Below are 72,089 nucleotides of genomic sequence, written 5' to 3' on the forward strand. Positions count from 1 at the left end.
GGTGGGATGAGGTGGAAGGTAGGGTAGTCACTACTCTGATTCTAGCTTTGTGTATACAGTTTGATTTCTTGAATTATGTTAATGTTTGGCATGTTAGATAAAATAGAATGGGAAAAATTCTTAAAATAATACAAAATTTTTAAATAATGTATTTCAAATTAATAACCTAACTACACTGAAGGAAAAACAGTAATTACCTGAGCAACTGTTGTATAGAGTATTTTGACTATATAACATCAACCTAAATAAAAAACAAAATTATAAACAGATTTTTAAGTCTAGTTTGTTACGTTAGTCTTTTGCAGTAGTATGGTTTAGCAACTCTGAAGTTACTTTCTGAGTATTGTAGAATTAAGCATATAAATAAATATACTAAGGATAATAGGAGCTAGGTTTTGTATTGTTGAGGAAAGAAGTTCCAAATATGGAAAAGGAGAAGATTTGAATTAACACTGTGGTATTGGTGTTGACTTGGAATAGAGATGTCTATTAAATGTTTTTGCTATTTAGTCATGGACAGATAGATAAATATAAACATAGACAATACAGGGGTAGACAGAGGCACGACTCATGCATGCACTCATGCACATGCAGGCACGTAGGTTCCTGACCTCTCTATGTTGACAGAGAGTAGAAGAAATTATATTCCAGTAACAATGACTACACCTAATATCCTGATCTTCATTTCTAAATACTATTCTTAATTAAAAGATAGCAGGGCCTGTTGAAGAAATGGCTGATTCTTGGTGTGGAACAAGGACAGTATAAAATGGCCCTGGAGCATTTTAGTGTACCAGACAAAAGAAAATTCTCTAGGAATCATGAGGAATGTCTACAGGACACAAACACAAGTCAGTTTGAAGGAGCTCCCTATGGCAAAATCGGGAAATTTGAGCATCAAATAGATAATGATAGTAATAGATGATAACCCATTGAGTAAAATAAGAATCCATATTTATACAAATGAAATAAGAAGGAAAAAATCCTCTTCCTTACAGTTAAATACAAACGTATACATGTTGAAGGAATGATTGGGTTAGAACATGCCTTTGGCAATTCTCATTAATAATCAATTCAAGCAAGAGTTATCAATGTCTGCTCAAAACAATGGGTAAATATTTAGTTCAGGATAGAATATGACTCACTCTCAAAGTGTCTTTCAACAAATTACGTATTAATTACCACACACAAAAAAGATATTTCCGTGGAGAAATCTGGAAGACAACATGTTAATCAAGCGATCAAAATTAACATCACTAATAATAACACAAAGTAACAATATTATGCACTAAGAAAGACACAACATATAAGGTACTTAAAATCCTTGTGTCTCTGAAAATGCCACATTAGGGAACTACATTTCTAATAACCTACCACTGGAATGGTAATTATTGCACAAAAGATTAAGTTAGTCATTAATTGGGGTCACAAGAAAAGTATTAACACCATATCAAATTTGGTTAATAATTTCCATTCAAATCCCACAGTGACTTGACATAAAATTAAAAAATGAAAGTAGTATTCTCCATCTATTAGTTGCAGAAGCTGGTATTACAGGAAGCAAACAAGCTCAGTTTAATTACTCCTTTCCTCAACCAAAATTTTTCTACGTGTTTAGCAGTGGGCTAATGACAAAGCCTTTAATTTCCACCTCTGAGGAGTACTCAATATTGGATATCAACTTTAAAATAAATATATTATAAGCTATTTTATTATCTCTCTTAAATAAAAATCTTGGTGGTTCCAATACAGGGTGAAATGAAGAGTTCTGGGCTCACTTTATTTAAATTAAGGAAATATGCTTAAACCATTTAAGAAGAGAAAGTTAATATTTTTGACAAACATTTGGTCTCTGTGCTCCACTTTAAGGTACTACAGCCCTGTTTGGTATATACTTTTATTGGTTTGATAAAAGTGGGTGAATCACTTTTAAAATTCTGAATTAGCTTTACACACTCTGTGGTTTGTCTATAAAAGGATATTGATCAGAAATGATTCATTCCCCTTGCAGTGAGGTTCTGGTCAGCTTGTTTGGAACAGTGAGGTATAATTTAGGTTTTCTTCATATTCCAGTTTAAAAAAAACTCCTGAGATTTTTGCTATCTTTGGGAACTTCATTATATATATCACAGATAATGAACGCATTTACAAACTTATGATGACATGTTTTCTAAATATTTATTTGTAAATCTGTAACTGTAACATGTGTTCCCATAGAAACATGTTTGATAAAAAATAAATTTGCAAGCCTAGTCTGAAAATTAATTATTTAATTTACAGTATATTACTACAGTAAAAACTAACCATCCTATGCAATACATATTCCTTTAGGAAGCTTTACCAAAAGGAATGATTTGGTAAAATCACTGAAGAAATGTGTTGCAGTTTTCAATTGTGCACTTTGTATCAGCCACACATAAAGTAGAGTCTCAGCCACATACACTAGAGTACTCTGAATAGTCTCATCACTTCTCTTTAGCAGCAGCATCATGGGCACTCAGTCAGATGGAGGCAGATTAGCATACTCTCTGAGAAGACGCACTTCGTAGTCTGAGACATCTCAGTTTTATCCTCACTTCTCCACTGGCTGATTATGTTACTTTGACCATATTTCTTTTTCTCTGAATCTTGCTCTCTTAGTTTGTGAAGTGGCAATAATAATATCTAATTAACAGCATTGTTGGAAGGATTAAATGAGATAGATGTTTAAAGCAGGAAACAACTGCTCATTATGTAATAGCGTTTACAATTATTATACATGGATGGGGAGATGGTAAGGGAGAATGTTTTCCAACAGGGTAGGTACTCATATAATTTGTTGTCAAATCTGTGCCACTTTTGGCTATACACAGTAGTGTTATTAAAAATTATAATGTAACATGAGCATAAATGGGGACTGCCCTAAGTACCTGAAAACATATGTTTACCCTACTTACTAATGACTCCCTGTTCAAGAAGAGGCGATTGCAGTGGTATGGAAGAGTAGCTTAAATCCCACCAGAATCAAGGCATACAGAAGAAATAGGAAGAGCACAAGTTCAAAGACATGAACTGCCACAAGGAATCAACTATTTAAATAGCAGAGTATAAGGATGTGCTCTATGTATGCAAAAGACTGTTAATGAGTATAGTATATACTGTCCTACCAAAATTCAGATTTTCTATAGATGAGCATTTCATATATGAAGATCAAAAATGCTCCAAAAAAGTTCCAAGTACAAATATATAATTTAATTCCATTGTAGACTTAATAACTTTGCTTACCAATATTTCCAACTAAATGCTTATAGAATAAAGCCATTTCAAGAAAACTTATTTTTATTTGGAAATTTCTTCTTCCCCTTTCCTCTTCCTTGTTCACCTCCACTCCTGTTCCTTTTCTCTCTCTTCTTTCTTATGTAACTCTGTGTGTGTGTATATTAGTGTGTATGCGTGTTATGGCAAAATTTGTATCTACTCTTTTTCCAGAAGTACATTATAACCACGCAGTGTGTGTACTGAAGCTTCTGGGGGAAAAAAGAAGGTCTACACTATTAAAGTCAAAGGAGATGAACTTTGCCTTGAGTTTTGTTTCTGAGCAACCCATCCTAAGGCAGTAATTGAATGAACATCCTAAATACTAAGACTATCCCACTTGATATGAATATATTTTTCCAAATAGAAATTTTTACATTTTTGGATTTAAATTGTTGTTTTTTCAAACTGTGAATCATGACCCATTAGTGAGTCACAAAATGAAGCTGGGGGCTGCCACCATTTTTAAAAATGAAATAGAGACTAGAATAGAATTAAAAAATATCATAATGTATCACAAAGAATAAGGATATGTGAAAGTTTTGTTTTAATTACATGCATAAGAAATATATCTATACATGTGCTAAATATCAATGTAAAATACAGTTCTTCTTGTGGGTAACAGTTGAAAAAAAAAACCTTATAATGTTCTTGAGATGACTGATTGGATTTCTCACTTTTTTTTCCAGATGCCTTTTTTATTAAACAGACTTGACAATGTGCATGAGAAAACTTTTTAATACTCTGAATAAATAGTAATAAGTGGATTCAAGGTCTTGCTAGTTGTTTGCTTAATTAACGCACAGTGTTGTTATGCCGTCTGAAATATACAGGTGATGTCTACTATTCAGTTAAATTAAATGGAAATTATTTTAAAAAATATTTGGCACTCTGAATTATCCATATTAAGAATCTTCTTGAAGAAATCCACTGGATAATTATTCAGCGAGTGGGGAAGATTGGAATGCATTGAGATACCTGTGAGATGTTTGTGAAGGTAATGAATCTTAATAGAGTTTTTGAGATCTCTGTTTATCCTTGATTCTCCTTAGAGACAAGAATGTATCATGTGAGTACACATTCATTTATTCACGTATTCATTCAACAAATATTCATTTAGTTCTTACCATGTGTCAGTACCATCTTTGATTCAGGATATGAAGACAAAAGAAGTTCTGACCCTTATTTAACATATTTTCGCTATGGGCAAAGACAGATGATAGACATTTCAACAAATATTTAAATATACTTAAATAGACACATTCTAGGAAAACTTTAAAGAAGATTGCTATAGGTAGTATATGCAGAGTGGGGTGGGAACTTTTTAGATAGTTCTGTCAGAGTGGAATCGTTGTGGGAGCAACATTGACTTGAGCTCTAAGAGGAGAGTGATAAAAGATGAGAGTGAAAAAGAAGTCAGGTTCAGACCAGTCAGTCAGGGTGTTGTGGGCCAATGTAATGAGTTTGGATTTTATTTTATATATTACTAAGCTATCGAAGCATTACAACAAGGGAAATAATATGAGCACTTTTCCATTTTGGAAAGACTACTACTGTGTCTGCTATGTGGAAATTGGACTGTAGAGAAATAAAGGTGGGATCCAGAGGAACATTTAGATGGTGTGACAATATTTTTTGTTATGGTGGTGGATGGATTGTGGCATTGCTAGATAAATGGGAGATAACATTAATAATCATTAGCATAAAAAATTTATGGAACACTTATTCTATGCCTGATAATACACTAAGTACATTATATTCACGATCTTAATCAAACCTTAGAACAATTCTGTGAGCAAAATACTAAAAAAAAATTTTAATTATTTATTTAGTTATTTTTGGTTGCATTGGGTTTTGTTGCTGCATGCGGGCTTTCTCTAGTTGCAGTGAATGAGGGCTACCCTTTATTGTGGTGCATAGGCTTCTCGTTGCAGTGACTTCTTTTGTTGCAGAGCACGGGCTGTAGGTGTGCAGGCTTCAGTAGTTGCTGCACATGGGCTCAGTAGTTGTGGCACGCAGGCTCTAGAGTGCAGGCTCGGTAGTTATGGCTCACAGGCTTTGTTGCTTCTCAGCATGTGGGATCTTCCCGGACCAGGGATCGAACCCGTGTCCCCCGCATTGGCAGGCGGATTCTTAACCACTGCGCCACCAGGGAAGTCCTGAAACACTAATATTAATTCCAACTTACAAGTAAGCAAACTAGTCTAAAAGAATTTAAGTATAATAACTGTCCAAGGTCCTTATAGTTATACACGGTAGAACAGTTGACAGCAGGTCATCTTTATGTTTTCTCCTCAACAAGATACTAGCAAAGAGAATTTGACAGCACATTATAAGAATCATACACCATAATCAGGTTAGATTTAGCCCTGGGATGCAAAGGATGGTTCAACATATGCAAATTAATAAATGTGATACACAACATTAACAGAATGAAAGATAAAAATCATGTGATCATCTCAATAGATGCAGAAAAAGCATTTGATAAAATTCAACATACTTTCATAATAAACACTCAACAAACTGGGTATAGAAGGAATGTACTATAACACAATAAAGACAATATATGATAAGCTAACATTATACTCAGTAGCGAAAAGCAGAAAGCTTTTCCTCTGAGATCAGGAACAAGATAATGTTGCCCACTCTCTTCACTTCTATTCAACATAATACTGGAAGTCCTAGCCAGAGCAATTAGGCAAGAATAAAAATAAAAGGTATCCAAATTGGAAAAGAAGTAAAATTGTCTGTTTGCTGATGCCATGATCTTATGTATAGAAAATCCTAAAGACTCCACTGAAAACTTTTAGAACTAATAAATGAATGCACTAACATTTCAGGATACAAAATCAATATACAAAAATCAGTTGTGTTTCTGTATACTAACATCTGTGCACTGAAAACTATAAGACACTGATGAAAGAAATTGAGGAAGACACAAATTAATGAAAAGATAATCTATTTTTATGGATTGGAAGAATTAACATTGTTAAAATGTCCATAATTAACAAAAATATCTTTAATTAACACATGATCTCATGCTGTTGACATCATATTACATGCCTTTTGTCCTTCCCTCCAGCTATATAATCCTCACCTATTTATTCAAGCCTCATATGTACCACAGGGTTCACTATAACCCATCCAACTATGTTAGTCCCATCCCAGTAGTTATGGCTTTATGGGCTCCATTTACACTCAGAACTCTTCTGTTTCTTTGTTGGCTACCCACAAGGTAATGTTTTTTGCTCATTTATTTATCAGAATTAGTACAAGCAAACTTTTGAGAGATAGAGAAAGTAAATCAAATATTGTGACAGGTTTAAAGATGGAGTAGTTTATTAAAGATGGCTGAGTTGAGAAAATTTTCACTTTTGAGCTTGGATCCTTTTAATGTTTCCACTGTTCACCAGCTGCCAAACTTAAAGCAGAGAAAGAAAGCATCTTTCAAAAAATTCACCTCAAAAAGTCTTAATTCTTGAATCCTTTAAGCATAGTCTTAGATCTTAAAGCTTTGACAACACAGTATTGAGCACAGGTGTTCATGCTTCCTTATAATTATTTTAAAGTTTCTGTGGAAGAGCATCTGGTTTGCTTGATAGGCATTTATACACATACATTTGTTAGATGAGAGAATGAGACAGGTGTGGGCTTGAAGGTCTGAGTCCATTTATATTTGATGGGCTTAATTTCCCATTATCAGTAATACCACTCCTTTATGAAAAATGGTGATGTAAAGAACACAGTCCCTTAGAGGATCTAGTTTGAAGGGGAAAATGATGTTTGTCCCTAGGATGAATTCATCGAGCTACTAAAATGCTGCAAACTTTATGGAAAATGCTAACCCTGCTTTAGCACGCAAGTTGCTTTCCTATTTTGATGAATAATGCAGTTTCCATCTAGTCAGTGCTTCTCAAACTTTTGTGCACATCAGAATCTTATTTAAAATGTCAGGGATAGGGTTTTATGTTCAGAGATTCTGATTCAGAATCTAGGAGGAAAAGAGGAGTCAAATTTTAACCAGCCCCAAAAGTGATTCTGATAAAGGTCATCTTAGGACAACAATCTGAGAAACATAGTTTGCTATTAACTGGTTGTTTGACCAAAATGATAAATATAGGAAATGAAAAGCAAAACGATGGAGAACAAAGACGAAGCTTTAAACTGGCACTTCATGCAAATGAAATAGCAGAAAAAGAATTGAAGGAATTTTATTTATAGGAAAATAGGGACTACAGACGAGTTCAGATTTTACCTCTTTTATATAACTTAATACACACGACTTTCATTTTGTAAGTGCTCTGGACTGGATTGTGTCCCCGCTGTATTCATAAATTGAAGGCCTAACCCCCAATGTGACTATATATGGAGATAGAGCCTTAAGGAGGTAATTTAAGGTTGAAATGATGTCATAAGTGTAGGGCCCTGGTAAGAGGTTTAGTGTCCTTATAAGAAAAGACACCAGAGATCTCACTTGTTTACTTTGTACACTCACAAATGAGAGCTCATGTGAGTACGCAGTAAGATAGTGGGCACCTACAAGCCCAGAAGAGAGGCCTCAACAGAAACAGACCATGCTGGCATCATGATCACAGCTTTTCAGCCTCCAGAGCTGTGAGAAAATAAATGTTGTTCAAACCACCCAGTCTATAGTATTTTGTTAGTGCAGTCCCAGCAGACTAAGATAGTGAGCAAAATAACTTTGTATTATCATTGTATCTTAAGAAAATGCAATGGAATGTCATAGGTCAATAAAAATGATATAAATTCTTAGCCACTAGATATTTGTTGAATAAGTGAAAAATATGAGTGAAGCCATCTCCTGAGTAAGGTCTAAAACATTCAATATTACTGCACATTTAATTTCTGTAGTATATCATTACTTATAAGTCATTCAGCTTAAAAAATTCACTGTACATAGACCTCTAGCAATAGCTGAGAGCTTTTGAAATAATTCTGTGGGCTTCACCTAGAAGTATAGAAGAAAAGTCTTTTTTATATATTATTTTGTTTTAAAATCTTATTTGAAGACAATAAACCTAAATACTCTGAAACCGTTTTCTACCTAGAGTCTTCTCTCCCTAGAGCAGGGGTTCTAACCTTCTCTTTCCCTACCTGCCTTCAAGTGGTTTGTTTTGGTATTTGCTTTTTCCCTTCTTTTGATGACCAAAATAAATACAGGTTATCAGCTTTAACTTCTATGTAGAATTACAATATATTTTAGTTTAATGTAATGTGTCATTCTGATAGTGGTAGAGTATTGGCTTCAGAAGAGTTTCTTTTGGGGCATATGGGGAAAAACTAAGGATAGATTTAAAGGCTCAATTATTAAGTTTACCTGGAGTAATAAAAACCTCATACAACAGCTGACTGCCTTTAACATGCAATCATTTCAGAGGTAAACAATTGACAGAGATTGAAAAATAAGTAAATCTGCCTAATTTGTATCACAGAAGAAGAAAAAGGAAAATAGGGGTGGCAAGATCCATGGTGAGGAACTAAGACCAAAATCTGGAGAATGGGGTAGGGCTCTCCAGTAGAGTCCAGCCAATGGAGGAGACAGAGTAGAATGTACTAGAAAACTTCACAATTAGATTGCTTTCCCACCTCACCAGGGGGTCAACCTGGGAAGTCACTGTCTGGTAATCTCCCTGTGTCAGAAGGATTGGTTACCCATCAGTGATTTATTTTGTAGCATCTATTTGTTCATTTATTGGTTCATTTATTCATCTATTCAAAGTTGTTTAAGTGTCTACTATGTGCCTAAAACTGTCCTAGGCAATGGAATATAACAATGACAAAAACAGAAGGTCTCTGTTTTCATCATGCTTACATTCTAGTGGTGATCTATGGGTGATACAGGCCATAAGCATTTACTTAAATGTACATATATTGATGAAGGAAAATAAAGTAGGGTAAGTGGATAGAGAGAGATGAAAAGAGGGAACTCTTTAAGCTGGTTGAGGGGAGGTGTCAGGGATGGCCTTTCTGAGTATAGATCAGAATAAAATGAGGGATCAAATAGTTGTTGAGGGGAAGAGATTTGCCCTGAGACAGGTGTCCAAATATGAGTCATTCAGCTACAGCCTCAAGCATAGTGTTAGATAGTTTAGACATAGTTGCTGGTAGTCAACTCCTATTGGGGGAACTATTTCTAGAAGATTGATGGAGGGGAAATCATTACTTGATGGACTTTGATTATAAGGAGTATCTATTTCAGAAACCTTTGGAGTACAAAATGACTAAGCATGCTTCCTTGGGAAGAGATGAAATTTGCTTATAAATTAAAAGTTTGAATGGGGAGGTGGCTGGGAGAGCAATAGATTGCACAGTTAGAATGATACTGTAGGACTTCACAAGTTACTTGTGGAGTTTTGATGAGGAGTTTATACTCCTTACAAGGAATATTCAACTTCAAGGTGGAAGTATCAGAAATGCATCACCTGTTTTCTGAAAAAAAAAAAAAAAATTTAATGTAATTTTAACCATTGATGTGATTTAAATCATTTTATTTATTTATTTTGAAATAAAAACATTAAAATATAAGGTGAAGTGTTGTGTAACAAAAGAACACTGGACTAAAAACAAAGAGTTGGGGGCTTCCCTGGTGGCACAGTGGTTGAGAGTCCACCTGCCGATGCAGGGGACACGGGTTCGTTCCCCGGTCCAGGAAGATCCCACATGCCGCAGAGTGGCTGGGCCCGTGAGCCATGGCCGCTGAGCCTGTGCGTCCGGAGCCTGTGCTCCAAAACGGGAGAGGCCACAACAGTGAGAGGCCTGTGTACCGCAAAAAAAAAAAAAAATTGGGAAGCCCTGACCTGGTCAGTTTTTTTAAAAAGAAAAAGCAGAATATTTAGAAGATGACGGAAAAATGCAAGTATGACAGCATAATCATGTTTGATTTAAGTAAGAACTCTATCTCTCAGTCATAGGGTCTTCAACCAGGGTTAGAAGACTCCACTTGGATTAGTGGGATATGATGTTTTCACATAAACTATGTTTCATGAAGAAGTTTTAGGAAACAAAATAAAAAGATAGCAAGAGGTAAAGCTTAAGGAAAAAAGAAGGGAAAGGAAGGGAAGAGAAGAGAAGGGATAGAAGGAACTGAGGCTCAATCATCCCTCTGATATTAAAAGCCAAGGGGGCTAGGCACCACTCCAATTGGTAAAGTCAGGAAAATATGATTCATGAGAACTAAAGGCAGTTTCCAGTCCTTTCTTTCTATCTATCTATCTACTTATCCATCTATCCATCCATTTCTTTACTTTTGTTAATAGAATGTCTTCTTTTAATTGAAGCATAGTTGATGTACAATATTATATATATTATATGTTACAGGTGTGTAATACAGTGATTCACAGTTTTTTAAAGTTATACTCCATTTATAGTTATTATAAAATATTGGCTATATTCCCTGTGTTGTACAGCATATCCTTGTAGCTTATTTATTTTATACACAGTAGTTTGTACCGCTTAATCCCTTACCTCTATTGCCCCTCCCCCCTTCCCTCTCCCCACTGGTAACCACTAGTTTGTTCTCTATATCTGAGTCTATTTCTTTTTTGTTGTATTCACTAGTTTGTTGTATTTCTTAGATTCCTCATATAAGTGATGTCATAATAGCATTTGTCTTTCTCTGTCTGACTTATTTCGCTTAGCATAATATTCTCCAAGTCCATCTACATTGGTGCAAAGACAAAATTGGATTCTTTTTATAGTTTTCTCTGGATATATGCCCAAGAGTGGGATTGTTGGATCACATGGTAGCTATATTTTTAGTTTTTTAAGGAACCTCTATACTCTTCTCCATAGTGGCTGTACCAATTTACATTCCCACCAAAAGTATAGGATTCCTTTTTCTCCACACCATCTCCATCATTTATTATTTGTAGACTTTTTGGTGATGGCCATTCTGACCAGAGTGAGGTGAAACCTCATTGTAGTTTTGATTTGCATTTCTCTAATAATTAGAGATGCTGAGTTATTTTCATGTGCCTGTTGGCCATCTGTATATCTTCTTTGGAGAAATGTCTATTTAGGTCTTCTGCCTATTTTTTGATTGGTTGTTTTATTGATACTGAGCTATGTGAGCTGCTTATATATTTTGGAAATCAATACCTTGTCGGTTGCATCATCTGCCAATATTTGCTCCCATTTTGTATGTTCCCTTTTCATTTTGTTTATGGTTTCCTTTGCTTTGCAAAAGCTTTCAAGTTTTATTGGGTCCTATTTGTTTATTTTTGTTTTTATTTCCATTACTCTAGGGGACAGATCCAAAAATATATTACTGTGATTTATGTCAAAGAGTAATCTGCCTATGTTTTCCTCTAGAAGCTTTATAGTATCTGGTCTTAAATACATTTAGGTCTTTAATCCTTTTTGAGTTTATTTTTGAATATGGTGTTAGAGAATGTTCTAATTTCATTCTTTTACATGTAGCTGTCCAGATTTCCCAGCACCACTTATTTAAGAGACTGTATTTTCTCCATTGTATATTCTTGCCTCATTTGTCATAGATTAATTGACCATCAGTGTATGGGTTTATTTCTGGGCTTTCTATCCTGTTCCATTGATCTATATTTCTGTTTTGTGCAAGTATCATACTGTTTTGATTACTGTAGCTTTGTAGTATAGTCTGAAGTTAGGAAACCTGATTCTTCCAGCTCCATTTTTCTTTCTCAAGATTGCTTTGGCTATTTGGGGTCTACTAGATCTTATCAATGAATTTGATAAAGTTGAGGGATACAAAATTAATACACAGAAATCTGTTGCATTTCTATACACTAATGATGAAAGATCAAAAAGAGAAATTAAGGAAACTATCCCATTCACCATCACATCAAAAAGAATAAAATATCTAAGAATAAACTTACCTAAGGAGGCAGAAGACCTGTACTCCAAAAACTATAAGACACAGATGAAAGAAATCAAAGATGACACAAACAGATGGAAAGATATACCATGTTCTTGGATTGGAAGAATCAATACTGTTAAAATGATTATACTACCTAAGGCAATCTACAGATTCAGTGCAATCCCTATCAAATTACCAATGTTTTTTTTCACAGAACTAGAACAAATATTTTTAATTTGTGTGGTAGTCATTTAATAGATGGAAAAATTATTGTACTTTTGAAGCAGACTTAACATTATGTGACAGCTTAATATTTTATCTTTTTGCTTTATTTGCATCCACAGACAGAAGATAAGGTAGTTACTGGTAGAATTTTAAAAATTTAGTAATTAGGAAGCACAAATATTTTATGCCATGATCTTATTAAAATTATAGAGAAAAAAACCCACTTATACCCATTTATTTTAAAGTTTAACTCTTATATTTTATGACACTCTCATTAACAATATGTCATCAAATTATAATAACTAAATTGGACTGCATATCACACCAGAAGTTGGATTTCAAAAAATAATATTTTCTAATGAAAACAGCTTCCACAAGATCTTAATAATTCCTTTATATTAGACTTTCTACCGTGATTTAAATGGAACCTTGGGGGATTAAAATAGTTGCAGGCTTTCCCACACACTAAATTAATCCAGGTCCCTCAGAACATTGTCAAGTGGTAATACTAATGTTGAGGTGAATGAAAAAGGCCTTGACTTTTCATGTAAAAATATTTCAGTGTAATTAATATTAATGGCATATTTTCCTCACTATAATATCAATTATTACTGCTGATAGCTGGGTTAAGAAAAAATGATTGATTTAATTTTTAAGGGTTCAAGACTAGGTCATGCTCTCAGAGTTTGTGGTGGGCTTACTTGTACATCTTTACTAAGAATATAGCATTAAATATTTGCTAGGTATCTAAGAAAACTTTGCTAAGTCCAGTTGCTACAGGAACCTAAGCTGGACATTTGAATAACTGAATTAATTTACTGCAATTTTGGTTAGAGACTTTGAGCTATAAGGTGTAGACAGCCTGGTTCTGTATTTTTATTTTGTGGATGAGGAACTTTTTCCTGGCAAAACTAAGCAACTTACTGAAACCACAGCCAGTTAATGATAAATGGATTTCCCCAAAGTATCACTGAATTTGAAGACTGATAGTTTAACACAGAACAAAACAAAATAAAAACTAATAATGATAGACATATTACATGTATTATCTTAAATTCTTACCACAATTCTAAAAAATATAATATTACTTCCATATAATAGATTAAATAAAAATTGTTTTGACGTAAGAAAACACAGGTAGTAAGTGGTCCAGTGGGGTTTTAGCCCAAATATGCCTGTCTCCAGGATCTGTGTTCTTTCTACATGTTATAATCTTATTTAAGTGGAAGCCTAAACAAATCTGAAGAGATTTTAAACTATTATAGATTGGATATGTTTGCCATTTTCCTTCAGCTATATATTTTATTTCTATAGGAAACAGAGTAATAACACAGGGTAGTAGTTATTTAATCTGTTCATTAGTCCTGGAAAGATCTTCAAATTATGATTCAACTTTTCATTTGTCTGATGAGAAAATTGAGGTAGGTTGTAGAAATTAATTGAAATTTCCCCCAATCCTACACTTAATAAATGACAGAGCTAATACTGTAATTCAGTCTTATGGCTCTAAGTTCAATATTTTTCCTAGCTACTACATGATTTGAAAATAAAATATTCAAAAATCCTCCTTATTTGAATAAAATTCATTTCACCTCTTTGGTTCTTCATATTGAAGCACCATTATTTGCATGTTCAATAAGTTGTTATTATACATAAATTAGTTTCCTGATAATTTAAAGGATTTATCTTATCATGTCTGCCTTTTGTTTGAAATTGTGATTTCATATTTAATTATGAAATACATCAAACAAACAGAAATATGATCTGATCATTTATTTTAAACTTGAAGTGAATTTAAACTTCATAAGAGTTGTTTTCAGGTATCCACTCTAATTATGGGACAGTATACTTAAGAAATTTTAAAAATATCTAATATGTCCTAAATATCACCTTTCTACACATGATAGCCAAACCATCAGTTGTCTATATTGTCTGATAATAAATGATTTGTGACTAGGTTAGGATTTTTTCATTAATCACATAGAACCAGGCCTACTTTTGAATACCCCTTTCTTATTTTAGCCCTATGCTAACATTAGCATTGACTTTAAAAAAATTGGTCATATAATGGAAAAACTATCTCCTTTCAAACAAATATTTACTGGGCACTTCCTATGCTGGAAGAGAGATCTAAGTGGACCAAACTCACCTGCTATAAATATTGTGTATTTTCAGAATTTTAGGAAGTGCTGTGACATAATTCCCTACATTGACCTTCAGAATCAATAAATCTCAAGCTCCAACTAAAATTGGTATTGACTAATTATAAAATATGTGAAATGAATTTATATTGAATACTTAGTCTTTATGTTTTGCTCACCAGGAATGAAACTGTTAAAAACTGCTTAACCAGGGCTTCCCTGGTGGTGCAGTGGTTGGGAATCTGCCTGCCGATGCAGGGGACGCGGGTTCGTGCCCTGGTCTGGGAGGATCCCACATGCCACGGAGTGGCTGGGCCCGTGAGCCTTGGCCGCTGAGGCTGCGCGTCCGGAGCCTGTGCTCCGCAACGGGAGAGGCCGCAGCAGTGAGGGGCCCGCGTACCGCAAAAAACCCCAAAAAACCCTGCTTAACCAAAACCAGAATTCTTTCTCTATCCATTGATCCACACATAACCCATTAAGAAAAAATACTGTCTTCTTTTAGAACATAGGAAGACATAAAGATCAGAGACACCTTGTGAAATAGGACATTTTTTAAAATAACATGCATTGATTTTATCTTGCCCTACAACTGTTTAGATAATATGAAAACCCAATAAGTGATTTATTCAGGCTGAAATTAATTATGTATGATGATGTCATACCACAAGATTGCACCAAGACCCTGATAAATGCAAATGTAGTAAACATTAAATAGTAACTTAGTAGTAATTTAAATAGTAATGTAATAGTAATGTTCTTCCCTTAGAAATTCTGATTTTGATCTACAAATATCTTTTGTGTGGTAGTTTTCAAAAAGGGTGATGTGCTCATTGACAGTTTTAAAGTGGCATTGCAGTTATTAGTTGTTCCATTTTTATAGATAATAATAATGAAATGTAAATATTTCTGGCACCTCTATTTTCTGGGTTCCAACTGCAGTGAGGGAAGGAACTGTAAACTGAAGTTTAATCAAATGATGACCCATAGGAATTTATATGTCAATCAATAGTTATTGTGATGATTAAATATTGAAGTCTTTAATGTTTCATGGCATGAATCCTGATTATGTTATTCTAATTTAGTATTTTATCTAATATATAGTCAAAATATTATTTTCTTCCCTATTAAGAATATACTCTAACACTTGGGGTCTAAACAAGATTTTGAATTTTTTAAATTTAATAGCACACCAAACAGAACTTCTTTTTCCTAGCATGACTTGATAGAAAATCTTACAGTAGGCAACTCCTCTTCTGCCTAGTGTCCAGTTTGCCTCTACTGAAAAGGACATGAGGATGCTAGCTAGACACATTCACTCACTTCATAGCTCTGCTCTGAATTCAAAGCATGAGTTGGAGAGCAACAGCAGAGGATGGCAACTAGACCGCCGTACTTAATATGAGACACCATTGCATATAGAAGTGAAAAATGTGAAGTTCATTAAGAGCAGGATATTTGGACTATCAGTATTTAGTTTAGGTGTCAAAGCAGAATGGTATTGCAAATTCACCAGCAGAAGGGTGAAGGAAAGTTACAGACCTGGGAGCGTTGGCATAAATCAATGGGAAAAGAAACTGTATCAAACATAGAAATGCCAACATTTTTCATCAAATTAGATTTGCAGATTCACTGCCTGATTAGCAGAAAAAAATACACCAGTTATTTCTAAGGATAATATTTACATTTTAGAAATTAGAATGTGAATTAAAATAACTTGAACTCTTTACGATTTAAAGAAAGTTTTCATATCTTACATAGAGTGTCTTGGATTACTAATCAGACATAGGAGGAAGTAATTGGTTTCTTTGTTAAAATTATAGTAAAAACTGGATTATGAAAAATAAAAGAAGAAAAGTATTTTATAGTTAACTATATTTTCTCCTAAAATGTGTTTTAATGATTGGAAAAACAGTAGAAATATGAACATATAAGTAGAATTTTTCAGAGAATCTCATCACCAGATTCACATGGATTCATACAATCAGAAAAAGTCAGTAGGCTTTTCACCAGCAGGCTATGTTTCAAGGATTAGCTGTGTAGGTCATCATCTGCTCTGCATAGTGCCAAGGTGAAACACATCATTTCCCATTGCTTTTGTGCAGTATCAAAAGGAACTGAGTAGAAAATTAATTTAGCCTTTTTGTGTCTAATTGATTTTCTTTCATGAGATCTCTGGTTTCTTCATGTCAGAGTTGTATAATACTGAAAATTTTCATTTTGGAAAAAAAACTTAAAAACACATACAAATAATTCTCATTTTGGATGAGGGTTTTGGAGTAACTAAATTCACTGTAAAATACCTTTTGCTATATAGACTTTTATCTGACCAGTAGCTATATGCTTTCCAGTAAGAAGCAATATTTTAAGTTTTATTCTTAGCTTTTTGTACTTTAAAAACATGCAGGCCATGAGGTTAGCCTTCCACTGCTTCTCCCTTGGTAACTATGTTCTTCTTTCTACTAAGAACAACTGTTAGGTGGCCTTGATCGACAGCTTGAGACATGGCACTTTGTTCTAGAATAGGAGTTATTCAGCACCTTCACTGCCCCAAGAAAATTTTTATTATATAAATAAAAATAAGTAAGGAGAAATTTTGATGGTTATTTTAAGGATAAAATAACAGTGGTTATGTGTTTACGTCTCTTGGCCAGAGACCCTGCAAAATAGTTATAATTAGATAAACAATTATTGTATAAAAAAAAGGATGAGGAGGTAAATAAAAATGTGTGTGCATGTGTGTCATGTGTACACACAAATTTTAATACCTGGTACTGACTTTCCTTTAGGGATGGCTCTTTGCTTCGTGAAAGACCTAATAATCTACTTGTGACTAGAACGTTTAGCTCTGAGAGATAGAATATTCAGAGACAAGAAACGAAAGAGACAACCAAACTCTTCTTTAGTTGAAATTTTAAACATTTTGGACATAGAGAAAGAATAGAAAAGACTGAACAGAACTGGTAGGAAGTAAGAACCTAGCAATATGGTATAGACTTTGAACCTATGAAAAATCCACAACAAAATTTGGCCAAAGAAAACATTTTAGGGACTGGATGGTCAAAGTAGTTGAACATTACAGATTTTAGTCTTTAAATAAATTATTAGTGTGCTTATGATGCAGCCACCTTTCATCTCCCCAAAATTTAAGCAAAGGGTGGTATGTTATTAATAATAAGTACTTTTATTGAGCATATACTATAAACTAGGTACTGTAGTAGGCACTTTAAATTATTGTTTAATTAATACAAAGCTTTATTAGTAACGATTTTTGTTATCACTATTTTAGACAGAGATAAGGCTTAGTGGTGATACAGCAGAGAACAAAGGAACAGGAAATAAAGCCCAGAGTGGATTGCCCCAAAGTCACCTCTCTCTAGCATCTGTGCAAAGGAGTCAGAACAGTGGGTGGCAGGCAATGATCAGGAACCCCAGAGGGCTACCAACAGAGAATGAAAAGGTAACAGAATCATAGATGAAGTGTGGAACTGACTCAAGAATAATCACAAAATATTCCTTTTTTCCCTCCAAAAAACTAGGAGGTGACCTTAAGGTGAAGGTAGAAATGCATAACATCTGAATTAAGAATATAAAATTGTTCTAACTGTAATATAGTAAAATCTAACTAACTAGAAATCAAAACGCATTAAATTCTTCATTCTTTTCAAAATATATCACGTTTCCCCCGACTTCTAAAGCAGTCATTTAGACAGTGCATTAACAATTACCCACACTGTGGGAAACACCCTTGACTTTTCTATTTATTAATAACCATATAACCTTGGGGAAAGTAGTTACCTCCCTCAACCTTATATTCCGCTTCCACAAATTAAATGTAAAAAAGGCTACTTCTTTAGTTTGTTATGCGCTTTCCATGGAGATAGATCTATATCTATCTATCTATATATCTATATCCATAATCTATACCTATAGATATATAATCTCTCACCATGCCTGCTACTAAGGAGGAGCTACAGGGAAAAAAATATTCTCTTTGTGGAACATAAGTTAATATTTCCAGGATGACCCAGGGTGATTATTATAAAAAACATATGGCTTAATGAAGTATGAGTCCTGTTTATCCTTTCACTAAATGACCCCAGACTGTAGTCTGCTTTTCTCTTTACTCTTGGTTTTGTAGATAGTTTACAATTTACCCTCAAGCTATCATCTGACCCTTCTTACTGCTGCAAGTGCATTGAAGGAGAAGTTGGAAAGAGAAGAAAACACCTGTCTGTGGAAATTAGTTTATAAAACCCGAGCCTAGAATAATGAATCCTCTGGGTATACATATAGCTTCACAAAACAGATTCCCATACAAACATCAAAAAAGGAAGTTAATACTGATGCATTGCTATCATCGGATCCCCAGACCCCATTTAGTTTCTCCCATTGTCCTAAAAATGATTCTAAACAGCTTTATTTAGGTCCAATTCACATGTAATAAACTGTATATAAAGTGTACAATATATGTTTTAACATATATACATATTAATAAAACCATCATTACAATCAAAATAATAAATATTTATATCACCCCCCAAAATTTCCTCATGCTCCTTTGTAATCTAACTCCCTTTCACCTCTCCCATTTGTAACCTCCTAAACCATTCCCAGGCAACTACTGATCTGCTTAAGTCATTAAAGATTGGTTTGCAATTTCCAGAATTTTATATAAATGGAATTATACATTTAGACTTTTTGTCTTCTTTCACTTAGAAAAATTATTTTGAGATACAGCCATATTGTACCATGTCCATTTACCTGTTGATGACTATTACATTCATTTCCATCTTTTGGCTATTAGAAATAAAGCTGTTATGAACACACATGAATATCTCTATGGGCATATGCTTTTGTTCCTCTAAGAGTGAAATGACTGAATTAGAAGATAGATACATTAAAAAAAAGTTTTTAATGCCCAACTGTTTTCAAACTGGTTGTACTATTTTACATTTCCACTAGCAGTCGTTTCCTCCAAATCCTAACACTTGATATAGTAAGTCTTTTCAATTAGATCCACTCAAAAAGATGTGTAGTTGTATCTCATTGTGGTTTAACTTGCTTTTTCCAAGGGACTAATGTTACTGAGCATGTATTATTGTGTTTATAAATCACTGCTTTGTCTTCTTTGGTGAAGCTTCTGTTCAAATCATTTGCTCATTTTTAATTGGATTTTTTATGATCTTATTATTGAGAGTTCTTTATATATTCTGAATCCAAGTCTTTTATTAGACATACGATTTGCAAATATTTTCTCCCAGTGTGTATCTTCTTTTTATTCTCTCAGCACTGTATTTTGAAGAGCATAAGCTTAATTTTGATGGATTCCAATTTATCTATTTGTTCTTTTATGGATTATGCTTTTAGTGATTTATATAAGAAAGCATTGCCTAACTCAAAGCCTCAATTTTATCTCCCATGTTCCCATGTTTTATTCTAGAATATTTATAGTTTTAAGTTTTAAATTTGGATCTATGATCTATTTTGAGCTAATGTTTGTGTACAGTGTGAGATAGGAATCAAAGATTTTTTGAAACTGTGAATATATCCAATTTTAAATTTCCATGTTTGTTGAAAAGATTATCCTTTCTCCATTGAAGTACCTTTCTGATTTTGTAAACCAATTGTCCACCCCATTTCTTAGCTCTCTGTTAAGTTCCTCGGTCTATTATTTTTATCTCAACACTAATACCACACTGTAGCTTTACAATAGGTCTTGAAATCAGGAAATATTAATACTCTAACTTTGTCCTTCCTCAAAGTTTTATTGGCTATTCTAGGTCTTTTGACCTAGAATTTTAAAAAATATTTTTGTTATTTCTAAAAAAAAAGTCAAATGGAGCTTGTATTGAATCTATTTATCATATGGATGAGAATTGGCATCTTAATATCGATTCTTTCAACTTATGACCACTGTATCACTCTCATTTTTAGGCTTTTAAAGTTTCTCTCAGCAATACTTTATGGTTTTACATATTTGTCAGATTTATTCCTAAGTATTTTATATTATTTGGTGTGATAGTAAATGGTATTTTTATATCAATTTATGTTATTTGTTGCTAGTATATAGAAATGCAATTGACTTTTTACATGATCTTGAAGATCACTTATTCCAATAGTTTTTTAATTTTTTAATCAGATTTTCTACACAGATAATTATGTCATCTATGAATAAAGATAGTTTTAGTTTTGCTACTTTTACAAAATGGGTTCCTATTAATTCTTCTTCTTGCCTTATTGCACGAGCTAGATCTTTCAGTACAATAATGCTGGATAGAACTTTTGAGAATAAATAACCTTGACTTGTTCTCAATCTTAGAGAAAAAGCATCCATTTTTACCATTAATTTTGGTGTTAACTGTGGGCTTTTTGTAGATGCCCTTTTTCAGGTTGAGGAAGTTCCCTTCTATGGCTAGTTTGCTGAGAATTTTTATCAGGAATAACTGTTAAATTGCATCAGATGCTTTTTTTCCCTACATATATTGAGGTAATATATGGGTTTTCTTTTTTAATTTGCTAATGTAGTGAATTACAATGAATAATGTTCAAATATTAAATTAACTTTGCATTCCTGGGATAAACCTTTGATGTGTTATTTTATATATATATAGTTGAATCCCATTTTCTAAAACTTTAGTTAGAAACTTTGTTTCTATATTCATGAGAAATTGTTGTGAAGCTTTTCTTATAATGTTTAGTTTGAATATTAGCACGAGACTGGCCTCCTAGAATGTCTTCAGAAATTTCATTCTTTTCTAATTTTCTGAAAGAGTTTGTGTAGAATTGCTATTTTTTTCTTAAATGATTAGTAAGATTTACCAGTGAATCTACCTGGACCTGTAATTTTCTTTCTGGGAAAGTTTTTACCCATAAGATCAGTTTCTTTACTGTATGTAGGGCTATTCATTTTAACTATTGCTTCTTGAATGAAATTTATAAGTTTGTATCTTTCAAGAAATTTATTTCATCTAAGATAAATTTCTTGTCATAAATTTGTTTATAGCATTTCATTATTCTTTTAATCTCTGTATAGTCTATAGTATGTCACAGCTCTAATTCCTAATACTGGTGATTTACGTCTTCTTCTTTCTGATCATTCTGGCTCAAAATTTATCAATTTTTGATCCTCCCAAAAAAATCACTGTATTGATTGTTCCTTAAGGATTTTTCTGGTTTCTGTTTTATTTCCTACCTGACCATTGTCATTCCTTTCATCTACTTATTTCATATTAAATTTTTTTTTAGTTTCTTAAGATGTAATCTGAAGTTATTGATTTGAGACCTTTTTAAAATTGTCTAATATGGGCACTTAGTGCTATAAATTCCACCACAAACCCTAAGGACTGCTTTAGTGGCATCCCATAGTTTTTGACATGTATTCTGTCTGTTTTTCAGTTCAAAAACTTTCTTATTTTTCTCTTGGTTTCTTCTTTGACCCACTAATTATTTGGTTATGCACTATTCTATTTTCAGATATTAGATTTTTCAGGGATCCTTTTTTTCAGTTGTTTTCTAATTTAATTATATTGTAATCAAATAACATACTTTTTATGACTCAAATAATTTTAAATTTGTTGAGATTTTTTACATCCAGGATATGCTCCATCTTGGTAAATATTCTGGGTACATTTGAAAAGGTGTGCATTCTGCTGATCTTGGTGGATTGTTCTATAGATGTCAACTAGGGAAAGCTGGTTAATCGTGTCTTTCAAATCTTCTATATCCTTTATAATTTTCTGAGCACTTATATCAATTATTGAGAGATTAGTATCAAAATTGCTGATGATAATTTTTTGTCTTTTTCATCAATTTTTGCTTTGTGTATTTCAAAACTTTGTCATTAGGTACATGAACATTTATTATTGTTATGTCTGTTTAATAAATTGGCACTTTTATTATTAAATGACCCTCTTTATCCCTGCTGTGCATTAGCACACCGTTTAGATGCTCACTGCAAGTGCATGAGATCTGATATCACGTATCAGGGCACCCTAATGAATGGATGTCCTTCTCACCCACCTTGGTACCTGACATTTCATGCCAGGCCAGTCACCCACCTCAACACTACCCCAACATGGTCTTTCTTTTAACCTTTGGTAGGGCTTCAACATTCCATTCTGGTTGCCTCCTATGCACAAACTCTTTTCATCTCACTTTGTCTTTGACATCCCCTGCTGGGCAGCCCACTTTCATAAATATTTTCCTTATCCCGATCAGCCCACCATGGGCCGCTTTTTTATGCAGACACCTACCCTACCGCATCTGGGCTCCGATTTCGCCCACACTAGGCTGCCCCTCCTGAAAGACATTCTCCTTCCTGTACTCAGGCTCCCACACTATATACCAGATTCCCACTAACCCACAACAGACACCCTCTTCAACCTTATTACTCTTTTTTTTTGTTCCTAGACTGTTGTAGCTCACCCATCCCCAAACCAGCCTGATGCTTACCTTGCTGAGTCTTAATTATTGGATTTTGGGCAAAGTCATTCAGGAAGAAAAGAGAAAAATAAAAGGAAAATCTAGCTTTTTTTTTTTTTTTTTTTTTTTTTGCGGTATGAGGGCCTCTCACTGCTGTGGCCTCTCCCGTTGCAGAGCACAGGCTCCGGACGCGCAGGCCCAGTGGCCATGGCTCCCGAGCCCAGCCGCTCCATAGCATGTGGGATCTTCCTGGACCAGGGCACGAACCCGTGTCCCCTGCATCGGCAGGCGGACTCTCAACCACTGCACCACCAGGGAAGCCCCTAGCATGTGTTTTTGTGCTTGAAAATTTTCCTTCCTAAACTGTGTTCTAGACAAGAGATAATAGGTTTTGAAGGTCTTTGTGTCAAGGCATGCTCTATGTATGAGTCTAAATGCATGGTAAACTTAAGTAGCATATGGAGCATAGCAAACAACCTGCCTCAAATACTGCTTGTTTAGAAAGCCTAGAAAAACTAGTTAAACAATACTGAATTCTGGGGGAAAGCTAAAACCAAATAATAAAGTATGGGGAAAAATTAAGACTGAAAATAATTAAGGTATCTCCACAGCCTTTGAGGGCATTCATGATATTTATTAGTCATAGAAGCTAAATCAAGAAAATGACATATTCCAAGACTAAATGTTCTGTTGTCATTGTTTTATTGTTGTTGTTGAAGTTTTTATTGTGTATTTCTAAACAAACCAGAGTTTAAATCACAACCCTGATATTTTTTACTTGGATAACTTTGGGCAAGATTTTTAATCATCTTGTACTTTATTCTTGTCATTTATAAAGTGTGGATAATAAGACTTATTTTGCAGGACTCTTATGATAACTAAGTAATAGAATGTATGTAAAGTTCTAAGACATTCAAGAAATAACAGCATGTATCCAGTCCCCACTACCTCACCCCCTAAGTTTTTCTTTTCTGTTATGAAGATTAAATGTGCAAAAGCACATTTTGCAAAGCACTTGATTTTAATAAATAATGCTGTGCTTAAGACATAGTTCACTTTCTCTTTCCCCATTGCCTTAGTAATCTAAATGAACATTAAAATGACAGAGGCTCTGGGGGAATATCCAGAGTAGCACTAATTAGGAAGAAAAATTTTTAATTAAATATTTTTTGAATAGTTTAGGGCAATTTTTAAAGGAACGAAATAATAGCTAAAGTAGTTTTTCCACTTATTTCTGTGCCTCAGTCACACTAAAAATTACTTCTTTTTTAAAAAAGTTTTTCTCAGTTTTACTGATAAATAAGGGACATACATCACTGTATAAGCTTAAGGTATACAGTATGAGGGTTTGATTTATGTATATTGTGTAATCACCACAATAGGTTCAGCTAATATCCATCTTCTCATATAGATGTAATACAAAGGATAGTAAGAAGAAGAGATAAAGAAAATAAATGTTCTCCTCATAACCAGAGCTCTTAGAATTTACTCTTAACAACTTTCCAGTATATCACACATCAGAGTTAGCTGTAGTCATAGATCTCTTCCCAACCCTGGTAACCACAAGTCTGATCTCTTTATCTTTGAGTTTCATAGTGGTGTTTTTTTGTTTTGTTTTGTTTTGTTTTGTTTTTAAGATTCCACATAGGGCTTCCCCGGTGGCGCAGTGGTTGAGAGTCCATCTGCCGATGCAGAGGACATGAGTTCGTACCCCGGTCTGGGAAGATCCTACATGCCACGGAGCGGCTGGGCCCATGAGCCATGGCTGCTATTTTAACAGTTGATAACACAATATACATAGTATTCTTTAACTTGATTTTCTTTACTTAATAATATAATATTAAAATATTTACATTAGAATAGTAGAAAATATTTCTATGTGTTCTTATGAAACTGCCTCATTTTTTTCAATGACTATATAGTAACACATTGTGTGAACGTATTATAGTCTTAGTCATTCACCTCATAACTGGCATTTGGGACAGACATTTTTTAACTTTTTCTATTACAAAAAAATTCTGGAATACATTTCCTCGTATACACAGTTTTTGCAGCAGTAAAATTATAATGGTAATGTTAAAAGATAAACTGAGGCATATTAAAAATGTGAGTTTATTTGAGCAGCAATCAGTTGGAATTAGGTAGTGCCAAACCAGAAGTGGTTAGGAGTGCTCTACCAAGAGCCTGGGGAGAGACTTTTATACAGAAAAGGCTGAAGCAAAGCAAGGAAATTGTTGACTGGCTATAGCTTAAAGCCTAGCTGGCTCTTTGTAATTGGTTGTCCTTAGGTTTCAGTTTTGTACCTTGAGGCATTTACAGACTTAGATTTTGGTTTGCTTACATAAGCCACCATAGCATCAGAGGCACCTCAGTCTGATGGCCTCCTTGTCTAGTTAACTTAACAGTATAAATATAATTGTTGGATAAAAGCAGATAAACATTAATATTCTCAATAGACATTGGAAATTGTATCAATAGAAATTCTACCGATTTATATTCCACCAGCAATTTTGGGGAGGAAATTTCCCCATACCTTTGCCAAAATATAACAAAGTTATTTTAGATTTGCCAAACTTTTAAATTTGTGTTTCCATTATAAGTGAGGTGGACTGGGCTTTTTCCCATAAATTTGAATCATTGGCATTTCCTTTACTGTGAACTTCCTGTTTGTCCACTTAAATATTGTTATTGGCCATTTTATCCTTGACATGCTGAAGTAGTTAACATATAAGAAAAATGATTTTTGTTTATACTATGATTGATAAATCATTTTCTCAGATTGTTATTTATTTTGTCATAGTTTTTTCCCTATATCAGTGAGTAATTTTCTTCCATGAAATTTCAGTTTTGTATCCTACTAGAAAAGCTACCACATTTTGCAATTACAAAAACAAAATTCCCACATGTTTTCTTCTAGTCACACGAGCACACCTAACTGGGAAGCTTGGAAGTGTAGTCTTTATTCCCAGTAGCATGTGTCCATCTAAAATTTGGCTATTCTTATAAGGGAAGAGAAGAATGGCCAGCTGGTACCAAAAGCATAAAAACATAATATCTGTATACATGTCACACATCTACATATATATATCATAGATATATATTGATATATATACATACTTGTATAGCATACATATATAAGCACATGTGTCTATGCATATATCCATATCATAGACCTGTATGTATTGATATGTGTGCTTATATGTATATTTATATATATATGTTTGTATATATATGTGTAGGGGAGGAAAAATAATTTTCCCTCTACCTTTCTAGGTTCTGTGGCTGAGACCTCCCCCACCATAATAACAGATTACCACAGGAAAAATAAACAGAAGTTTAATAACATGTATACCTCATGTATAGTGGGAGAGACCCAGGAACACTGAGCAAAACTCCCCAAAATGGCCCAAGGCACCACCTTAAATACTGTCTTAGCTAAAGACAAAAAACAAAAAAGGGAGTGTAGGGACGACAGTTATGGGAGATTATTAGGAAAAGTACAGTGAGGTTATGCAGAGTTAAGTCTGAGGTTTTCTCTATTGATTAGAGTTTCTTGTTGTTTAGAGTCATCCTTCTCTTTCTGGTAAAGAGAGGGAAATATCTTCAAAATGTGGTTTCCCTTAGAAATGTAAATTTCCCTTACAAAAATGTAAATTCTACTCTGTTTTTAGTGCTTTTCCTGTGTCTGCTTTTTCTCAAAAATAATCAGCTCAAAATAATCTTTATGCCAAAGAGGCATAGATGGGGTGGCATATTCTGCTACCCTTCATATGGTATATAGATAACATCATACATAGCATATATATACATACCTATATATCATACATATATATGTTATTAAACTTCACAAATACAACATGATTTTTTTCTTTTGGTGTTTTCTGTATTCGCAAAAGAGCTTCAGACAACATCATTCAGGGTTTCAATATCTTATTTATAAGCTAGTAAGTCTGGCAAGCTTGGGATGGGTTACCCATCAGAAATGAAACCTACACTCTCAAGAATTGAAAATCAGAGTTAAAATCAAGTGTTCTTGAACTAGGATAGAGGATAAAGGGGTGTCTTATGAATTAAATTCTCTACCTTCCCATGGATTTGCAGCTTCCTTCCACAAACAGGTTAATGGGGCCCTTTAAACATTGGTGCCCGTGGGATCATCTGTTTCCCAAACTTTCCACTACAGGGAGTAGTTTTGATTGAAAGGGCAATGCATACTGGGAAAAAAAACAATATAAAAATTAATAAGCTGACGGGGTGTTTTTCTGTCAAGAGTTGCCTGAGAAAGTACTGATCATGTGAACCAAAGTAAGAATTTAAATCTTGTAATCTGGAAAACACTACGTTGAACTCTTCTACTTTTGATGTGATATGAAAACTTGAACTCAAGTACAAACTTGCTCCACTCCTTCTAAAGCCTCTTTTGGTCTATGTTTCTGTCACTTGGAAATAAGATGATAATCTCCCCAAGGTTTAAAATAGTCTTCCTTTATAAGAGTTTTGGTGAGATAGAATAGAGGCTTTTAGACACACTGCCACTCCTTATGAGTTCACAAGAAGGTTGGGAATTAGGAGGAAGAAAAGATAGAAAACTAAAATATAAAATGCTGTGTGAGTAGTTGGCACTTAAGTCCCATTAATATTATCACTCTGGGCTTCCCTGGTGGCGCAGTGGTTGAGAGTCTGTCTGCCAACGCAGGGGACACGGGTTTGTGCCCCAGTCTGGGAAGATCCCACATGCTGCGGAGCAGCTGGGTCCATGAGCCATGGCCGCTGAGCCTGCGCATCCGAAGCCTGTGCTCCGCAACGGGAGAGGCCACAGCAGTGAGAGGCCCTCATACCGCAAAAAAAAAAAAAAAAATTATCACTCTGACTGTCTCTCATCTCTAATGGCCTCAGAATATACCTTAGGTCAAAAAGAAGAGGAAGAATATCTGATAGGATCAGTAACCTGAAAGTCCCCAAGATTCTTCTTTTGCAGTTTGCATCAAGAATTCATAGACTGAAATAATATGTTACTGTGCTGGAAAGTTGAAGCTAATTCAGAGAATACTGGGATTTTAGCCATTGCTCTGACCCATTTAATTCTACAGTGTGCATGTATGTTTCATGTTTAAAACATCCTGAAGGATCTATGATGCTAAGGAGAAAAAGGCTTTCTACATATTTGCTGTCAAAGGACACAGAATGACCCTGCGTCCAGTGTGTTTCTTTCTCAGTGTACCAACCCCCTTCTGCTTCTACTGTACTCAAAGTTCTGTTGATCAAGGTTTTAGATCACCTCTACACCAGTTGTCAGATTCATGCTCTCTTTACTCTCACTCCCAACCCCTTCTCTATACCAATTTGTAATGCTGACTTAATGAAATGCTAGTATGCAAAAGTGTTACACAAAGAATTCTCAAGGGTGGAATGGCTGGCTTTCTGGTGTGGTTAATTTCTCTTAGTTTGTGTTTAATGGAGTGATGTAGGGTTAAGAAGCAAAATACTGAACTGACTCCCTTTGTACACAGAAACAGCATGCATGTTTCTGAATAAAGCTAGAAAGTCCACTTGCAAGCCCCAGTAAAGTGGGTTGTGAAACCAAATAGATAGACAGGAGGTGGAGTGGAAGCAGTGAGGCCAGAATCTTCTTCAGGACTGACTGGCAGGGTCTATTATGTTTAACAGTATGTGAAATTGGGACTCCTCTAGCCATCATAGGAAGGAAGTCATCTACATTCACTTCCTTACAATCTATTACTAATCACCCCCCTGCAAAGTATCTTTTATTCCTGTTGCTCTACGGAGAATGCTCTCCATATCTAAGATATAACCAATGACTTTTTTATGATTTCTCATCTTTCTTGACATTTCTTTAGCCCTTAAGCCCATTTCTGATTGCTTTGTGTCTTTTGTCATCCAAAAGAGACCCTCACTACTACAATAATCTGCATAATGTTAAATTGGAAATAGTGACTAATCATTGTGTCTTTACATGAAGATACTATAGGCAAGACATTCTAAAATAAGGTGCCTGGGCAAGATATGATTTTTTAAAAACAATTCAAAACAAGTTAAATGACTTTTAAATCCTTTACATCAAGGGTTTAAAAGGTTCACGTTGCTGGAGATTCAAAGAAGATTTAAGAAGTGTAATATTGGGACAGATGCTTGTATTCTTTGGGTCTAGACCTCTATAATGGGCAAACAGAACTCAGCAGAAAGAGGTTATCAAATTGCCTAATTTCTACAGGCTGAGAATGAAAACCAGAGATGTGAGATCCCCAATGAAAAAAGTTCCCACAAACATCCATAAATCGACTCAGCTTAAGCATTTTCCAAGCCTACCGGTTCATTGTTAATTAACGAGTTATCACTCAAGTATGACCTTTCTTCCCCTCTTTCTTCTTTCCTCCCTGTACTCTATCCCCAAGAGGGTCAAAAGCCTCAGTGATCCAGCTTGGCATGGGAGTGTGGAAACACTAGGCAGAGAAAGAAAGAAGGTGTCAAACATACTCCCTTTCTTTCCCATAACAGGATACCCAGCCTATAGCAGTAATTAGCTAGGGAGGGGAAAGTTTCAACTTTGAATAACCTCAGAATTTTGACGTTCCAATTGCTAAATAGAAACAGTGTTTTGTGACATCAGAGTGAACAGAAAACTCATAAGGCCTGGACGATGGAAAAAATATGTGCTGCTGAGCAAATGTAAAAGAAAAATGGGGACAAAAATTGTTTTATGATTATATTGCCCAAAACATATTAGTTCAGTGTATGAACAATCCAGAAAATACAGATAAACAAAAAAATTAAACTTGCATAAACTCCATCAAGTTTGGTTAATTACCATAAATATTTCTGTATACATACACATATACACATATAATCATACTATCTATACTGTTTTATTTTTTATAATATTTTATGAATATATTCCCAAAGCTCCCAAAACTAGATTATGCCTTTTCACCTTATGTTTCTATAGGACCCTATACTTAACCCTATCATAGTATTTTATTATTTAATATTGAATTGCCTATTAAATTGTTGTGTTCCACTTTGGTAGGCAGAATTCTAAGATAACCCCCCAATGACTCTCAGCCTTCTATAGTACTTTCCCTTTTTAGTGTGGATAGAATTGGTGAGCATGATGAGTCATTCCCATGACTGTGCTACATTATATGGCAAAAGGTAGATTATCCAAGTGAGTCTAACCTAATCACATATGTGCTTTAAAAGCAGAGAATTTTCTCTGTTTAGTGGCAGAATCGGAAGTCAGAGAGATTTCCAACCATGAGAGGGATTCAACATGCCCTCGATGGTTTTGAAGGTAGAGAAGGCCATGTGCCAGAAGATGTGGGAAGCCTTCAGGAGAGCTGGTCCCTAGCTGACAACCAGTAAGAAAACAAGGATCTCAATTCTATAGCCTCAAAGAATGGAATTCTGCTAAGGACCTGAACAATCTTTTAAGTAGATTCTCCTCTAAAGCCTCCAGATAAGAGAGCAGCTTGGCTAACACCTTGATTTTAGGGAATGCAATTAAGCCTTGCCCAGATTTCTGACCTACAGAACTGTGAGCTAACAAATGGCTACTGTTTCAAGCTGCTAATTTTGTGGTGATTTTTTATACAGCAATAGAAACTAATAGACTGTCCCTGCAAAAGTAGACTCTAAATGCCTAAATGCAGGAACTGTCTTGTTCTCCAGCACAGTGGCTGACAAAATAAATACGTGGATTCATTGTTGAGATTAAAAGAGATAGTATGTAAATTTGCAACTATAAATTGCAGTATAAATATGAAGAGTTACTTTTGTCTGGTTCCAAGATGGCACATGGGTTTCATCTCTGGGTCAAGTCTTAAAAATTGGCAGTGAAGTTCTGAAACACTGAACCCTGACCTGACTCAATGGGACAGAAGCCATGATAAATGTGGGAGGTCTCTGTGGTAGAAGATCAGGAAGGTGACAGAACTTATGATGATCGTAAATTAGGCATGAATCCTTTCATTCTGTGTATGAGATCCATGTAGCTTTCCCAGATTGGGTTTATATAAGATGAAAAATTCAAATTAGGGTCACATATACTTCTTATCTAAGATTTCCATACAATAAATAAATGGGAATTAAGAGTAGCTTGGGGGAAATTTTTCAACCCCTGAATGCCAATGTTCATTAGATAAGTAAAGAGCAAAGTTTGAGGCTTTTTATTTGCATATTTACATTAATAATTTTTTGAAGAAAATTAGAGATTAAAATTATAAAATATGTATAAAATGGTATGATTGTTTTAATTATGATTGTAATACTTAGATTTTATTTGAGTGATTTGAAATGGACAAAAATTTGTTAAACATTGTTCAGTTATGCCTTAATATTATTCTCATATATTATAATAATCTTTATTTTAAAACAATTCATGTTTAATCATAACTCAAAATTCCCAGATGCATGTTGATTCATTTAGGCACTGATAGTTAGTAAAGGACTTGGGATAGTTTCACTCAGATTGTTCAGAGATCCCCATGAATATCACATTTTATCTGGAACTAGGGAATACAAAGAAAGGAGAAATCTGATTTAAAAATTTTCAGTTTCTTTAAAGCAGTTCTCAAATACAGCTAACAAATTGGATTAACCAGTAAAAATGAACACAGTCTACCTAACAGTTTGAATTTCTAGGAGAATATTATTGCTTTTATCTATGACTTGGAGTGCATTTTTAAAATTCTACTTTAAATCATAGAATGCACCAATGTAACTGAAATAAAACATTTCAGAAATCTAGTCTGAAGCCTTTATCCCTTGCATTGTTTTCCTGTTCCCTTTGACTTTATAATTACATGAAGTAAATTACTTATGATATAGTTAGAAACAGATATGCTGTTAAATCCTAAAACCTATAGAATTGTAGAGTTTAGATTATACTGTCTGGCTCTGATGATGCATAGTGAGAATTCAAAAGACATAGATATAGACATTTATTGAAAGCTGAATACTTTCATACAAGTGAATGCTATATGGGTATTAAAACTAAAGTGGTTGAAAGATAGATAGATAGATAAATTATCATATTCATGATAAATTATTTCTAACAAAAACTGGTACTTTGTCCTGCTGTCTGTGAACATCATATTCTATAGTCAGGGTGTGAGGTGACTGTACTTTAAACTTAAGATAAACCAAAATTGAGAAAAAAATGGAAAAAGCAGAGGCATTCTGTCTAGTTCTAAACCCCAACATAAAAGTAGCATTAAGACTTTCTTGTTAGTTACTGACTCCCTGATAATTTTGTAAGACTAATATCTGCATATATGTGAAAAACCTTTCAGACATGATAATCATGTGAGAAAATTAATTTTTCCATCCTGGACAAAATAGCTGTAAACTTAGAAGGTTTGGCATAATATATATTTCCTATAAATAACTTATTTATTTTTATTGCTGTTGTTGAGTCAGTCCTTGTAAACCCTGGAGTCTCTTGTAAACCTTTATTCTTAACTTCATTTCTTTCTAAATGTTTCTTTCTCTGAGTCTTTTTTTTTGATAATTGTTAAATATAAAAAAAAATGTAGTACAAAAGCACCAGAATATTTAACTGGTTTTTTGAATGAACAGAACTCAACAGGTTATGTACTAGTTTCCTGTTTCGACTGTAACAAATTACCACAGATTTAGTGCCTTAAACAAGACAAATTTTACATTATAGTTTTGGAGGTCAAAGTCCTAAAATCACATAGGTTGCATTCTTTCTGGAGGCTGTTTTCTTATGTTTTTCAGCTTCTAGATGTCATCTGCACTCCTTGGCTCATGGCCTCAAATCACTCTGACATCTGCTTCTATCATTGTACCTCCTTATCTTATAAGCACCCATTTACATGGATGTGGATAATCCAGGATATTCCCCCATCTCAAGTACCTTAATTTAATCAAAACATCAAGACACCTTTTGTCATGTAAAGTAACATATTCACAGATTCTAGGAATTAGGATGTGAACAACATGATTCTTTCTAACTATCGAAATCCATCTTCTGGCCCCCAAAGATTTATGTCCCTCTCACAAAATACATTCATCACATTCCAAGATCCTCCTCAACCCATTCCAGCACCAACATAAGTCCAAATTTCATCTAAGTTTAATCAGCTCAAAATTCTAAATACTCTAAATTAGGTATGGGTTAGTTCCTGGGTAAAATAGATCCTCGGGCAAAACTTCTCTCCATTTATGGGTCTGTAAAATTAGGAAAAAATTACCTACTCCTAAAATACAATAATGGGATAGGTATAGGATAGCAATTATAGACATTCCCATTCAAAAAGTATGAAAATGGAGGGGAAAAAGAAGTCACCAGTCCTAAGCAATTTTGAAAACTAGCTGGACAAGCATTAGATTTCAAAGTCTGGGAACAATTCTTTTTGGTTTTCAGCTCCATCCTCTGGGCTCAGGACTCCAATCTCTGTGCTCAAGTTTTCACACTTAGAGTTCTCCTTTTTTCACAAACATTAACATGTGTTTGAAGTTGAGTAGTTTAATCAGCCTGTTTCCTGCCCATAGAATTTTGGGAGTTGAATAGCCTTCTTCCATTTTGTCTTCTCTCTTTCAGTCCAAGTGGGCAGTGTTTCTGGTGGTGTAACATTTTCAAGAACCTAATGGGTCTCCTTTGTATGTCCTGGAATTCACTCCATCAGACAAAAGCCTCACCCCTCCACCCCCATATTTTCCCTGGATAATCCTATCTATATTCTTGGTTTCTGCTTAAATGACTGCTGAGAGAACCTGTGAGTCACAGGCTTAATCTTTTCAAAGAGCCCTCTGTGCAGCTGAACATTGTGGCATTTTGTGCCTTTGGAGGTACTAGCAAAAGATTATTCAGTCATACTATTTGCTTTCTTACCAAAGTACAGTTTCCAGACAGTGAATCTTATTTTTTTGTCTTTTATAATCTAGATAGGCTGAGGATTTTTCCAAACATCAAGTCCTGATTCCTTTTTGTTTAACAGTTCTTCCCTCTATGAATGTCTCTTCTTACGTTTTACTATAAGCAGCAAGAAGAAAGCAGGCCTCTCGTTCAACACATTTGCTTGGAAATCTCCCCTGCCAAATACCCAAGCTATCACTTACAAGTTCTGCTTTCTACATAGCTACAGGATACAATTGCACAAAGCTTTCTGCCACTACATAACAAAGATCTTCTTTTGTGAAGTTTCTGATAGAATAGTTCCTCATTTCCTTATGAACCTTTGCCAGCAGCACCTTTAACATTTGTATCTCTATTAACAGTCTGTTTATGGACCTGCGTAGATAATCCAGGATAATCATCCCATCTCAAGACCCTTAACTTAATTACATCTACAAAGTCCCTTTTATTATGTTAGGTCACATGTACACAGTTTCCAGGGGTTAGGACATGGACATCTTTGAGAAGGGATTATTCTTCCTATTAGAGGTTAAAATAAAACTTTTTATGCTTTCCTTTGTTTTCAAAATATGGCCTCAGTCTTATTTTCCAACACCTTAAAGACATCTCAGGTAGTTCCCCAATTTTTCTGGTCACTTTCAAGTATGACACCCATTTCATTTTGATAATTAATTGTGTATTTAAAAGTCCAAACCAGTTTAACTGAGAAATTAAAATCTTATATCCAACTTGAAGCTTTTTTGCATTCCTCCAACGAAGGTCTGCTATGCAGCTTGTAAACCACAGTGGTGACGAATGTCATTTGCCATTCACCCTACTTGTTCTACCTCTTCTTGCCCTGTACCCTCTGGCACTTTTCAAATCACTGTGGTAGGAAGGGGTTTTTAAGGCAGAGAACTATAGGTCTATTTGGTAGCTGGTGTTATATGTAGGTTTTCTTGATTGATATCCCTACTTGTTGAGTGTTTTTATTATGAAAGTGAGTTGGATTTTGCCAAATGCTTTTCCTGCATCTATTTAGTAATCATATGGATTTTGTCCTTTCATCCACTCTTATGGAATACTATATTGATGATTTTCCTACGTTGAACTAACCTTGCACTCCTGGGATAAATTTCAGTTGATCACAGTGTATAATCCTTTTTCTTTATTTCTGGATTGGTTTGCTAGTATTTTCTTGAGTATCTTTGAGTCTATATTCATATAGGATATTGGTCTGCAGTTCTCTCTTCTTATAAGGACTTTGTCATTTGTATCAGGGCTTCAGAGAATAAGTTTGAAAGTGTTCTCTCCTTTTCTATTTTTTCTGAAATTTTTTGAATGATTGGTTTTAAGTCTTCTTTAAAGACGATAATTCAGCAGTGATGCCTTTGGTTCTGTATTTTTCTTTGTAGGAAGTTGTTTGATTACTAATTCAATCCCTTTATTGTTATAGTTTTATTCCAGTTTTGTACCTCTTCTTGAGGAAATTTTTATTGTCTATGTCTTTATGAGCATACTTCATCTAGTTTATTTATTGGATTACATTTGTCTATAGTATTGCTTATAATTATTCTCATTTCTCTAAGGTTAAAATGAATGTCCCATTTTTCATTCCTGATTTTCATATTTTGAGTCCTTGATATCTACCTTCCAGTTAATAATCTTGTTCCTTGTGGTATGGTCCCCTGTGGAGGGTTTTTTCTAACCCTGTGTGGAGTCATCCGTGTGTTCATCCTAAACTTTGTTTAGTAACAGTTCTCCTTCCCTCATTGGACTAATCTTCCAGTTTCAGACTTTGCAGGGGCCGGAGGTGAGGGGGCTGCTGGTTACATCAACGCTTCTCGTTCCTTTGAAAACTCAACTTTTGTGTTACCATTGGTCTCACATTCTGTCATCTGGATCTCCTTCAGCCCTGTTAGGATTCCTGGAACAGGCCAAGTTCAGTTTTACTACATCTGATGTGCACACACCTTGGAGTATTCATTATGATAAAATGCAAAGTGCTCTTTCTGTGCTGCCATTACCCGAAATTTGAGGTTATGTATTTGTGGCTTTGACCTCAAAAACAAGGGATTTACCATATCTCCTTCCTTCTCAATTTACTTTATCACAAATGCAAATCAAATAGAATATTTGAAGTTCCCTCAGTTCTGGATTTCCATCTGATCAGAAGACTCCAGCCATGTGGTGGCCCAAATTCATCTTTCAATTATGACTTTGCTTGTCAGCATTCCCTTCTTAACTTGAACATAACTTGATCTCACCTGAATTCTACAGAAGATTTCACTCTCATTTAGTCCTCAGTCTTTATTCCTAGCTTATGGAAGATTTATATCCTTTCTTTGCTTGAATATCAAGTCTCTTTATGGTCTTAGCTTCTAAAGAATCATTTCCTCTTTGCAATCTGGACCTCCCTTCCCTGGCCATTTGGTCAGCATACATTTGTACTTTTACCTATTGCTTCTGAGACCACAGCTTCTATTAATTTCACATTGAGTGTATTAGCATATTCAAGCACATTCATCATCCATCTTTGTTATCATCATCACCATCAATCATTTGCTTTTGTTGGCTTCTTACTCTGTTGCAGGCACTGGGTACTTTACCAGAAGTAACATCAATTGCAGAAGTCCCTACCCTGTTAGATGATATGGATAGCAGGAGCTTAGTTGTACAATGAGAGTGGAAAATGCCCTGTTTTTTGTTTTTGTTTTGTTTTTTAGCTCAGGGAATATATATATTTAATTTTCGTAGCCAAACCATTTTCCAAAACATTTGCATCAATTTATCCTTCCCACCAATGGTATATGATAGTCTAGTAGCTCCACAGACACTCCAACACTTAATAATGTCAGTCATTTTTATCATAGCCATTCAAGTGAATGTGTATCACACTGTGTTTTTAACTTGCATTTCCCTGATAATGAAGGAGGTTGAACATTTTTTTGATTCGTGATTTGAACATGTAGTTCCATGGCAGAGAATAACAAATTTTTGAAAGAAGTTTGACACAACAAACCTGAATTGAAGCCTCATACTGACTTAGATTCCTGTCCTAACCCTCCCCACACTATTCATCAGCAAATACTAACTTTAATATAGTTATTTGGGTCCAAAGATGAGAAAGGAGCAAACACAGAAACATGCACAGGCACACACACACACACACACCTCAAAGGAGAAGGACATGAATATCTTATATGAAAGAGAAAGCATCTATATCATTCTCATAATCTCTGAGAGATTGAAACATGGTCTTTGAAAAAGAAAGGATCCCAAATAAATCATATAAAAGGTTAAAGAAAAGATGATAAAACATCAGGAGAAGACAAACAAATAGTTAAAGCTCAGGAAAGAAATTGAAGAAAAAAGAAAACCTTAACAGATGAAAGCCACATTAAAAACAATAAAAGGTAAATAAGAGATAGAAAAGTTTCATAAAATTACATAAAAATAAAATGGAAAAGAAAAAGATATAAAAGTGATTCTAAAAAAGATGAAAAGCAGAATAAAAGAATACCAATGTATACACTGTTGTTCTTAGAAAAAAGAACAGAAGAAAAAAGTATTCAAACAAGTAATAGCATGAAATCTGCCAATTGAAAAGGCAGGGAAAATAAAAAATAAGAATGATCCCAAGGTCCATAATTGGCATGATTTCTTCTCTCCACCCTCCAGAGTCTTCTCACATTTGGTACCCCCTAACATAGTTACAGTGATTTTTAAGTTAATCATCTTTACCTTCCTCCCATACAACACAAAAATCTTGGAACACAAATTCCACAAGTCCAATTTAATCTTCCATCTTATTGTTATTTATGTTTCTATACTTAAACTCTTGTTTAAAAGAAATCATTATTATTTTATATGCTTCATATTTTTGAGGAGTTTCCCACATGTTTAAAATGTCTTTCTTCATCTTTCCTTCTTCACTCTGAGTACTTTTGGGTTCAATTTCTTTTTTCTTGAAGTACATCTCATAGAAGATTTCATTGTGAAAGTCCATTAGTAATCTAATTTCCATTTTGATTTGTCTGAAAATGGACTATTTTACTCTTTAGGAAAAATATTCCAAGTTAACAATACTCTTCGGGCAGCATTTTGAAGATATTATTTAACTATCTTCTGACTTCTATTGCTGTTTAGAAGTCAGCCATCAGTATATCTGTCCTTTATAGATAGTGTTTCTTTTCTCTCCAAGTGCTTTCAAAATCTTTATTTTGGTTTGGGTGTTCTGCAGTTTCACAACAATGTGTGTAGATATGTATTTTTTTCCTGTATTTTTCCTGGAATTTGTTGGGATACCTGAATCTTTGGATTGATGTTTCTCTTGGGTTATAAAAACTTCTTAAGCACTTATCTCTAACTTTGGCTCCTATCATTTTCTCTTTTTAAGAATCCAATTAGGTAGATTTTGATTTTCTCATTTTACCAATCTCCCTATGTTTCTTTTTTTATTTTTTTTAACATCTTTTTAGGAGTATAATTGCTTTATACTGGTGTGTTAATTTCTGGTTTATAACAAAGTGAATCACCTATACATATACATGTATCCCCATATCTCCTCCCTCTTGTATCTCCCTACCACCCTCCCTATCCCACCCCTCTAGGTAGTCACAAACAACTGAGCTGATCTCCCTGTGCTATGCAGCTGCTTCCCACTAGCTATCTGTTTTACATGTGGTAGTATATATAAGTCCATGCCACTCTCTCACTTTGTCCCAGCTTACCCTTCCCACTCCCCGTAACCTCAAATCCATTCTCAACATCTGCATCTTTATTCCTGTCCTGCCCTTAGGTTCTTCAGAACCTTTTTTTTAAATTTCATATATATGTGTTGGCATACGGTATTTGTTTTTCTCTTTCTGACTTACTTCACTCTGTATGACACACTCTAGGTCCATCCACATCACTACAAATAATTCAATCTCATTTCTTTTTATGGCTGAGTAATATTCCATTGTATATATGTGCTACATCTTCTTTATCCATTTGTCTGTCGATAGATACTTAGGTTGTTTCCATGTCCTGGCTATTGTAAATAGAGCTGCAATGAACATTGTGGTACATGACTCTTTTTGAATTATGGTTTTCTCAGGGTATATGCCTAGTAGTGGGATTGCTGGCTCGTATGGTAGTTCTCTTTTTAGTTTCTTAAGGAACTTCCATACTGTTCTCCATAGTGGTTGTATCAATTTACATTCCCACCAATGGTGCAAGAGGGTTCCCTTTTCTCCACACCCTCTCCAGCATTTATTGTTTGTAAATTTTTTGATGATGGCCATTCTGACTGGTGTGGGGTGATACCTCATTGTAGTTTTGATTTGCATTTCTCTAATGATTAGTGATATTGAGCATTCTTTCATGTGTTTGTTGGCAATCTGTATATCTTCCATGGAGAAATGTCTGTTTAGGTCTTCTGCCCATTTTTGGATTGGGTTGTTTGTTTTTTTTGATATTGAGCTGCATGACATGCTTGTAAATTTTGGAGATTAATCCTTTGTCAGTTGCTTCATTTGCAAATATTTTCTCCCATTCTGAGGGTTGTCTTTTCCTCTTGTTTATGGTTTCCTTTGCTGTGCAAAAGACTTTAAGTTTCATTAGGTCCCATTTGTTTATTCTTGTTTTTATTTCCATTTCTCTAGGAGGTGGGTCAAAAAGGATCTTGCTGTGAATTATGTCATAGAGTGTTCTGCCTATGTTTTCCTCTAAGAGTTTTATAGTGTCTGGCCTTACATTTAGGATCTTTAATACATTTTGAGTTTATTTTTGTGTATGGTATTGGGGATGTTCTAGTTTCATTCTTTTACATGTAGCTGTCCAGTTTTCCCAGCACCAGTTATTGAAGAGGCTGTTTTTTCTCCATTGTACATTCTTGCCTCCTTTATCAAAAATAGGGTGACCATATGTGCGTGGGTTTATCTCTGGATTTCTATCCAGTTCCATTGACTTATATTTCTGTTTTTGTGCGAGTACCATAGTGTCTCAATTACTGTAGCTTTGTAGTATAGTCTGAAGTCAGGGAGCCTGATTCCTCCAGCTCTGTTTTTCTTTCTCAACATCACTTTGGCTGTTTGTGGTCTTTTGTGTTTCCATAAAAATTGTGAAATATTTTGTTCTAGTTCCGTGAAAAATGCCGTTGGTAGTTTGATAGGCATTGCACTGAATCTGTAGATTGATATGGGTACTATAGTTATTTTCACAATGTTGATTCTTCCAATCCAAAAACATGGTGTATCTCTCCATCTGTTTGTATCATCTTTAATTTTTTCACCAGTGTCTTATAGTTTTCTGCATACAAGTCTTTTGTCTCCTTAGGTAGGTTTATTCCTAGGTATTTTATTTTTTTGTTGCAATGGTAAATGGGAATGTTTCCTTAATTTCTCATTCAGATTTTTCATAATTAGTGTATAGGAATGCAATAGATTTCTGTGCATTAATTTTGTATCCTGATACTTTACCAAATTAATTGATCAGCTCTAGTAGTTTTCTGGTAGCATCTTTAGGATTCTCTATGTATAGTATCATGTCATCTGCAAAAACTGACAGCTTTACTCCTTCTTTTATGATTTGGATTCCTTTCATTTATTTTTCTTCTCTGATTACCCTGTCTAAAACTTCCAAAACTATGTTGAATAATAGTGGTGAGAGTGGGCAACCTTGTCTTGTTCCTGATCCTAGTGGAAATGGTTTCAGTTTTTCACCATTGAGAATGATGTTGGCTGTGGGTTTGGCAAATATGGCCTTTATAATGTTGAGGTAACTTCCCTCTATGCCTACTTTCGGGAGAGTTTATTTTTTATCATAGAGGGGTGTTGAATTTTGTCAAAAGCTTTTCCTGCATCTGTTGAGATGATCATACGGTTTTTCTCCTTCAATTTGTTAATACGCTTTATCACGTTGAATGATTTGTGCATATTGAAGAATCCTTGCGTTCCAGGGATAAACCTCACTTGATCATGGTGTATGATCCTTTTAATGTGCTGTTGGATTCTGTCTTCTAGTATTTTGTTGAGGATTTTTGCACCTATATTCATCAGTGTTATTGGCCTGTAGTTTTCTTTATTTGTGACATCTTTGTCTGGTTTTAGTATCAGGGTGATGGTGGCTTCATATAATGAGTTTGGGAGTGTTCCTTTCTCTGCTATATTTTGGAAGAGTTTGAGAAGGATAGGTGTTAGGTCTTCTCTAAATGTTTGACAGAATTCGCCTGTGAAACCCTCTGGTCTTGGGCTTTTGTTTGTTGGAAGATTTTTAATCACAGTTTCAATTTCAGTGCTTGTGATTGGTCTGTTTATATTTTCTATTTCTTCCTGGTTCAGTCTTTGAAGGTTTTGCTTTTCTAAGAATGTGTCCATTTCTTCCAAGTTGTCCATTTTAGTGGCATATAGTTTCTTGTAGTAATCTCTCATGATCTTTTGTATTTCTGCAGTGTCAGTTGTTACTTCTCCTTTTTCATTTCTAATTCTATTGATTTGAGTCTTCTGCCTTTTTTTCTTGAGGAGTCTGGCTAATGGTTTATCAATTTTGTTTATCTTCTCAAAAAACCAGTTTTTAGTTTTATTGATCTTTTCTATTGTTTCCTACATTTCTTTTCCATATATTTCTGGTCTGATCTTAATGATTTCTTTCCTTCTGCTAACTTTGGGGGGATTTTGTTCTTCTTTCTCTAATTGCTTTAGGTATGAGGTTAGGTTGTTTATTTGAGATGACTCTTGTTTCTTGAGGTAAGATTGTAATTCTATAAACTTCCCTCTTAGAACTGCTTTTGCTGTATCCCATATGTTTTGGGTCATCGTGTTTTCATTGCCATTTGTTTCTAGGTAAATTTTGATTTCCCCTTTGATTTTTTCAGTGATCTCTTGGTTATTAAGTAGTGTATTGTTTAGCCTCCATGTGTATGTATTTTTTACAGATATGTTCTTGTAAATGATATGTAGTCTCATAGCGTTGTGGTTGAAAAGATACTTGATACGATTTCAGTTTTCTTAAATTGACCAAGGCTTTATTTTTGACCCAAGATATGATCTATCCTAAAGAATGTTCCATGAGCACTTGAGAAGAAAGTGTATTCTGTTGTTTTTGGATAGAATGTCCTGTAAATATAAATTAAGTCCATCTTGTTTAATGTATCATTTAAAGCTTGTGCTTCCTTATTTATTTTCATTTTGGATGATCTGTCCATCAGTGAAAGTAGGGTGTTAAAGTCCCTATTATGATTGTGTTACTGTCAATTTCCCCTTTTATGGCTGTTAGTATTTGCCTTATGTATTGAGGTGCTCCTATGTTGGGTGCATAAATATTTACAATTGTTATATCTTCTTCTTGGATTGATCCCTAGATCATTATGTAGTGTCCTTCTTTGTCTCTTGTGATAGTCTTTATTTTAAAGTCTATTTTGTCTGATAGGAGAATTGCTACTCCAGCTTTCTTCTGATTTCCATTTGCATGGAATATCTTTTTCTGTCCCCTCACTTTCAGTTTGTATGTGTCCCTAGGTCTGAACTGGGTCTCCTGTAGACAGCATCTATACGGGTCTTGGTTTTGTATCCATTCAGTCTGTCTGTCTTGGTTGGAGCATTTAATCCATTTACATTTAAGGTAATTATCGATATGTATGTTCCTGTTACCATTTTCTTAATTGTTTTGGGTTTGTTATTGTAGGTCTTTTCCTTCTCTTTTATTTCCTGCTTAGAGAAGTTCCTTTAGCATTTGTTGTAAAGCTGGTTTGGTGGTGCTGAATTCTCTTAGCTTTTGCTTCTCTGTAAAGTTTTTTATTTCTCCATTGAATCTGAATGAGATTGTTGCTGGTTAGAGTAATCTTGGTTGTAGGTTTTTCCATTTCATCACTTTAAATATGTTCTGCCATCCCCTTCTGACTTACAGAGTTTCTGCTGAAAGATCAGCTGTTAACCTTAGTGGCATTCCCTTGTATGTTATTTGTTGTTTTTCCCTTACTGCTTTTAATATTTTTTCTTTGTATTTTATTTTTGATAGTTCATTTAATATATGTCTTGGCGTGTTTCTGCTCGGATTTATCCTGTATGCATCTCTCTGCACTTCCTGGGCTTGATTGACTATTTCCTTTCCCATATTAGGGAAGTTTTCAACTCTAATCTCTTCAAATATTTTCTCAGCCCCTTTATTTTTCTCTTCTTCTTCTGGGACCCCAATAATTCGAATGTTGGTGTGTTTCGTGTCATCCCAGAAATGTCTGAGGCTGTCCTCAATTATTTTCATTCTTTTTTTCATTATTCTGCTCTGCATTAGTTATTTCCACTATTTTATCTTCCAGGTCACTTATCTATTCTTCTGCCTCAGTTATTCTGTTATTGATTCCTTCTAGAGAATTTTTAATTTCATTTACTGTGTTGTTCATGATTGTTTGTTTGCTCTTTAGTTCTTTTAGGTCCTTGTTAAACGTTTCTTGTATTTTCTCCATCCTGTTTCCAAGATTTGGATCATCATTACTCTGAATTAATTTTCAGGTAGACTGCCTATTTCCTCTTCATTTGTTAGGTCTGGTGGGTTTTTACCTTGCTCCTTCATCTGCTCAGTGTTTCTCTGTCTTCTCATTTTATTAACTTACTGTGTTTGGGGTCTCCTTTTCACAGGCTGCAGGCTTGTAATTTCTGTTGTTTTTGGTGTTTGCCCCCAGTGGCTAAGCTTGGTTCAGTGGGTTGTGTAGGCTTCCTGGTGGAGGGGACTAGTGCCTGTGTTCTGGTGGATGAGGCTGAACTTATCTTTCTGGTGGGCAGGACCACATCTGGTGGTGTGTTTTGGGGTGTTTGTAACCTTATTATGACTTTAGGCAGCCTCTCTGCTAATGGGTGGGGTTGTGTTCCTGTCTTGCTAGTTGTTTGGCATAGGGTGTTCAGCACTGTAGCTTGCTGGTTGTTGAGTGGAGCTGGGTCTTAGAGTTGAGATGGAGATGTCTGGGACTGTTTTTGCTGTTTGATATTACATGGAGCTGGGAGGTCTCTGTTAGACCAATGTCCTGATCTCAGCTCTCCTACCTCAGAGTCACAGGCCTCACACCTGGCTGGAGCACCAAGACCCTGTCAGCCACATGGCTCAGAAGAAAAGGGAGAAAACAAAAAAGAAAGAAAAATAAAATAAAGTTATTAAAATAAAGATAATTATTTAAAATGAAAAAATTAAAACATAACAAAAGAAGAGAACAACCAAATCAAAAACAAATCCACCAACAATAATAAGTTCTAAAAACTATACTATAAAAAAAGGACAGACAGAACTCTAGGACAAATGGTAAAAGCAAAGCTATACTGACAAAATCACACAAAGAAGCATACACATACACACTCAGAAAAGAGAAAAAGGAAAAATATATATATATCATGGCTCCCATAGTCCACTGCCTCAATTCTGGGATGATTCGCTGTCTATTCAGGTATTCTACAGATGCAAGGTACATCAATTTGATTGTGGAGACTTAATCTGCTGCTCGTGAGGCTGCTGGGAGAGATCTCCCTTTCTTTTTTGTTTGCACAGCTCCTGGGGTTCAGCTTTGTGTTTGGCGCTACCTCTGTGTGTAGGTCTCTTGAGAGCATCTGTTCTCCGCTCAGACAGGACGGAGTTAAAGTAGCAGCTGATTAGGGGGCTCTGGCTCACTCAGGCTGGGGGAGGGAGGGGTACAGAATGCGGGGTGAGCCTGCAGTGTCAGAGGCCAGTGTGATGTTGCACCATCCTCAGGCATGCCGTGTGTTCTCCCGGGTAAGTTGTCCCTGCATCATGGGACCCTGGCAGTGGCGGGCTGCACAGGCTCCTGGGAAGGGAAGTGTGGATAGTGACCTGTGCTTGCACACAGGCTTCTTGGTGGCCGCAGCAGCAGCTTTAGCATTTCATGCCCATGTCTGTTGTTTCTGCCAGTGAAGGGGCTTCCTAGCATGTGGAACCTTTTACTCCTTCACAGCTCCCTCCCCAAGGTGCAGGTCCTGTTCCTATTGTTTTGTGTCTGTTTTTTCTTTTTTCTTTTGCCCTACTCAAGTAGGTGGGGAATTTCTTGCCTATTGGGAAGTCTGAGGTCTTCTGCCAGCATTCAGTAGGTGTTCTGTAGGAGTTGATCCACATATAGATGTATTTCTGATGTATTTGTGGGGAGGAAGGTGATTTCCACATCTTACTCTTCCACATTCTTGAAGGTCCCTCGGAAAATGACTTTTAACTTTAGTATCTCTGTGTTTCTGCCTCTGTTATGTGATACTCTAGGGGAGAAGTTCAAACAGAAGGTGAAGGCAAAATCATAAAAATTCATAAAACTGGCAAACTCCTTTCATAGCTTGAACACATTGTTATATATTATATGCTATTAGACTTTATGCCAGAGAGAAGTATGCTTTCTGAAAATGTGTCTAGAGTATTTTCCAGAACACAAACCCAATATTATTAACAACCAAAAATTCTTTGTGTATCCTATTCTGCACAGATAGGAGATTAACATACCTCAGCAAAATTCTGATTTGACAATTTTTTTGGGGGGGTGCAATGCAAGTTAATTTAAAAAACACCTTATTTGGCACATCACCGTATTACAATTTCAAGTCCCGGTGAGTCAGTGTGCTTGAGGGATTGATATAACTGGTGACATGCAACTTAGAAACCATACCAAAAATATCAGAACTTTTACTGTGTCTGCAAGTATTAGCCCTTCTCCAAAGGCCTGAATGCTGCTTCTCAGCACAGGCTGCTCCCCTGCTGGCACTACCTAGGCAGAGCTGGCTAATTGGTTAAGTAGCTTTGAGAATTCATAGACCTACACAGTCATTCAGGTTTTTAAAGAGTGGCAACACTAGACCAGGCTCTGGGGATGCAAAGGTGAAGGAGACAGGCACAGATCATGGGGTCTAGTGGAGAAATGATACTGTATCTAAGAAAACAGACGTGCAAAAAAAAATGATGCCCAATGGTGATAAGGCTAAGGAATTAATAAACAAGGAGCCTGAGAAGCAAACAGTGGGGAGATATAAGGGAAAACCTCTCAGAGCAGGAAGGACGTTTAAGCAAAGGGGAAGTGGATTACAGATGGAAGAAACAGTATATGCATCATTCAGGGTGATTCTAAGAAAGGGAAATGACCCCAAAAGATCACATGCAAATTAGCCATAGTGCCTAAAGCACCACAATTAGAAGTTTTAAAATTTGTATTGAGGCTTTTCTTTCACAAATCTAACTCACTGGAAATGATAACCTATAAAACAGTTTCAAAATTAATACTTTCTAATGAAATGGGAAGAAAGCTTTGGTGTTTTGGAAAGAGCGTAGGATTTAGAGTGAAGTTCAGGTTTTCTATTTAACCGTATGAATTAATACATTGACTCTACCAACTAATACATATTATTATTGACAAATTACTTTGTTTCCATATCTTAGTATCTTCAACTGTAAAGAAAGGTAATTACATAATCAAATGAGATAGTATAATAATTATAAATGTAATGTATAAATTATGAAGTATTAACATATGGTGATAATACTGTTATTTTTAAATGAAAAGTGGGAAAGGCCTAAAATATGCACAATTTTACACAACACCAATCCCAACATCTAGCTTCAGGTATGGCTGTTCTGGACAGGAAGAATATTAGTGAGACTTCAGTGGTGACTTCATTCACAGGCTCTGACTGACAGCTTCTCTGTAGAGAAGTAGTCACTGATCATTTTCTTCCCTTTAAAGATCTAACTGAGGTACTAATATCTAGTAGTATTCTATCTCTGTTGAGAAGTTTTGCCTTAGTCATCCAAACATAAAAGAGAAATTGAGTTGGTAAATTAGAGTCAGAGGTGACATTTGTCCAAAGTAACTTTCTTCCTTATACTTATCTACAACGATGTAGTATTGAAAGACATTTCTCAAGTTTAAGGACATGTGACTACTTTCCATTGCTGCTGATAGTATCAAAGAGAGGCTGAGAAATGTGTATAGACCAGCATTCAAGTCTTCAGCTAGATTGTGAATCTGGGAGGTATATGTTTAGAGTTAACCATTTTACGGCTCCAGCTTTCAGGATTCTTGTGCTCTTTCTGTAGAAAAACATACAATTAAGAAGGATTTGCAACTCTTTCACACTGACGTATAAATGTCTGGTAAGTTATATTTGGTTTTAAGTTTAGAAATTGAGGTTCTTGCCCTGGTTTGAGATAACTTACCAAGTTCATTGCCCCTCCACACCTCTCTTTCCTCAAATATAAAACAAAGGAATTGTTTATCATGGTGATTCTCAAACTCACTAGAATTATCCAGAGAATCTGTGGACCTACAATTGCCAAAACCTTGGTCATAGAAACTGTGATTCAGTAGAACTGAGGTGGACCCCAGGTGATTCAGATTCAAAGTTCAATTTGGAATTGCAGAATTATATAGACTCCAAGGTTCCTTCTAGCATGAACCTTCTAGAATTCAAAGATTTAACTGGGAAGACTTCTGACATTAAAGTATAATCACAGATTCTTTTTATGGTCCCTTAAATAGCCAACCATCTATTAGTGACAATAATAATAGCTAATGCTTTATCGAGAGCTTAGTCTGTGCCTGAGACTCTGCTAAACACTTTATACGTATTTTCATTCAATTCTTATAACAATCCCATGAAGTAGGAACTGTTATTATCCTCATTATAGAGATGGTAAATTTGAGAAACAGAATACAGAAATGATAATGTGGCAAACACCTCCAGAGTATTTATTATGTACCAAGCATTACAGCATTACTGACTGTATTCTTAAAAATTATCTATATATCTCTTTACAACACCATGATTTGTACTGTTATTATCATTATTCCTTTTTTATAGATGAGGAGTCCAAGGAAGGAGGGGTTAAGTAATTTAAAACTAAGGTTACGTAACCATTAAGTGACAGTCTGGGGATTTAAACACAGGCAGTCAGGCTCCAGAGTCTGTGCTTTTAACTAACACAATGCAGACATGTGTGCTCTTTCTCAGAAATGTCTGGTAACCAGCCCAAGTTTGTGTAGCAAGTAAGAGGCTATCACTGAAATTAAATACTCATCTAATTTTATTTCAGAGCCCCTGTTCATAGTTACTACCATATTAGAAATGCTTGGAAGCAGTAGGCTCTACGTGGTTGGTGGTGGAATGTGGAAAATTCAAGGGCATTGAACTAGGAGTGCCATGTTTAGGGAGAGAAGGGGTACCTATAACCAAACAATATGTCTGCAGAGGCAGAAAAACACAAAAATAAGATGGAAAAGCATTGTGTTCTTCAAGTTCTTATATCCGATCTCTTGAATTCTTTCCCTCTTCTGTGTGTTTCCTCAAACTGTGCAGCAGTTAAGAATAGAGCACAGCTGAAAGGATTCATCTCAAATCTTCCTCTAATGCTGAATTGAATAACTTTATAAAAGGACAGTTTTGGATTTTATTGAGTATCTACCATGTGCACAGCATCACATTATATTCATGGCTCTACGTTTTTTGGTTTCAGGACCACTTTACATGTAAAAATTATTGAGGACCACAAATAGTTTTTGTTTATGTGGGTTACATAACAATCAACATTTATTGTACTATACTTTAAAATGAAATTCTAAAAAGAATTTATTAATCCATTTCAAAATAACCATAACAAGCCTATTACATTATTCATAACATATTTTTATGAAAAGTAATATTATTTTCCAACACAAGCAATTATTTTTTAGTGAAAAAAATGGCATTATTTTATATTTTTGCAAATCTTTTTAATGTCTGGCTTTGCAGAATTCAGCTTTTGCATTTAATCTATTATGATATCACACATATGTGGTCACTAGAAAACTCCATTGTACACTTGGTGGAGTGAAAATAGTTTTGACCTTTTGAAAGAGTATCTGGGACAACCAGAGACCCCTGAACCACACTTTGAGAGTCACTATAAAAGATACTGGATGTCAATTATAGTGAAAGGGTAAGCATTACAATTACCATATAAAGGAATCTTAAAGTCAACAATAAAAAGACAAAATAAAATGGGCAAAGGATTTGAAGAGCCATCTTTCCAAAGAATGTATAAAAATGTCTAATAAGGGCATGAAAACATGTTCAACATCAGTAGTCACTAGGCAAATGTCATTCAAAACCATAATGAGATATCACTTCATACCCACTAAGATGGCTAAAGTAAAAAAGACAGAAAATACCAACTGTTGGTAAGGATGTGAAGGGACTAGAACCCTTATACATTGCTGATGAATTTGTATTCCAAAGTAGTGTCAACATTTTACAATTTAGTGATTCCTCAAAATATTAAACATAGAGTTACAATAGGACCCAGCAATTTCATTCTTTGTTATATATTCAGTAGAAATGAAAACATATATCCACACAAAAACTTGTACACAAATGTTTATGGCAGCACTATTTATAATAGCCTAAAAGTAGAAACAACTCAAATGTTCATCAACTAATGAATGGACAAAAATACATGGGATATATAAATAATGAGATATTACTAGCCTATAAATAAGAATTAAATACTATTACATGCTACAACACGGATGAACCTTGAAAACATTATTCTAAGAGAAAGAATCCAAACACAAAAGGCCACATATTATATGATTCTGTTTATATGAAATCTCCAGAATAGTCAAATCTGTAGAGGTAGAAAGTAGACAAGTGGTTGTCAGAAGCTAGGGAAAGGGGAGGAGTAACTGCTAATGAATATGAAATTTCTTTCTTTTTTTTTTCTTTTTTTTTTGTGGTACGCAGGCCTCTCACTGTTGTGGCCTCTCCCCTTGCGGAGCACAGTCTCCGAATGCGCAGGCTCAGCGGCCATGGCTCACGGGCCCAGCCGCTCCGCGGCATGTGGGATCTTCCCGGACCGGGGCACGAACCCGTGTCCCCTTGCATCGGCAGGTGGATTCTTAACCACTGCGCCACCAGGGAAGCCCTGAAATTTCTTTCTGGTTGATGAAAATGTTCTGTGATTAGTGGTGATAGTAGCACATCTTGTGAACATACCACAAACAGTATTTTATAGTATGTAAATTATATCTCAATAATGCTTTTATAAAAACAAGATGACTACTGTTTTTTCCAAATTTCTAATATATTCCCCAGAAGGTTTGCCATCCCATTGTATGTCCCATCTCCTTGTGCTCCAGAACTCCTTACCATTGAAGGTCACCGCTTTAATGAGATGAAATTTTCCCCTGCTCCACTGTCAGGAATAGGGGAAAATTTGAAAAATTTTACATACGTATTCTTATATAAACACTACAACAGATGAGGATAGTTATACCTGTGCCCATTCTACAGATCAGCAACTCCAACCACTGAAGTTTGCTAACCCCCTCAACCTACCCAGAGCAATTTAGCTGCTTAACAGCAGAGGAGCGATGCAAACACAAAGACTGACTTGTTCAAGTCACATCTGTGGCCAGCTTCGTTACAGGCAGTATAGTTAGGAGTGAACATTTTTACCTGGTTTCACTAGATTCTAGGCTGTGTGAGCATGTCCTATCTTAAAAACTAACAATAACAAAAAAAGAATGACAGCAGATGTATAAAAGCTTTTTTAAGACATATAAAGTTATAATTCAATATAAAATATGAATTAAACTAAAAGGGTAGATATGCTCCTAATTACCACCTCAGTCCTTCTTAATTTAATTATATAAGCTTACTCTAGTATTTGAGACAATTAATGTTTGTCTATGCTAATTCCTACCCATCTCTTCCCATGACATGGATTTCTTTAATGCCAAACCTTCCTCGGTTTCATTTTCTCTTCGTGCCCTGAACTATACTGACATACGTGATTGGCAGGAGGGACCTCATGTCAACAGCTGTGAGTCTACTAGCAATTTACAAAAGGAATCAGATTTGGTTGTTCATCCTTATGGGTAAAATGCAGAGTATGGCCCTCACTTCTCCTGGGCTACAGGGCTGTCATTATTGTCGTAAAGAAACCTTTTGTTTTCTTTCAGCAACAGAAGCAATGTCTCCTGCTCTGCTTTTAAAGGCTTCTGATATGACAGCAGTTTTGTGGCAACCGGTCTACCTTGGCACATAATTTGGCACCTAGTACCCGTCTCCACCCGCAAATGAAGCAATCAAGTGCTGTTAAAAAGCGTAGGGGCCTTGGGCTTCCCTGGTGGCGCAGTGGCCTGCAGATGCGGGAAACACGGGTTCGTGCCCTTGTCCGGGAAAATCCCACATGCCGCGGAGCGGCTGGGCCCGTGAGCCATGGCCGCTGAGCCTGCGCATCCGGAGCCTGTTTTCCACAACGGTAGAGGCCACAACAGTGAGAGGCCCGCGTACCGAAAAAGTTAGGTTTTAGACACAGAGTTGAGAAAACTTCAGCCAACTCTGAACCTAGAGTGGTGATTGCTTCAAGTAGCTATATCCTGTAGTTAGAAGTTTTTTCATTGTTAAGGTTGATAAAATATATTTCTAAAATCCTGAGTGGATGCAAGAATGAGCTCAGCTTTAACTAACACTGCTTTTAATTCCTTTAGAGGATTATAGCACTACAAGATGATAGATTTGTGTGCACTTTGACAATGTAAAACTTTCTATTTTTGACTCAACTTTCTTGAAGAACCCAGGGAAAGCAAATGGTTTTCTAATAATGATAGCTAGGGAAGCATCAAAGGAAAAGCAAGCATGCTTTTTCCTTAAAGCTAGTCAGTAGACATAGAAAGAAAAGCATGTGGATGGAGAATAAAAAAGTTAATAATTAAAAATGCAAGACAAATCTGAACTCTCCTCCTCCAAGATTAACAGATAAAATAAAATTGAATTGAAAGAGGAAATTCTACCTACAGATTCTGAACAACACATTGAGCTTAGGAGATAAATCCTAAACTTAGGAGATAAATCCCTGTGCATGTGGTAGCCTCTACAGTTAGTTACAGATTGCTGGGCCTGGAACTGCAAGTTAATAGACTGTGAAAGGAAAGAATAACCATGAGATGAGAAAGCTGATACATCAGTAACTATCAGGATTGAAAATAAGGAATGACTATTACCTCTTACTTCCTAGGATGTTATAAACCTTCAGATTTCAAAAGAGAACAAATTTACTGTAACAGTGTAGATGGAAGAAGAGACATTTCTAAGAGCAATTTCTATGACATCCTTCATTTAAACAGGGACTTGGGAAGAACAGAAAAGGATACTAGAGATGAAGCAGTATTTTGGTTTCAGTTTTCTAATGCTTTGAAGACAGCTTTTTTTCTATTTGAAGTGTTAAGTTAAATATTACCTTTCTATTTAAAAAAATTTTTAATTGACGTATAGTGGATTTACTATGTGTTAGCTTTAGGAGTACAGCAAAGTGATTCATATATATATATATATATTCATTCTTTTTTCAGCTTCTTTTCCCTTATAGGTTATTACAAGATATTGAGTACAGCTCCTTGTGCTATACAGTAGGTCCTTTTTGGTTATCTATTTTATATATAATAGTGTGTATCTGTTAATCCCAAACTCCTAATTTATGCCTTCCCAAATATTACCTTTGTAAATATAGGAAAATTCAGTTTAGGGAAAAAACAAGTAAGAATTTGAGGGTAAGCCTTTGATAGTAAATGTGTTCTATTAAAAATTAAAGTTAAATGATGACACATGAATTTTATCCAAGGTATATGGGTATTATGAAAAAAGCAGAGGAGTATCCCACAATTTTCCCTTTATTCAGCTGTCTAACAACTATACATTCTGGTTTTTATAATAGGAAGAACTGAAATCAGTCAGTTTATTCCAGGCTTTCTTCCAACTCTGTTGGTAGAAACAGTTTGGGTTCTGACCTGAAGCTCTCAGAGCTCAAGGTATCTATGAGTAGTTCAGTGATTAAATATGCTAGGTAGGTCTTTTTCCACAGCAACTCTGAATGCTAGGAAACAGTGATCAATCCTATTAATTCTTCAAGGAAACAATATATACCCTATGAAATTTATTCCCAGAGGGAATATAATTTCTATGCACCCTTCTTGACAAAAGTATTAGACAACAAACCTCACAGTATCATGTACTTCAAATTTTGTTGAGGGTAGATGTAATATTAAGTGTTGTTACTTAAAAAAAAAAAGGACACTATGGGAGGTTTTGGATATGTCCATTACCTTAATTGTGATGATAATATGTGTTTGCACGTGTCCAAATTCATCAGACTATACACAATAAATATGTGCAGTTCTTTATATATCAGTTATACCACAATAAAACTATTCTTTTTTTAGGTCAGTGAAGCAAGAAATGAAACCATGGTAATAGAAAAGAATGAAAGTATCCCAAACCTTCAGAGTGTTAGAAGAGGGAAGGTAAAAGAAGATGAAGGACAGATTGATCACAAATAAATAGTCCCAAGTTTTCAATCCTCCCTGGATTCATGCCATTGCTCTATAACTTTTCAGTGATTTCACATTGTGGCTGGAGCATTCTGCCTCACCTCCCTTATCTGGATTCAGCTAAGTTACATTCTTTAACCCAAAGCATTATATTCAATATATGTATGCATACATATGTATTTATGTATACACATATATGTGCATATATACAAATAAAATTTATCATGTAGATAGATATTATCTTTGGGGTTGGGAAAATTAAAATAGGCATAGGCAGAATATAGAATGTAATTATTTTTCCTTGTTAATTTGTTATGTATACTCAGAAGTCCAAGGACTAAAGCAGCCTTTCTGAAATTCCCTATTTTTTAAAACTTCTAATGCTGAAGTGAAATATTTATAGTTTAAATGACCTAAGTTAAAATTTAGGCTGGCATCTCTAAACTAAGGAAATGTATTTATCACTAATTCCTTTTCTGAAGAACTACACAGTCTCCATTTGCAGTTACAAAATAAACAGATTATGTTTTTCTCAATTAACAGTGGAGTCAAGAAAGCTCTTCTCCTTAAAACACCCTTGACAAAGAAGACTAAAAGTTGTGTGAGGAAAAATTAAAGCGCAGGTGAAATTTTAGCAAGGCAAGCCTATATATAGTGTCTTAGATTTACTGAAGAAAATTGTAATGATAGGAAAGGCATATAAACAGAATTTGTTTCAAAGATTTTGTAAACAGAAAGAGCAATAATAATTGCATTATATCACATATATTGCATTACATATAAATAATTCATAAAAGCAAAATTATAGCTCTAAGTTTATAAAAGTGATACTTGCCCTAAAGTTGAAGAATTATTACAGAAAATAATTCCCACTTTTTTTCTCTCCCTGCCTGCACAAATCATGCTCACCTATACCCTCTGGGAAAACTGTTATCAGCCATAAACTTTTAAAGCTATTTGTTACTAGTGAAAAAAGCAAAGACTATTCATGATAAAGCAAGTTCACCCTTCTAAGAGTAAGCATATATGTAATTTACATAATAGTTCAGTAATGCATTCTGTTATACACTATGCCATTTTCTCCTACCTTAGTAGATTAAAGCAGAAATAATAAAAGTAGCCATATGATCATATATAATCATTTCAGGGATTTGGGAAATAATATATGAAGAATACAATGGCCACAGTTGGCACAAGCTGCTGTAATGAAGAGATTGTAAATTCAATGACTCAGTTAAGATAGACATTTTATTTTTCTCTCATGGAACAATTCCGAGATGCAAAGCTCAAAGCTGGTAGTTAGACTCTGCCGTTAACAAAATAGGGCTTCCATGGTTGCTCTGATCTTCTTCATCATTTCCAAGCCAATGGAAAGAGAATAAGAGAAATCCATGACAGACAAGCAGCTTCTTTTTTTTTGGCCGCACCACATGGCATGCGGGATCACGGGATCTTAGTTCCCTGAGAACACATGCCCCTTGCAGGGGAAGCAAAGATTATTTACCACTGGACCACCAGGGAAGTCCCAGCTTCACTTTGGCCTCTCCCATTGCGGAGCACAGGCTCCGGATGCGCAGGCTCAGTGGCCACGGCTCACGGACCTAGCCGCTCCGCGGCATGTGGGATCTTCCCGGACCGGGGCACGAACCTGTGTCCCCTGCATCGGCAGGCGGACTCTCAACCACTGTGCCACCAGGGAAGCCCCCAGCTTCACTTTTAAGAGGAGCCTTAAGAGGAAGGTGCACATGTCACTTCTACTCATATTCTTTGGCTGGAACTTTACCTCTTGGCTATAGTTAGCTTTCAAAAAAAAAAAAAAGAAAAATGCTGGAAAATACAGTTTCTAGTGAAATTCTAAGAATCTATTTATTAAGGTAATGAGACAGTGGAAATTATAAAACAATGAGCAGACTTATCATGGAGGATGTGGAGACTGCATCTTCCAAAGATGATCTGTAAATATAGCTCATACCATATGTTGTTTTTAATGTCACTTTGCCACTCCAACATCAAAAGACAGAGTCTTATAGCTTATCTTGCTTCTGGGATATTTGACTAATAGAATATGGCAGAAGTGATATTCTGTGACTTCTGAGGCTGAGTCATAAGAAGATTTAGAACTTCTTCCTGGATTTCCTGGAATACGCATCATTGGGACCCTCTTCGAGGAACAAAGCAATCTTGCTGTGAGAAGTTCAAGGCACATAGAGAGGGCATGTGTAGGTTTTTCAGTCGACAAACCCACCCAAGCTCTTAGTGGACAGCCAGCATTGCTCACCAGCTCTATTAGTGACCCATTTGACACATGCAGCCCAGTTACGCCTTTGGATGACTCCAGCCTCAGCTTCCATCTGACTACAATTACATGAGAGTCCCTAAGACAGAATCAGCCAGGTGTGCCCTGCCAACCACAGAACCATGAAAAATAATAATAAATTGTGCTAAACTTCTAAGTTTGAAGGCAGTCTGTTACCAACAATACATTCCTGAAGCAGATGATAAATATTTATTGAGGACATTGAGTAAAATCTCTGTCTCAGTTTCTCTCAGAGCTGAATAATAAGTATTATACTAGCAAAAGATGCTCTCTGCCTTTACTCTCCCTTTCATATTTAAAGCAATTATTTAAATCTTTGCTGGAGTAGAGCAACTTCAGGGTGCTTGCCTGGAATACCTTTCCTCCATTTCACTCTAGATCTTAGTCATTATTAAAATTCAATTACACTCAGAAAAATAAGATTTTAGATGTTATCAAGCATTTTTACCTTAATTGGAGTAAAGGATTTGTGAGACTGTGTTAAAAATAGGTGTGGGACAGATTGGACTTCAGGCTTTGAATATGTAAGGGAAGTAGCAAATAAGCCATCAGAATCTAATGGGGGAGAAATTGAGAGCAATCAAATGCAAATTTCATGTACCTCATAAGTTTGTCTAAAGTCTGTCCTGTATTCAATAGCCACTTACAGGAAAGCAAAACTCCCAGGAGGACATAATAAGAATCAACAAATTATTTTATTGTATGTCTTACAGAGTTTTGAGCTTCCATCATGGTGTTCATTCTTTCAAATGATTTCTATTGGTATCTAATCTATTTATTTGGGTGTCCATAGTTATTGATAAGAAGATATGGAATATACAGTAGTTTATAAGTGATTACTCCCTCCAGCAGATTTAGTTTCCAGAGGTTGGTTACTTGTTCAGGCTGGATTATATGATTGGTTGCATTTTCTTATCATTAATATATCAATTATTTTCCAGAAACTGTGTGGGGAAAGTATTCTTCACAAGTTGAATTAAGATCATTTTTCCATTTATCTTAAAAAGAAATTCAGATGGAGATCATCATCTCTAAATTATACATAGATATCAAGTGATCCATTTACTTGAATGATTTACAATATAATTAGTTTTACTTTCAGGGATGTAATAAAATGGATGGTGGTACCTTTCCTTATCAATACATACAATTACTAGAAAAAAATCTGTTATAGTCACTTTTGAGATGTCAGAATCAGAAAATATCCTTTGGGGATATTTATGAATGGAGAAATCAAGATACATGTATTTTCATTAGCAAATGTTCAATATTTGTGCCACTGAACATATGTGAGTTACTTAGGAAAATAAAGCAGTATGACATAGAGAGGAGTTGTCTATATATAAAAAATACATAAATACATTAATACTTATACAAATATATCTCCCTGTGTTTCTAAGATTTATTAATTTGAATTCCCAAACTGGGGAAATCAACAGTCTATTGCCTATTTCTTTTTCCTGTTCACACTCTGGAACTCATCAAGATGGACCTCTCTGAGGATTAAATTATAGCCAGAGAGTTACGTGGGCCCTGAAGGGGAAAAAACCAATACACCATGTTAGTATCATGTTGAAGGTAGGTAGGCCTGATGATCTCTATGCCGTCTGTATAAAAATATCAGACTTTTGTGACATTTAATTGCAGAAGTAAAGAAGAAAACAGACCTAGTCCCTCTACATATATGATTTTTAGTAATCCAAAGTCTACAAGTTATAACTCTTAGAATATTTTAATCTTGAAAGTGATTGGTAGAAAAAGTCATTGACCTAATAGTCATTACAAAGCCCAGCTATTCTGGAAAGGTTGCACCTACACTCTAGATCTGTGAACCCCTTTAGTATTACATTCCTCTGCCTATAGCAGAAAACCTAAATAGGTCCAAGTGACTTAAATATAACAGGGAGCAATTGTTCTCAGTTAAGAAGTTCAGAGGTAACTGGTTCAGAGCTGGTAGTTTGACTCTAAGAAATGCCAGAGGGACCCAGGCATCAGCACCTTTACTGAGTAGTTTCCTTTTCATGTTCACAAAATTGTTGTTCTACTATAATATATTACGTTCAGAAAAAAAAGTAGGACCAGTGAAAGGCAAAGGTGAATGTTGAGTGATTTGTCTTTACGAGGAAAACAATAGTTTTCTGTAAGCTCCAGCTAATGGAGCACTTCTTATATTATTTTGGTCAGAATTAGATCACAAAACTATTGATAATCTGTAAAGAGCCTGGAAAATTAAATATGAAGGTGGGTACTTTCCTTTGGTAATAAAGGAGGGAGGAATGCAAGTTGGATAGCAAAAGCAACATCTGCCACAATCCTGGGTGACCCTTGTTCCTGTGAAATTAAGAATTTTCCCAGGGGAAGAGTAAGTGGACTTTTATTTTTCAAAGTGTTGTTGAGAACTTTGCTATTACAGGACAGCAGGGAAAACATTTGGGTGGCAAAAGTAATCAGTCGTGGAAAAGGAGTTGGACAGGTCAATAAATATAATACCGGCAAGCAGACTTCGATGTATGAGAGAATAACAAACTCTGACCTCCTATGGTGCTGTGCTACGTACCTTGATGGGAAACAAATGCATCAATAGACTCCTTAGCTTGGAATTACCATACCTAACTGGTGCAGCCACTTTCATTACTGATGGCAGTCAGATATGCTGAAGTCAGTCTGTAATCAGTAAAGTGAGGGTCCTCGTGGGAGAAGATGGAAGGGTAATTTGAGTGAACCAGTAATCATTAGCTACCTATAACTGGCTCTGTCCTTCTGTTAGAGGTGATCACCTTTTTAAAATAATGATGGTGGGGCTTCCCTGGTGGCGCAGTGGTTGAGAGTCAGCCTGCCGATGCAGGGGACACAGGTTCGTGCCCCGGTCCGGGAAGATCCCACATGCCGCGGAGCGGCTGGGCCCGTGAGCCATGGCCGCGGAGCCTGAGCGTCTGGAGCCTGTGCTCCGCAACGGGAGAGGCCACAACGGTGAGAGGCCTGTGTACTGCAAAAAAAAAAAAAAAAAATTAAAAAAATTAAAAGTAAATAAAATAAAATAATGATGGTGGAATGACAGGTATATATGAAGACAGTCGTCCCTGGGTACCCACAGGGGATTGGTTCCTGGACCAGTGGCAGATACAAATCTATCAGCACTCAAGTCCACACTCCAGGTATCTGCAGTTTTGCATCTGTGGATTCAACCAACTGCAGATCATGTGGTACTGTAGTATTTATTGAAAACAATCCAAGTATGGGTGGATTCACATAGTTTAAACCCATGTTGTTCAAGGGTCAGTTGTATATTCTTTATGTCCTATGTTAAAAACAATAATAATAAGAGAAGGACAGATGGCACAACTGAGGCACCACGGGAAGTAATATGCAAAAGGAATAGTTGGGCAAAGGAACTGATTTTATCTCTAAGACACTTCTTGTGATATAGATAGTTTTCATTTTCTATAAAATATACTGATAGATGTGAAAATTTAGAAGTTCCCTTTTTTCATATTTCTGAATCCCTCTTCCTATATTGTTATTCTTAAATTACTGCCATTTTTACTTTTGTATTATTATAGCACAGTAGTTAAATACCTTAAATGGAAATTGATATAGAACTGCTTTGGCTGTTGTATCATGTTCAAAATATTGCCATTGGTCAATATTATTTAGTAACCATCCCCTGTGTTCAGACTGTATGAAAAAGATGAGGAAAATAAAATGAAATCTAAGGATACTCTCTTCCAATATGTTGGTTACTTTCCTCAGCCTATAGACTGGCTTAAGCTTTTCTACCTGCATTCGTCTGTTCAGGTTGCCATAACAAACTGCCACAAACTGCATAGTTTAAACAACATAAATTTACTGTCTCACAGTTCTGGAGGCTAGAAGTCAAGAAATCAGGGTGTCCACAGGTTTGGTTCCCTATGAGGGCTGTGAGAGGAAGATCTGTCACAAGTCTCTCTCCTTGGCTTAGAGATGTCATCTTCTCCCTAGGTTTCTTCATTTCATCTACCTTCTATGCATGTCTATGTCTGTGTTCATATTTTCCCTCTTTATAAGGACAACAGTCATACTGGATTAGGGGCTTACCCTACTCCAGTATGACCTCATCTTAACTAATTATATCTGCAAGGACCCTATTTCCAAATAAGCTCACATTCTGAAGTACAGGAGATTAAAACTTCAACAAATAAATTTGGGAAGGTGGAGGATACAATTCAACCCATAATACCATCCTAGAAAATCTTCTCATCTTTTGAATTTCTGTGCCAGTTCTCACCTTCCCATTATGCCAAACTTCTTGAAGGTAAATATAATTATTAGATCTATGATATTTACCAAAACATGTTCACGTGCAATTATCCCCTCCATCCCTTTTATCCTGTGGCAATACCCTAAGGTAATACACAGGAAAGGTGGAATGGTGTCACACCTTCAATGAATAGGTGAATTAACAAAGACTTACAGAGTTTCTACAATTAGATTACAACCACTGGCAAGTGGTTAAGCCAGGACACAAATCCATGCTTTCTGACCCCCAGGTTCCAAGATATCTTCAATATGTTATTCTGCCTCCACTCCCTCACCATTCATGCACATCTTGATTTCAGATTGTACAGTATTTTTTATATTTTTCTGCCTCCGTTTTTGGTTCACATATTATCTCAAAATGTTTAGTCTATAAGACTGTGTCATTAAAAAAATGATAGTTAACAGAAGTTAAAAAAAAAAATCTTAGGTAAGATTCACACCAGTTCATGCAGCTTATTTTCAGGCCAGAAAGGATTATGATAAATTGCTTAACCACACAATCTCCTCACTTCTCTAACTCTCCTCAGCCATCTCAGGCAAATAACTTTTTTTTTTTTTTTAACATCTTTATTGGAGTATAGTTGCTTTACAATGGTGTGTTAGTTTCTGACGTATAGGAAAGTGAATCAGCTATATGTATCCATATATCCCCATATCCCCTCCCTCTTGCGTCTCCCTCCCACCCTCCCTATCTCACCCCTCTAGGTGGTCACAAAGCACTGAGCTGATCTCCCTGTGCTATGCGGCTGCTTCCCACTAGCTATCTATTTCACGTCAGGGAAGTAACTTTTAACTGTATGGTCTATTAGAGGAAATGTTTTAAAAATTATTTATCTGTGCATCTTTTAAATCCTCGTTAATGCTAAGCCATTGTGACCTTATTGCTCCTACAAAAAAACTGAGTATATTTCTTCTAAATATCCAATAAAGCATATTCCACCTAACACACAACTCTTCAGAGGTTATCTGTATGGGATAGGAGATAATGAGATGATTTAGTTCACTTTATCTGCTACCTCCAAAACTTTATAGGGAATCAGTAATATCTGTAGAGTTTGAAAAAAATTAGTTTGTTCTGTTTCCTTGTATGCTTGGAGAGAAGGTGGCCTTTGTAAAACCTTCAAGCTCATTAGTAAATACTGCAATTGCAAGTAGACAATGAAAATATCAGACTAGGCCCCCAAACCTTAAGGAGTAGTGATTGGGAGGATAGGAGGTCAGGGAGGACTTCTTCAAACAGCAGCCCAAATAAAGGTTATCTTTGATTATATTCTCTTGAAAACCAGATATTAATGTACACTTAAGTTAAGGACATGTCTTGGGGGATGACACTATGATGGCAGGAACTGTTTTTATTTTTACTATTGTATTCCCAATATTTTGCAGAGTACCTTGGACATAGTATTTATCCAAAAATACTTATTGAATGTATACATGAATGGAAATGCTATAAAAAGTCTTCTAAACATAGGTTAAAAAAAGGCAACTTTTAGGACTTCCCTGGTGGTGCAGTGGTTGAGAGTCTGCCTGCCGATGCAGGGGACATGGGTTCGTGCCCCGGTCCAGGAGGATCCCACGGCCCGTGGGCCATGGCCGCTGAGCCTGCGCATCCAGAGCCTGTGCTCCACAACGGGAGAGGCCACAGCAGTGAGAGGCCCGCATACCGCAAAAAAAAAAAAAAAAAAGCAACTTTTACATAAATCTGCCTGCCATGAAAATACCAAATTTATCCTCTTTTTCCAACTGTTTAGAATTTTGCCTAAACATTTCACCCATTTACCTAGCAATCTATGTAATCATTAATTCTTTGATTCATCTGAAACAAACTTGACTTTCCAGTATGAACTAGTGCTGGGTTATTAAAGATAAGTCAGAATGTACTCATGTAAGTAATAGAGGTAAAGCATGTTAGCATGTATTTTAGCACAGTATATGTGCTACATCATATATTGGATATGATGTATGATATGCATATATACATATATGTATGTATGTGTGTACATGATATATAGGATACACACACTTATGTATATTACAGTGACAGTGTAAAATACCAAAAGAGAGACATGAACATAAGGCTATAGGAGGTGAACACAATAAAGAAAACTGCCTCCAACTGGAAGCATCAGTCAAGGATCCTCATGCTGTTTTCACTCACTCGGTTCTTATTTAAATAGTGCTACTGATTCAAATGAATGAGCAAGTCAATGTGAAAAATGCTGTGCAACTCTCTTTGCCTTTCTCCTTGGACAGACTCCAGAGGGAAAAAAACATCAGAAAATTGATCTGCTCCAGAGACATCAGCTGCAAAGCCTTAGGCATTCCTTGACCAATATAGCACTGAAAAGAATAAATAAGTTTGAGAAAGAGATATTATCTCTGCTACCACATTCCTAAGCTGTGCTAAACTTTCCAGTGCATTATGTGTAAAAATAATAGTTTGGTTGAATTTTAGTTTCTCATTTTTTGTTTAGCTTGTACACACACACATATACTTGTATATGTGTATAGTTATATAATTAATATATAAATATAATTATATATAATAATTATGTTATATATTATACATTATATATCTTAATACGAATAAAATATTTAGAACAATCAAAATCAACTTAACACTATAAAAGGCCCTATTTGGATATGACATAATGTTAGGCAACACACAGGAAAGTTAAAAGGCATAGTTATTAAAACTCTAACTTCCATCAAATTGGCATTGTTTTGAGCACTATCTCTTTGACCTTCACAAAAACAATGTGGAGATGTTATCCTTGATCTGCATTACAGGTGAGGAAACAAAGGCTGTGAGTGTCTGGATGATGTCCCCGAGGTCACATAACTGAATGCAGGTCTTCAGTCAATGTACGTCCCACTACATATGACTATGCCATTCTTTAATGAATGGCCCATAGCCTACTGAAGAACTTATGGGTATTCTTGGTGGGACAAAGTGGTATGGAAAAGAAACTCTTTCTTCAAAAATTATGGATGTGTAAACTTTGGATCTCTAGATCCAAAGGTTTTTGTTTTTCTCAGTTTCCCAGTTCCCATCCCAGGGGTGTTCTTTTCCCCATCTCCTATGCTAAATTTATCAGCAATTTCTCTTGGCTCTAATACACATCTTGAATGCAGTCACTTTAGTATATGTCTATTGTTAGTACCTTAGTCCTGGTTATCATCAACTCTTGCCTGCCTTCCTGTCTCCCTGTTTTCACTCTGGTGCTCATTTCTATGAAGGGTAAAATATGTGGAATTAAATTTATAGGGAAACATAACTCTGATTTCTGTAAGCAGATTATTTCAACACTTTTCTTTTGAATAAACCATATATTTGTTTTATAACAAATAGGATATTCTCAAAACACTAATGTCATGCATATAAATATTTAATTAACAGGAACAGAATTAAAGGAGTTGACATATCTTACAAATATCATGAAACCATTATGTAATATATCCACAAGAGGCATCAAGTTTTTGAACTAGGTCACCTTGGGTATGCTTAAAATTTTTCAACTGGGAGGACACGGCCCAGGTGGTTAAGTCTAATGGTATGACTTAATTTTCCTACATACAAATTTTACCCTGTAATTTTGATGAACAGACTTGCAAGACACTTCAAGATAGAGTGTGAGGTACTAGGCTAGTATCCTTTCTGTGCTTGTCTTATTCCCATAGCTTCTATTAAATGAAAAGAAAGAAAAAATGAGGTTTGCCCAGCATGTACCTGACAGCTACTGTGCAGGCACTGACCAGTCCTTGAGCACCATTGCTTCCCTGTATATTAAACAAGCAGTGTTCTCTTTAGGGATACAGTTAATCAGTTATCTCAATCTGGTGAATTTCAGCAAAAGCAGCCTCTGTGTCAACAGTTAGAAGTTGCGAGGGAATAAGAAATTAGACTATATATTTTTCTCTTTCTTAACTTCCAGGTATTTCTCCACACTCTTTAATGTGAAAAAGTAGAGTTTGTTGATCCCCACGTCATTTCTAGATTGGAGATGAAACATGAAAGTTTGTTGAAACTCCTAAAATAGTCAGAGGTATAAAGAAACCAAGGGAAAAAGAAAGAGGATTTGGTATCAGTGAATGAAATAAATTTTTCATTAAATTTGAATCCTATTTCATAGAATTGACCTAGCCATAGTCGTTGAGAAACAGGAAAATACTTTATTTTGTAAATTATAATGAAAGTACTAAGCTCTGAAAAATATGTGGAAGAAATTTAGGATAGATGAATACTAGTTTGCCCTTAAAATGTGATTGAGAGATTACAAAACTTGGCAAAAGCCGTGAGAAACCAGTGACAAGCAGCTAAATCAGCAGTGCTTGTCTTTCAGAGAACAGTTTTTGGGAACACTGGCATTTGAAATGCATTACAACTGCCTGCAATAATTATTATCAAGCATATCCAGAGAACCAGTGCCCCAAATTGTGAAGATTTAAAGCATTTTCCTCCCACTCTAAGTAGAATAAAGTAAGGAAACAGTATCTTTTTATTATTAACAGATGGAGTTTCTCAGCAACTATCAGAAAAATACAGTAAATAATAATATATTTTTTCCATCACATCAAAGTGTATTTTTTGGCCTATGTGAAGAACAACAAGAAATTTAAAGGGATATACAAATGTCAGAGACTGGATATATATTGTCTCCTATAAATTAATAGTCAGAAGCTGAGGAAAAATTCCAAGCTAATATACATCTGGATATTTCAAAACATTTCAACACTTCTTAAATACAAATTTTAGATATAAATCAGCAGGTCTCAGATCAGAAAGGCTTCAGAAGAAATCAGATAGCTGACTGGGTGTCTTTTTTCTCACTATAAGTGATGTTTTGTTGAGATAAATAATCAGAAATTTCTCTGTAATATTAAAGTTACAAGTCTATTGATTGACTTAGAGTAATAATCAAGAAATGAACTTCATTTAATTCTCAGGGCCACACCCCAGATACTTCCAAAGAAAATCCAGCCCTATTTTGATCCTAGATATGCTCAGAATGAAATCAGTGAAGAAGCTGGGCAATGGAGTGTTTTAATGTACTTCCAAAGTCTACAGTCACCATTCTTAATTATTTTCCTTAAGAGACGATGAAAAATAATACAACCTGACACTTATTTCTAGAGTTCTCTTTTGATATAATATGATAATTCTATATTTCATTTTTAGGTTTTACTAATAGTATTTTTAGTTATAATTTAGTCAGTAAAGTATACAAATTTTAAGTGTGAAGCCTGAAGAATTTTGAGAAATGTAGACATGGAACCACTATCCAAAACAAGAGAAAGAATATTTCTATCACCCCAGAAACACCCTTGTTACCTTGTCCAATAGATCTTAATTTCTATCATCATAAATTAATTTTCCCGTCACTGAACATCTTATAAATGAAATCATGTAATATGTACTCTTCTATATTTGTCTTACTTCTTTCACCCAACATAATGTCTTTGAAATCCATCTGTGTATTAGTGTGTGTCAGTTTTTGTATTGCTAAGTAGTGTTCCTTTGTAATGAATATCCAGTTTATGTATTCTTTATCTTATTGATGGACATTTGGGTTGTTTCCAGTTATAGACTATTATGAATCAAACTGCCATAAATATTCTTTTACATGTCTTTCTGTAGACATACAGGTTTATTTATCCAGTTCCTAGGAGTGGATGTGCTGTGTCATAGAGCATGTTTACCCGTAAACTTCTAAGAAATTGCCAGTTTATCAAAATGGTTGTAGCACTGTATGATACTGCCAGCAACTTATGAAAAATTTCATTGTTCCACATTCTTTCCAACACATAGTAGTCTCATCAAAAGTTTTAATATTACACATTCTAAAGATGTGTAACATTATCTCATTGTGGCTTCAATTTGTTTTTCCCTGACGAGTAATAAAGCTGACCAAATTTTCATGTGCTTATTGGCCATTTAGGAATCTCTTTTTCTGATGTACCTATGTGAATATTTTTTCTCCTGTTTTTTTCCTAGTTAGGGTGCTTGTTTACTCATAATTAATTTGTAGAAGTTTGCTATATATCTTGTGTATTAGTTCTTTGTTTCATATCTCATATGATGTCCAATCTGTGGCTTGCATTTTCACTTTCCTAAATGATGTCTTTAGATGACAAAAGTTTTAAATTCTGATAAATTACAATTTATCATTTTTTTCTTTTATGGCTAGTCTTTTCTGTGTTAAGAATCTTAGCTTGCCGGAAGGTCAGAAAAACACTCACCTATGTTTTATTTCTAGAAGATATACACATTTTTACATTCAGATGTAGCTAAAGGATCCATTTCAAATTCATTTTTACAATATATATCGTATGAAGTAGGGGTCAAGGTTTATTTTCTATTCATATGCATATAAATGTATGTATATATATGTATGTATACATACATGTGTATATATACACTACAAACATTCCCACACACGTACACACAGATCCACATGTTCCAGAGCCACCTGAAATGCTTGAAAATGCTTTACTTCACCTGTTGAATCATTTTGCCATCTATGTGGTCTACTTCTGGACTCTATTCTGTTCATTGATCTATATAAGTGTCACTGTGCCAACCACACTATCTTAATTGCTGTGTCTTTATAGACTTTCTTGAAATCATGTAATATAAAACCTTCAATTATGTTATTTTTTTTCTCTTTTCCAATATCATTTTGGCTAAGGCCTTTGCACTTCAATATAAATTTTAGAGTTTGCTTGATAATATTTACAAAAGAAAATCCTTTTGGAACTTTGAGTGGGATTGCATCAAATCTACAAATCAACTTGGGGAAAATTAACATTTTAACAATATTGAATCTTCGAATCCATGAACACAAAATATATCTTGATTTATTTAGATATTCTGTAATTTCTGTCAGCATTTTTTTTGCAGTTTTAAGTGTAGAAGTTTCACATTTCTTAAAATTAAACTTGTGTTCATGTATTTGATGGAATATTTGATGCCACTGTAAATGACATTTTTTTAAAGTTTCCAAATGTTTATTGCAAGTATATAGAAATACAGTTTATTTCTGTTGTATAAACACTTACCTTGATTAATGTATTTATTATTATGTTTGTTTACAGATACATATAGATTTACTATGTACAAAATCATGTCATCAGGTATAAAGACAGTTATTTCTCAATGTAATTGCAGATACTGCTAAGTTTATGTTTACAACCTAGTTGTTTTCTACTTTTTTGGTAGTATTATATTTGTTTGCCATGGGGATTGCAAATGCATCCTTAGCCCATCACAGCACATCTGCACTTAATAGTCTACCATATAATATGTAAGAACCTTATAAGAGTAAAACTGTATTTATCCACCTTTCTGCCATTTATCTTATTGTTGTCTTTATTTCTACACCTTATAAACTCTACCACACTGCTGTAATTATTTGTGTTTTAAGCAATCATTAGTCTTTTTAAAAAAGCATATATATTTACTATTTCCGGCAATTTCATTTATCTCTGAAGATCCAGGCTTCCAATCTGGAATCATTGCTCTTCAGCTGAAAGAACTAATATTTCTTATAGTGCTAGCTCCTAATGATAAAATTTTCAGATTTTCCTAAAATTGTCTTTATTTAACCTTCATTTTTTGGAAGAAATTTTCACTGAGTATATAATTCTGTTTTGTTTTTTCAGCATTGTAAGGATGTTATTCAATTGTCTTCTGGGTTTTGTTGCTTATGATGAAAAAACAGCAGCTATTCTTGTTATTCCTTTGAATATGACTTTTTTCCTCTGGTACATTTAAGATTTTCTATTTAATTTTAGTTTTAAGCCTTTTATCCAGTATATGTTTTTGGTAATCTTCGTATTTATCCTGCTGAGTTTCACCAAGCTTCATAATCTTTTATTAATTTGGGACAGAATTTTGGCCATTATCTCCCCAAATATTTTTGCTGTCACTTTTGATCATAACTCTCCTTTTCTTTTGAGTCTTATATTATCTGCCAGGCCATTTGTTACTTTCCCACAATTCTCAAGTGCTTTGTTCTATATTTTACCCTTTTTCTCTGAGCTCTAGCACGTGTAGAGCTTTAGAATAGTTTTTCTGAATTGGAGATAGTTTCGCCCCCAGGAGAGCATTTAGCAATGTTTAGAGACATTATTCATTGTCATAATTGGGCAGGGTTGGTTGTACTGCCTTAACGACTTATAATGTGCAGGACAGCCCTTCAGAACAAAGAATTATCTGATTCAAAGTGTCAATAGTGTCAAGATTGAGAAACCCTAGAATAGAATGATAGACCATTTTTATGCATCAGTAGATTAAAAATTGTAGAATGTTGATGCACCCTAAATTGAAAGATTTAGTCCAGTCTGGATCAAAATCCCAGCTTGATTTGTCATTGAGTTAACAATTAATGCTAAAATTTATAGCAAATGTCATATCTGGACCACAAATTTCTTTACAGACCTTTTTTTTCCTAAAACTTCAAATTTGGAGGAGAAGTGAATGAGTACTGTGTAAATGATCTTTGTGAAATGCTCTTTTTGAAGACATTCCATTTGAAGTTCTAAATTGCTTGACTGCATATTTGACATCCCTCATTTCCAGGGAAAAAAATTTCATAAATTTTTTTCAAAAAAAGTTAAATAGGAGATAACATTTTAGGGTTCAATAAATTTTGACTAAGTATAGAATTTTCCATGTCTTTGAAGGATTTGCTTTATTTTATTCTAGACTCTATTACTAAATATGAGTGGATGACACCAATCTGATTCCTGTTTCTTCTTGAGTAACTTGTTTTTCCAATTATTCGTTTTTGTGGAAAATTATAGAGGCTTCCATTTTGTTAGATGATCTGAAAGTTCTTGAGGGGTGCTATGTATTTTTATATTTATCCTACATGAAGTCCTCTGACTTCTTTCAATCTGAATATTTTTATATTTCTTCAGTTGTAGAAACTCTTATTATTTATTTAATTCTTTCTTTTATTTTTCACTGTGTCCCCTTTCTGGAATTCCAGTCATGAAAATTGGAACCTCTTAAATTCATCCTCTACATTCCTTAATTTTTGTCTTATACTTTGCTTCTCCTATCTTGTTGCACTATATCCTGGGAAGTTTTCAACAGCTCTTCTTAAAAATCTTCTGTATTTTTATTTTGTTTGTTTTTAATTTCATCATCTTTATTTTTTCCAAGACTTTGTTCTTGTTCTCTGATTCTATTATTTTATAGCTTTCCAATATTAATAGATTAAATATCTCACAACTGAGGATTCTCATTGGAATAGTTTAATGTTCTTTCATATTACCCAGATTATCTATTTCCATCAGAAACAAGTCTTATGTTTACCCTGCTTAGAGCCTTTTCTATTACTATTTGCTTTCCTCAAATGTATGGTATTCCTTAGTTCTCCATTTTCATAAATTTATTCATTCAATAAATGCTGATTGATTAGTTACCATGTGCCAATTATTTTTATAGGTAGGTAAAAAGTAAACAAGCAAAGTAATTTAATTCTATAATATGTAAAAAGATGATCAGAGCCATCATAAAAAAAGGAAAAGAAAAATTAGAAGGGAATGAGAGAGATCATATTGGTGGTGTGAGGAGACAATTTTAAATAAGATGATAATGATAAGATATGTTGAGAAATAACATTGAAAAGAAAGGATTCAGAAGAGGAAAGCCATTGAATATCTAAAGGCAATCACTGCAGACTAAAACAACAGCCAATGGAAAGGCCCAAAGAAGAGAGCATTTCAGGTATGTTCAAGGAACAGCAAGAATGAGCCAGTGGTCAATTCAGTTGGATCAGAGTAAGCAACATGGAGAGTCATAGGTGATGAAGTCTTGAAGCTAATAGAGGATGGTTTTGTGTCATTTAGAAATATGTAGAACATTATAATGATTATTTTCTTTTATTTTGAGTGAAATGGGGAGTCATTGCAAAGTTCTGGGAAATGACAGGATATGTGTTACATATTTTAACAGATCACTATGACAAGACAGATTAGATATGGGATATGAGAGGAAGAGTGGAGTAATAAGAGTCCAAATTTGTTTGGAATTTTCGGGTTTTGTTGGTTGATTGATTGAATGGTCTCTAGCAACTGGTAGAATGATGTAGAAGAGTGGGATGGAAGAAACCTAAGGGATAAGTCAAGGGTTCATTTGTGGACATGTTGATTTTGAGATGCCTATCACACGCACTATTTAAGCAGTTGGTTATGTGAGTCTGGTGTTCAGGAGAGTTCTGTACTGGAGATGTAAATTTGGGAGACATCAGCATGGAGAAAGCATGAAATCACTTGATTTGTCTACATTAAATTATATACTGCTTCCATTCCCCCTAACAGAATTAAGTTATTGTTTTGTAATTTAATGGTTTAAAACTTTACTAACTGGAACAATTTGTATCATGTGTGAATTTAAAGAAACACATGAATATACTTGCAGTTAGATGCTTAAAACATTTTAGATACAATTTTAAAATTCTGGTGCCTAGAATTGAAACTAGGGATCTACCTTAACATTTATAAAGACAAAAAGAACAAACTGGCAATGAGAGTCATGTAGTATTGATCTAATTGGTGATCCCTGTGTCTATGATATATTACCTAAATAAGCTTCAACTACAAAAGTGGCACAAGATCCAAAACTTAGGAGTTATAAGTACTTTAAACTTTGTGTGTTTCTTACCTAACTCTTGAATGACTAATTATGCTCATGACTTGATGAGTGTTTTAGCTAAATTCATTTTTTAAACTGTCACAGGGAATTTTTTCACTATAGTTTTTAATATCAGTAGCTAATCAGTGAGCACCATCTGTATGAAAAACAACTCAAAACCAATTTTTGAGAATTTCCTTCTTGTCATTTTCAAGTGTTTGTTGATGTGCTTGCTTAGTCTTCCTGTTGGATTTACTTTGTTTTGTTTTGTTTGGCTTGCTTTGAGTAAATTATAAACATTTTGCTATTGTCAGCTAAGAAGTAGAGAGAAGATAATAATGGGGAAAATCAATGAATTAATAACATTAAAACAGTAACAAAATATTAGATGTTATGCAGATAAGTCAAAGAAATTAAGACTATTCTATGTAGATGATGATGATGATTATGATGATAGCATCAACTCATCTTGAACAGTTCAATGTTTCTCAAACTGTGTACCTTGGACAATCTTCAGCTAAATCAACTAAAGGACTTGTTAAAATGCAGGTTCTCTAATGCTAATGTACCTATTAATAAGAGTCTGTACAGTCAAGGGGAGGATCTGTGCATCCTAGAAATCTACATTTTATTTATTTTTACATTTTGGAAAACACTGTTGGAGTATTATATAGTGTAAAAATATTTCTCTATTAATTTATTTGATTATCACAATACCTGTATGCAACAGTCTGAGCAGTTGCTATTATCTCCCAGGTTACATATTTTAAAAAAACAGGCTCAAAGAGGTTAAGTAAATTTGTGACAAAGTAAAAACTTTAACATCTTGTAGTCTCTGGTCATGAACCAACGGAAAGAACAAAAATATGATGGTTCTTTACTTAGATTTGATTTCTATCTCCCTCATTTATGAAGTGTGTGCCCTTAGAATGGATATTTAAACTATCCATTCCTCCATTTTATTAGTTAATTTCTTAGTCTGAGTTCTGAAAAAGCTAACTCTGAGAAGAGGATTCCTGTGCAAATGATCTATTAAGGAAATGTTACCAACAATAAACAGTAAGTGCTGATAGAAGGAAAAGTAGGAAGTGGAAAAAGCCAAACAGCTTGTGATTGCAGAAAAGGCCTAGCATCAGCCTGATCCCCACAGGGAGCTCTGGAGTGTAAATTACACCCCAGTTTGTCCTGACTCAAGTAAGCAAGCTGGGCTGGACTCCTGCCCTATATTGACTCTGAGCATCCCAGGCGATACATAAAATCCCAGCATCTCCGACAATCTGTGTGAACAGGCAAAGTGGCTCCAGTAGCCCTTGGACAGCCTCCAAAAAGAATCACAGGTGCAGGCTATTAGATGCAAGAGAACACAGAAGCTGAGGAAATATAGGTTATTTTAAAACAAACATGCTTTTAGGAAGAAAACACTGCAGATTCTAGTACCAGTAAATACAGCTTACTAGTAATTAGTCCTAAAATGAGTCACTTTACCTCATTCAACTCTTTTTATTTATATTTTTATCTTTCATGTAAAAAGTTAATAGTAACCTCTGCCCTGCATTCTTGTAATATTGTTCATTGGATCAAAGAGAATAATAACTATTGTACAACACTTCATAAAAATATAAAGTGCTATTCCCATGAAAGATATCCTTTTATTTAAAAAGGTGTTTTGTTTTTTTTTTTATTGAAGAGACATTTTAGAAAACCT

Source organism: Neophocaena asiaeorientalis, unplaced genomic scaffold, assembly GCF_003031525.2.
Source record: "Neophocaena asiaeorientalis asiaeorientalis breed wild unplaced genomic scaffold, Neophocaena_asiaeorientalis_V1.1 scaffold198, whole genome shotgun sequence".
NCBI lineage: Eukaryota > Metazoa > Chordata > Mammalia > Artiodactyla > Phocoenidae > Neophocaena > Neophocaena asiaeorientalis.